General features: G+C 39.3%; 1 protein-coding gene across 4 annotated transcripts; it reads right to left on the bottom strand.

The window, feature by feature from the left end:
* Nucleotides 1-33,742: 33,742 nt before the first annotated feature.
* Nucleotides 33,743-69,509, bottom strand: SP3 (Sp3 transcription factor). Of its 4 annotated transcripts, XM_082056284.1 has the most exons (8): nt 68,457-69,509; nt 68,008-68,132; nt 67,716-67,829; nt 57,422-57,512; nt 56,150-57,316; nt 44,372-44,564; nt 37,640-37,836; nt 33,743-35,497 (listed from the first exon to the last, which is right to left on the bottom strand). In XM_082056284.1, exons 1-8 carry the CDS (start codon nt 68,461-68,463, stop codon nt 35,181-35,183), a joined length of 2,211 nt encoding a protein of 736 aa, XP_081912410.1. In that variant the 5' UTR covers nt 68,464-69,509; the 3' UTR covers nt 33,743-35,180. The 4 variants fall into 4 exon arrangements, with proteins under 4 accessions (XP_081912410.1, XP_081912408.1, XP_081912409.1 ...); XM_082056282.1 differs by having other exon boundaries at nt 56,150-57,512; nt 68,457-69,508; XM_082056283.1 differs by having other exon boundaries at nt 56,150-57,512; nt 67,716-67,820; nt 68,457-69,508.
* Between the last annotated feature and the right edge of the window lie 2,580 nt (nt 69,510-72,089).

The following is a 72,089-nucleotide window of genomic DNA, read 5'->3' as shown; positions in this document are numbered from 1 at the left end:
TGCTGTAACTGTCAAGACAGCCAATTGCTTTCTTTAGATTTTTCTTACAGAGAGCAAGTTACTTCGTATTGTGTGAAGAATTTTCCCTCTCTTCCACATGATCCTGCTGAATTCAAAGAAATTAGGAAAAAAAAATACAGTGAGGAGGATACTTACAAGACTGATTCAATGCTCATGGAACAGTTTGTAAAAATGAAAGAGCACCCTTTGAGAACTTTATGAGCACACATTTCCATGTTTGTCACTCATGTCAAAGTATACCTGTAATTGCTTATATAACGATGTGCAGATCTGAGCTTTTAGAGACAGGAAATAGAACCAAAATGTCACTGGCTACATCAGCTTTCTTGTATGTCTATACAATCTTTACTGTAATTATTTTCCATTGGGATTCTAAAGAACTAGATATGGCCTGTCAAATTTTTTTCTAACTTCATTTTATCCTTTAAATATTTTGCTCTCACTGAATTTCATCAGAAGGTAATTTGGTTGTGGAAAAAAAAAATGTCTGAGCATCTGCATATTCATTTTAAAGTGGAAGCTTAACATAATTTGAATTTCAATGAAATAAAATGAGAAAGTATTCAGATTTCAAGTATTTTTAAATTTCTCATGAACATTTCAGCAGCCACCAGAACTTGTGGTTTGGTTCACAAAAGCATCTGCCTTTTAAAATCTCACGGTTTCCTGCTGCTACTGCTACTCTCTCAAGTTCCTTTTTATAGTATTTCCTTTTTCAAATCCTACTGCAGGGAGAACTGATCTGCCATACTCTTAAGTATGATGGCTGCATTTCCACCCAGACAATAGGTATCATCATAAACTTGATAGTAAAGAGGGAATTTACAAAGTAACTTCTAAATTCAGCATATTGGCCAGAAGGATTGGCAAAATATCACAAATCCTCTGAATGCTATAGTAGATGTCCTCAGAATGAACTAAATCATTAAATTCCCATGAAATCTGCTTGTAATCAAGCTAGAAATACTATGAAGAACTGCCTGCCTCGTGACATTTCAAGTATTCTGACCTCGGTTTTGTTTAGAAGCCAGAAGTGCTAAACCTGACAGTTCATGAAAATGAGCAATGTTCTAAAAACCATGGCAGCATTTTGAGAAGATCGGAGAAAATCCACTGCAGGTTTATTTTGAGTTCTGTTCAGCTTTCTCCTAAGTCATTTGGCTAATTTCAGTATGTGTGGAAATATGCTTTATTACTTTTCAATTACCTTAGAAGTGGAGTTATTTGCCATACAAATTTTCATCTCTTATACCTTAGAAACTGCTGGCTTGAAAATGAGGATGCTGTTCTAAGCATATTTATGTTTCTTTCAAGGAGAAATTATTTTTAATTTTTATCACCAGGGTGTGAAAATGAACAGAAAAAAATATTACTTCTCTTGTTAGCATATAGTAGATACACAAGGATGTACTTGCAGAACAGTGATACTACTAAAAACACAGCACAGCAGAAAACAAAATAAGCCCTTGGAACTAAACTCCTATGAAAATAAAGCATGTGTCTAACAGAGGGAAAATTGGTAGGTATAATCCAGGAAACATTCCTGAGACTGCATATAAAACTGTAAAGAATTAAAAAAAAAAAAAAAAAAAGGTAATTGAAAATATCTAGCTAATTACTTAAAACTTATGCCAAACATCAATCCAAATCAAATATAGCTCTCCTGGGCAAAAAAAACCAAACCAAAACAAAACAAAGCAAAAACAAACCAAAAACCGCTGAGAAGTAATTATATTATTAATAAGAGAAATTACAGTAATGAAATTAATAAATAATAAAATCAGAGTATATTAATGATTAAAATTAAAAATAATAATTACATAAAAGTAATAAAAGAGAGGAGATTTTCCCTGCTTATTGTCTTTGATTCTCAAAGATCTCTTTGTAGCAGGCAATTTCCATTGACAGAACAACAAAATTGGGATAAAAGCTGAAACTGGTGGCAAGCCTTTCCAGTAGGTTACTAAATATTTGCAGCTTTGGAGAAATTCATTGAACAATAAATAAAGAACAGCAATCTTATTCTAAAACATCTTCTTCTAAAACCTGCACATTTCCCAGAAGTTATTTTGTTAAAATAACTTCTATTTCACTAATTGATTGCTTTTTTTTTTCTTTTGGCTCGAAAAGTAAACTACAAATTGCATTAGGAACTGTATCACAGAACCCTATTTTACAGGTACATTTATTGCCTCTTCATAGAGAAGATTAATGTTTTGTGGGAAATGTAATGGTATTAAGGGATTATTAAGAACTGAATGGTGGGAACAAATTTAATAAGGCTATTAAAAAATCGACTACTGGAAAACAAAAATAACAGAAGAATCTAGGTACCTTTAGTATGAATGGAAGAAAAATGAACACAGGAGAACATCTCTTTGTTTATATACATAAAATATGTATGAAAATAGATACACGGATTATTTCTACAACTGATTACAAGGATAAACCTTATCTTTGCTCAATTTGTAGGGGTAGCTCTGAAAGACGGTTAAGAATGGTGGCTGGAACAGCACTGTGAAAGACTCATATCTCATGCTGCTGGAAATCAGGCTAGACAACATGTTCAAAAAATACTTTTTAAGAAGGCATGAAGTACTTGGGGGAGGATGGCGAAACTCTCTAACTTCCATTAATTCTTAACCCATTCCAAAACACAGAATGCTGGAAATAGTGATCTATAAATGTGAAGAAACACTTTGAAGCCACATTGTGAGACAGTGCTGCAGCCTTGCAAGTGGCATTAGACAAGAACTGATGGTCTTTCAGATATCGTCCTCAGTAGCTCTTATACTACAATGGGGCAAAAGCCAGCGACACAAAGCTCCAAGGAAACCATTCTGGCAGGAAATAAAACAACTGTCCTAAAGCACAGGACAACCATTGTCCATAGTTTCCCCACATACCCAAATAATTTCAGAGATCTTGGTGGACAGGGATGACAAAAATTCTTTTTTCCCCCAATCTGATTGCATCCTTCATTTAACATCACTTGGAAAAAATGCTATAGGTGGTAATCCTAGGAATTCTTAACTGTTGTGCAAATGCCTGTTGAGACTGCGACAATCCAGTTTGTTCATGGGAACACAGTCCAAAGTAAGCCATCTTACTATGTAAATGTAGTTACAATTTTTCCCACAATACTATAGGACATGGCACCGAAGCTACCACTTCTTCAGATGTCAAGTCTGCAAAAGACAAATTACAGATGCCTTGTGGACAAATTCAAGAAATACAACCAAAAAGTTTATAGTGTGATTTTATATAATTTTCTCCAATAACATGTTTGCTGTATTTGAATATGAATTACCAGCAGCAGCCTCAGTTTCTGGCAGTTTGTAGTTAAATATCCCATAAAAGCTAACTCACTTGTTCTATTCTGAACTCACTACATTCATGCTGACAGCCCAAATTACAGTATTTTATTATATTGCATCTTCACTGTGTATTTTATTTATCTCTGTTGTGCCTTCTAGTTTTTGGCATCTATTCAAAACCTTTACCTGTGTTCTCCTGCTGTTTGTCCTTCTGGCAAACTGTTCTGGGCTTTTTTGTAGCTTCTTTTGCTTTGTACTCAGAGCAATATCTTTTACTTTCATATGCTACAAAGTTCATTAGTTTAGAGAGCTTATGCAGTTTCTCAATGACACCAAATTGTGCTTCTGAATTGCTACACAGCTGGAAAGATAGCTCATGTATTAAATCACCAATTTTGATAACCTGTGAAACACTGCTCATAAATATGCTCTTTATGGCATAAAGCCAGCCTAATTTAGCAGTTAATTTATTTAAGTGAAATGTCACAGTTACTTATAAGCAATTCACAATTCAACTGGTTTTCACAGTGTCCATTTACTGTTTGTTAGAACTTCATATCTTGGTTCTTTATGTCTCTTTACAGGTTCTGATAATATAGCATCCATTAAAATTGGAACTTTTCATGGAGCATCTAAGTTTGCTTCCTGCTCTAATAGGTACATTGACTTCATTGTTTCTGAATTGCCTTGAAAAAGGATGTTTTTCCTAGATCTGAAAAGCTTTAACAATTAATGCCTTCATTTGGCAATACATTACACTGTGTAGCTCTTCAGTTTTCTTCTAGAGTCTGAGATTGTGACCCAGTCTCACCATGGGCATAAAATAACCTGCTTCTATTCACTTCAACAGTCACAGAGATATGAACAGTTAGCGAGCTTCGTTTAGTGACGTTTGACTTTTCCATTCTTCATATGCATTGCAAAACCTTGTCATCTTTTTAATGTTTGCAGAGAGAATTTTATCAACAGCTTTTTCTTTTTATCTATTTGCTTTCCTCTCTGGTAGACTATTTTTAAATAGCAGCTTTTGGGAAGAGAGCTTTTATCTATTTGTGTTTGGGTGAGATTTTATGAGTCATAAGCACCTGTGTCCTGTAAAACTAAAAGGAACATAGGTGGTAATGGCCCTCTTTCTCCTGAAACTTCATACCACAGGTCTGAAATCTTGTATATCAGAAGTTAATTAGACAGAACTTGAATCTACAACGTTTATATCAGAAAAAGTCGTATGTTTCACTGTCATACTTTTATGAACTGGTGAGTTATTTTTCTGAACATATCTGCTGAATAAAAAATACGTGCTGTAAAGATCTAGCTTCTCTCTGTGCCGATTACTTCCATCAGAATCACCCTTCTTCAATAGAGAGTTCAAGCTGCCGATGTTCCTCAGGCAGCCATATCCTATCAATCATCTGCTTTGTCCCTTAGCTACAGTACAATGTCCATTTTCTCCCATGTTTTCCTTTTGCTGTCACAGCTCTGCTTCTCCCCTTCATTCTGTCATTTCTCCATCACATGTGGTATGTTTGTATGTTTATATAAACTGCTTCTCCTACCTCTTGATTTTATGTTGCTTCTACTTCTATGTTTGTTGTACTTGTTGGGATACATCTGCACAGTGCTGATGGTAAACCTCTCCTGTCTCAGCAGGAAGCGGCTCCCCACAGCAATCATATCTGACGACTTTCTTCCCATTTTCCTTCAGCTTCTCAAGAAATTGTATTTTCTGAAACCCTACAAAATCACCCTTAGAGTTTTACATAACTCAGTGTATTCAAACACCTCTTTTCCATCCATGTTGTTTTACATGATGTTTTTCATTTTGTTAGATATTTCTCTCATTTGCTCATATATTATTTACTCTGGTACTTCATATTTTTCTTCACTATTTTGATTGTTATTTTCTTGAAAACTTCCAGAGTTCATATGAGATCAAGGTACACAACTTCAATCAAATTTAGCAACTCCCATTGATTTCCATGGGAGTTTTGTGGCTAACTCCCTGGTAACTCTGAAAATACAGTATCTAGTGGGTATAATTTATTTTTTGTACCTTCTTTCAACAGGAGTTTATAATCACTTATTTAAAATAATATTTTAAAACATTTTTCTGTTTTTGTGATCTCACATTATTGTGACTTTCGATAGCCAAGAGACCAAAGAAGACATTTTCATGTAAGTTAGAGTATTTGAGCTCTGCACATCCAGATTCAGAACAAATTAAGAAAGATTAGTCATTTCCCCTTGAGTCACAGCCAAATTTTGCCCTTGCTTTTATTATTGCAGTCCATGGTGGTCTCCTCTCTTCTATTACAGATGAACACACGTCTTGAATAATGAATAAGTCTGCCATCAAAAATATGCAAATCTTGTTCTTCATTTCAGTATTTGGACATATCAATTTCAATTTCCTAAATCCCCTCTTCTAATTTGAGCTTTTAATGATGCTAAGACAATTACCTATCTCTACCAGACTGCCTATTGTTCATCCAATAGAAACTCCTATTTTTACTAGAATGTCAAACTATTTCTGTAATTTTTCATGTATAATTTCCTTATTCTTCCACAGTGTTTCTGTGCCTTAAGTAGTAGCCAGGGTGTCTACAGCTAGAAGACAAGGAAGCTTTGTCTGAAAAAGTAATGTATTCTTACAGACCATCTAATACAACTACAAAGAACAGGTGAGCTTTTAGGCTCATAACTCCTTCATCTATATCTTAATCTTGTGTTCTTTCCAACAAGACTCAAATCCATTGTCACACTTTGGTCACCAAAAAAATGTCCTATACTTCCACCTTCTTCATGCATCTCCAAAAGCAGTTTCTCCAAATCTGGGCATTTTTGTACCTGTTTTTCATTCCAGACATCAAGCCAATGCTCACATAGCTACAATTGCTAGTCCAATTGAAGACAGCAGGTTTTAGCTACTTCTGATATTTGCTTTTAAAGTCAATCCAGCAGTTTACGAAATATGAAACTGAACATTAGAAATACCTACCATAAATGAGAAAGGGAAGTATTTATTCAAAGCCAGACTGTGATTATCCTTTGTGTAATTTCAAAGCAAAAAAATAGCAGAAGGATTTTATATCATAATATACTGGCAACCAGCTGCAGCTGTGATCCTGAATGCTTCCTGTGGAGCAAAAGACCAAGGTGTTGGCAGAGCCCTGAGTCGCCTTCCAGACCAGTAAGGAAGCTGGCTGAGAAGAGAATTCAGACTCCAAAAAGGCCAAGGTACTTTGATGCACAAAAGTTTTTGCAGCCCCTGTTTCAAAGAGGTAATACATACAGTATCACTTACTGTGGGCAAAGAACAGGATTACAGTCACTGTCTACCATTGCTTCTTAGTCAAATAAGCTGTGATTGAAGTCAGGGTCACCATATGTCCCTGCATAGATTTGCAACCATTGCAACCACAACAACTGATATGATATAAATCTTGTATTCAAAATACTGCAAGGTTGTGTTGTAAACAGATTTTCCTTTATTAGCATTGATTTTTAGTTGAGGCTGAGGAGATATATCTCACTTGTCCATATTTTTCAGATTTTCCTTCCCCACTTTTCCTTCACTAAGGAGACATTAACTCCATGTGAAAGCAAGCTTTACATAAAGTTGAGAGCAGTTGTCCAGCAATGAAAGTCTTGAGCATTAAAAAAGAATATTTGCCAAAAATTATTAATTTCCCAACATTATATTATATTACAGGAAGGCTAGAAGCTAGACACGAACCAAATATAAATAAATTTTTAAAATCAAGCTATCCAAGCACACACACGCTCATACATAAAAGAAAATAACAAACCTGCAGGTGTGGGAAACAGCCTAGCCGTATTCTGCTACCCTTATTCACACTATGTCAAATTTTAGCTCTGAGTCCTGAAAATTGCTTAAGGCAGCTAAGTTTTCATTGGAGGCCTGCCTGGAGCATTTTGCAGGATCAGGGCCTGAAAACTTATCAAATGGTCCTACCAACATGAATTGCACTAGTTCTAAGTACAATTCTAATTCAAATTAATCAGAGCATGTACTCAAATATTTATCAAAATGTTTCTCAACCTAGTAACTTCAGACTATAGAATTTTGAGATATGAAATAGATTAAATATTTTAGCTTAGAAGCAGATTCCAGTCCTTTTGAAACCTGAAATGCAGGATTTAATATCGTTCCTGAGTGGTGACCGTTCATCTGCCAAGTGAATCTCACATAATGAGAGAGCTTCCTGCATTAAAAATGTATGGAAAGTTCTGTCTCAGAATTCAATTACAAGTATCAATACTTGCTATTCAGAGCAACAGCTCCAAAATAAAGCTCTTTAATTTCAGATTATAATTGAAAGTGCGACCAAATTATTGTATGTTCTGTCACTTTTGGCACCACTGACAAATACAAAACTAATCCTGTACCTGCTACTCACATTAACACTAATGCAAGTAATCCCATTTAAATTAAGTATGTGTAAATAAAGATTATTAATGTAAGTAAAAATTACAAGATAGGGTGGATAAATCCCCTGAAATTGAATTTATTTAGTTTCTTTCTGTAAGATATGTAGTTTCAATGCCCAGTTTAAGCTAAAAGTACAACTGAGAATACAAGACCCTAAATAACAGATACTGCATATAGGGTATAAGTAAGATAATAACATCAAAGGAGCATCTAAGTAAGAAAACGTTTTAAAAATCATATCACCATTCACCTTAAAAAGGGCTGAAAAACAACGCTAAGAATAAAAACCAGTCAGATTTAGACTACAGTTCTCCAAGGTGCTGGCTACTTTCAAACCTTTGCATGCTTAGGATCTTCTCATATACAGTTCCACAATCAGTACTGGACCATCCTAATGATACTTCTGCTGTATAACCAGGAATTTGAGGAGCACAGCTGAGCTGGTGAGGAGAGGAATTCTCTTGTGTAGACTCAGAGCTTGCTTCCCAGTCAGCTTCCCATGATTTCCAGTTGCCCTGAGCCATCAGTTATGCCTTGATCTGTCATGGCAGCAGCTGGAATTCTTGCCAGCCCTTACTAACAGCCATGTGAAAACACCACTCCCTCAAATGGCAAGGTAAAGACAGTTTGTAAGGTAGAGTTTTGTGGATTGACTCCCCAGTCTGTGTCATCACTCTCAGAAGGATAAGTATTTTTATACAATTTTTTTAAAAAATAAGCAAGCCATATCTGGGATCAAGTGTGTGTCTTCTGTACAAAAGTAATAATCACATTTCACCAAAAATTGAATAAGTCTATAGTGTAAATGAAGGACTCCCTGAGTACACATTAGCAAGAGAGACCATAGCAATCTATCATTTCAATGATCCCTGAACAACAGGATCTGTAAGTAATTTTGATAGAACAGATTGTGACAGCTTCATAGGAATTATTACAAGTTGCTTAGGCAAAAATCTTCAGAATAAAAAGAATCAAGATAGGCTGTAGGCTGTTGTGTCAGTTCACATATGATCACACATTGAAAGTAGCCTTGCTAAAATCAGTGAAAGAGTTCACCAGAACAAAAAGACACAGTGATGGAACAGGACTGACTAAAGTGTCACATATGAGCTAACCATACTGAGAAAACAAAAAGCAGATTTTGTTGTTAAATGAAAACATAAATAAAGCAAAAGGTTTTCTTTTCATCTTTCTGAAAAAGCGAAACTAAGCACTGTACTCCTCATCATATATAAAAATAGTATGCACACACATACATTAGCTTGACTAGCCTCCCAGACAACCTACCAATCCTGTGAGTTAACTGTGTAAGAACAGAAAAGTCTGGACCTTTTGTTTTTATGAGAAAATAAGCCCAAGTTATTAATGAATGGCATAGTCTGGTACAGGTGGAAGTAGGTGTACTGTCATTATTTGGGTTATAAATCTTTTACCTTCAGCTCCTTCATTTGTCCCTGTACATCATCTTACACAGAGATAGTCACAAGAAATTTGCCAAATAGAACGATGTTAAAAAACTACAACTAGCTTTCTCCTTGAGGAACAATTCTGCTTTTAAGAAAATGTTTCTCTATTTTACAGAACTCTCAGACAAGACACTTACAATGGAATACTTCAAAGACAGTGAGAGCAGATAGCAAAATATGGCTCTTTCCTCAACTTCTGTGCAGAAGAACTAAGTTGCAGTCTGTGAAAGTGAATGAGTGGAATTTATCTGCCAGCCCATACCTGTGAATAGAAATAATTTAGAACAGTTCAGAAATATGCTTGTCCACGGTAGTTTAGCCTTTCACATCAACACTTCTTTTACAACTGACATCAGTGTATCTTGTCAATAGAAAGATGTTTACATTTTGACAATTTTCATGGCTAAGAAAAACCCAAAACGACAACAATGACAACCACCACCACCAAAACAAAACAAACAAACATACTAAAAAACCCAAAAACAAACAAACCCACCCCATTCCCCCAACAACAACAACCAACAAACCAACAAGCACAGAAATTTGAAAAAGACAAACTGAAAGGAAGAAAAATTAGTATGTCGATGCCCTAGTAAAAGGCCAGTTTTGCACGTACAATATGCTGCCTAAATTGCAGCATCCTGATGTTAAATAAATACTTCGTCCTGTTCCCTCTCCTCTGCTCAGGGATCACTCCCTGCGTAATGAAGAAAAGCAATTCAGACTTACACAGACCATTTCATCAGTACCTTATTGTGCTTGACAAAATCGAGTAATTGAGCCTTCTTCTCTGTCCTACTGAGTTCAGTGGGAGCTTTGCCACAAGGTTCACGGGAGTTAGAGGTGTCTCAATTGCCAGCACAGTTGCGAAGTACAAATATGGTTTACAACAACTTCAATGCATGACAGGAGGCCTAGGCCACAAGTTTGTGTTCTGAATGCAGACCAGAAGCCAAAACCACCAAATGCTAACACACTGCGATAATGACTGATTTACCTAAATTGTGGCACCTCTTTTCCACATTTTTGGAAACTCTGATGTGCCTCAGTATTATTAGTCACCAACTTCAAACAACTTTTGTAAGTAAAGCAAACTAAAAAAGAAGAAAGGCATATAACTTAGTAAAATATGATAATGATAAAACAACGTGATACATTGCATATAACAGTTTCCTCTACAGAAACAGCTCTATGGAAATGTTGCAGCATTTGTATTTACTAACCTGTTGTATTCCCGTGAGCTGTGTTTATTTCCCTGTGTTTGCTTTCCAACACCCATGAAACTCTGCCCTCATGCACTGAACACCTTTCCTCTCTGACTACCAGTCACTGTTTTCTACAGCTGCGAAGGTCAGTAGTTGGTGTGAAAAGCTTTAAGGAACAGCAGAAGAGTTTGCAACATCAAAGTTTCTTCTATCCTCTTTCACTAATAAAAAATGTTAAATTTTGGTGACTTCAGCAAAAGTGACTTCAATCACTGTCACTGGCTTCATTCATGTGCCACTAACACTGGAAGACATCTTCTGGGTTTTTACCCAAGAAATAGATGTCTTTGCTATAAAATGCAGATTGAGACAAACTAAAAATAACTTCCCACTTGGTAAAGAGTTTGGTCTATCTACAAAATTCTAGCTTGGGTGCCATTTTCCTAATTCAGACAGTCGCAATCACATTTAGAAAACTGCAATCCAATAGCAATTAAAAAAAAAAAAAAGGCCAGAAGAAGTCAGTGCTATTGAATGTATTGAATGCAAACCCGATCATGTAGTGACTTCATCTTGCTGAAGGGAGGATTACTTGGTGCCAGGTCACAAGCTCAGTGCAGACACAAAAGTGAGACCACAGCAGTTTGGGTCAGATTCAAGAATTTAAGTCTTCTTTGAAACACCTTCACTGAAAATCCAACTGTGTGTGATTTCCAGATACAAGTTCTTCCGCTCTCTGCTTCAGGACAGTCAAATGCAAGTCAGCTTTGGTCCAAAAACCCCACATTGTCACAGTATATATTAGCTCAGTAAAAAAGAACCACTAATACAGCTGTGGATCTTTCAGATTGAAGTTGTCTTCTGTCCAGAACTCAGAAGAACTTGTGTCCATTAAAATCAGTTTACACAGGCAGAGGTAGCTTGACTTGTTTGTAGTTAAATGTTCTTCTTCCTGATAACTTGGAAATCAATTTCACTGTACTAAAGCTACTTTTTGCAAACAGACTGTTAAAAAAAAAGTATTATGGGACAACTTTGATTAATCAAATTTCAACTGCTGTGATCAAACCATTTCCAAAAGTAGAGTCCTTCTCCAGAGCCACTGTTAATTACAGCCAAAATGTCCTGGCTTTCCTTGTCTCAAATGAACAGACACATTGTTTTTCTGACAATTCATGCAGCATAGGCTGCACTATGTTCTTAGCCCACTGTTTGTTTTTTTTTAATATAAGATAGAAAATTCCATTTAATTTTGTATACGCGTTAAACATTAAATTGATTACACTACCCAAATATACAACATTTCAAAAACTTAATTTCAAAAACTGAGAAAAAAACAGTGCAGAAACAAAGTCCTGCTGTTTAACAGTTTGCCCCTTTTCTAGGGCTCTAAGGAATTATCATCTTTTAATTATAAAAAGCATCCTTAAAATTTCTGAGTGCATACACTTTGTTAGACATTTTTGATTCCTTCTTCCAGGTCTAATTTGAAAATTGCTGCAAAAACCCATTTCAGTTTCTAAAAATACATATAATTACTCCCATAAGTTTGAAATCTTACACTTCTATGTTTCAAAGTATAAGACTCCAGTTAATCATATAGCTGTATATCAGCCTGTGATAGTGATGATATCCCTGTTAAAAAAAAAAAAAAAGAGAGAGTAAAAAAATGTTTTGCTCTTCAGACCTTGATGTATAAGAATTAATATCTATTTCATTCTACAAGTGCATGAAATACAGAAAAACTGACCAGAGGTGCACATGCATTAGTATGACTGTCAGGGCACATACGTAGTGGTATCAAGAAGATCTGTGGTTGAGTAAGCTGAATAAACTAAACAAACTTCTAGGGCAGGAAGGGAGGCAGAAGCAGCAGAATTTGGGGCTTTGAGAAGGATCTCTTGTTTTAAAAAAAAGACATGAGTTAGTATCAACCTGAAGGTAATTTATTTCATTCTGCAGTTTTTTTTTTTTTCCAAATGAATGAAAAATGCCATGACCAAAAAAAAAAAAAAAAAAACAAAGGCAGAAACCTTTTTGGTTTTCATTTCTCAAAACAGAGTAATTTAACTTAAAAAAAAAAAAAAAAAAAACAGTACCACAACTGTGGCCAAATACTCCATATCAGATGATCTGGCTTTTTTAAAAATTTGCTTTCATTTTTTCCCAACAAAAATGTTTGCCAACGTTGAGCACAAATTAGGAATGATTTGAATCTTTCAAAGATCCTTTTTATGATGAGTATGCTACGAACAGTAAAAAACATCATCCTACCGTTAGAGCTATCTTTTCCTCAACATCATGCAAGATGTAGTAAATATTTACATCATCATGCTTCACTCTACTCCCCTGTATAATGATATGCTGCCATACCTACACTGTCTTCATCTTAAGTCTGATTCATTAATGATTGTAGAGGCACACTGAGAGGCTCACTTAAAAGCATAATATCAGAAACAGCTTTTGCAAAGAGCATCATAAATGAAGTGTCATATAATAAAATCCAACTTGTCTATAAGAAAAGGTACAATTACATTCATATGTATTTCTTGAACACTAGAAAAAATTATATCAAAAGTTTTTAATCAACAAAAATGTACTTATATCCATGTTTAAGCAGAGAAGAGATCATTCCTTAATGATTCTGTTTTTAACATCTTATATTTGTGATCTGGAAGCCAAGTATAAAAATAGGCTTAAGCTGATCCTCACCATACACCAGACAAGTGAGGGTTAAGATCTGCATCTCTGCTTTGTTCCTGCTCCCCTATGGCAAGGTGCAGCACAGAGGCCTGGCTCCAGGTGATTCCGTGCCATATGTGCTGCATTTCCTGCACACGCTAGGAGCTGACAACAGCATTTCCAGGTTTACAGCTAGTCTGATTTTCTTGCTTTTTGTCAGTTTAAGCCTGCCCCCTCCTGTTTTATATACATTTTATTTAATTTGTGCCTTTAAAAAAAATTTTTTTAAACACTGAGAACAATTTAAAACATATACAACAAAAATGCACAGGAAGGGAAAAATGGAAGGATTCCCTGAACATCTTACAGCCAAATTCAACCATTTGGAGAATCTGCTCACGGAAGCGTGAAATTTTCACAGATGTCTGGGTAGTGCAAGGGTAGCATGACTGACATGTTCTGCTGCCCTTGCTATTCAGAATATTTTTGTGGGTGGCTCTGAGTGTGGGAAGGGCTTGTCTTTCACAGCACTTCAGAACGCAAATCAGCATAGCCATTTTCAAAAGGGGAAGATATACACTAAAACCACTGACCCACATATGCTGAGCTTTAGCCTCTCCAAGTGGTCTTGCTGACTTAGAAGGGGCCATTTGTATGTGAAAGGTACAGCATTTGGCACAGGCTCAGTTGTGTGGTCAGATTTTAGGAGGTACGCCAGCATTGTTGAGGCATCTCGGACATTAAGTGTTTCTGAGCTCTGCCTTGAAGGGGCAACAGGAGGCACGGACAGGATGGGTCACGCTGCAGCAGTGCTCTGCAGAGCTCCAACAGCGGTGGTGCTGGCACGGCAGGGAAAAGAACAGGGAAACAAGACCATTAGGCTACGATTTTGAGGCTATTTTTGTAGCTGTGGTGCAGCATATCTTCTGCTACAAGAATACCCTACATGCAAAGGGTGGTTCCTCACACACAGACCCTTCATGGAGCAAGCGTATTCACCTGGTTTGCAGAGGCAGTAAGGCAGGAATCACTGGCAGTAATTCTCTTCCAGCTGCCACTTCTCCTTGTGATTTGGCATGGCGATGGTCTAAGCACTGCCAGAAACAACAGAACAACAAAGTAAGTCCAGTGCTACAGACTAATCACTTCTCAGATTTATTTGGAAAGTGAAAGTCTACAAAAGCAACTAACATTGCTAAACATTTTGCATTTGTTATAATTACTGTGAACCAGATTTCCCCCTCGACAAATATCTCTATCCAAATCTCCCCCAAACAGGACCAAAAAAAAATTAAATAAATTCCATGCATAAGCCTATTTTTAGCAACAAAGTTGCATGTCTACAAGAACAGGCCTTAGGGTCAACAGGGCTAATCCAAAAAACCATTACTTATATTACTTGCGACAAAAGAATTTATTTAACATCACAATCTTATTATATTTCCACATTCCGGTCAGTAAGATTGTTTTCTGATCTCATTCATGTAATTAAATAACAGTGAATCTTTTATTAAATTTAAGGCCTGATTCTCATCTCACAGTAATTGACGGTGAAGTTGCTAGCTGAATTTTGGAACTGATCACACACTATTTATATATGTAACATAGATAACATGCTAAGTTTGGCAGTTTGGAATTCTTTTTTTTTTCTACAGGAAAAAGATCTGGCAGCGTACATCTGTTTCACAGTAAAAACAAGATATTAATATTACCCAGTAATTCAGCTGCCTCCCAGCTTTTGGGCAAACTTTGGTGAAGTGAGCAGACTCCCTGTTTTCATACTTGTTAATTCTGCCAGCTTCCTCTTGAGGAATTTACATGAGAATGTGTTCATTTTCATGCAAGTTAAAGTCTGGGTTTTTTTTCCAAATAGCTTTCCAGAGTAATAAATACAATCTGGTTGTAAAACCATCCCTTGCACTATGAGTTAGGTGCTGAGAGTCTGTTTAGTAAAGAAAACACAGTAAACCAATATCATCATTGCACAAAATTGAATCCAAATACAATTCTGGTAGGTGACATGGAATGGCAATCACTGGAGAAAAAATAAATATTTCAGACAGTATATTAATAACTCACAGCAACATTGGAAAAAAGAATAAACTGTAAATTGCTCTTTGTACTGAACACATTCAACACCCAAAGAGGAGGAAGCACTTTCTTGTTATAGAAACTTACACTGGTGCAAGAAACGTACCTTCTGGAATTCCAGCTGAAAAACAGAAAATGAATGACATTTCTCTAAGGAGATCTCTTTAAATTGTCAAGGTAGAGACTCAGTAGGAAGCTATTTAACATATTAGTTTTATCGATCATATCTGCCTTTGGAGTGAACCAACTGCCTTGATTTCAGCCACTCCTGGCTCTCCCTTGGCCTCTTACCAACCATTCTTTTAGTGTACTAGCACAGGCCAAAAGATGAACACGGGCTTACATGCACTACTCTTGCAATTCCAGTTCAGAGCAGGCCAAGCAAATGCAACCTTTGTACCGCCAGGGCACGGGAAAAGGGCCTTCATGTAAATGAAAATGCAAGTCTTCAAGTTATCACAGAATCACAGAATGTTAGGGGTTGGAAAGGACCTTGAAAGATCATCCAGTCCAATCCCCCTGCCGGAGCAGGAACACCCAGACAAGGTTACACAGGAATGTGTCCAGGCGGGTTTTGAGTGTCTCCAGAGAAGGAGACTCCACAACCTCCCTGGGCAGCCTGTTCCAGTGTTCTGTTACCCTCACTCTGAAGAAGTTTCTTCTCAAATTTAAGTGGAACCTCCTGTGTTCCAGTTTGTACCCATTGCCCCTTGTCCTATCACTGGTTGTCACCGAGAATCATCCTCTTCTCCAAGCTTAAGAGACCCAGCTCCCTCAGTCGAATTAAATAGTGCTGACACCTTTGAGTTACCCTTCCGTGTGTATCCTCAAGCCATAGACTGAACTCTCAGCATCTCGTCCCATGCACAGGATTCAGTTAACCCCGAAGCTGCCTGCCTGAGAAGACAGTTGTGTCGAGCTCCTGACACAGCGATAGATGCTGGGAGCCAAAGGTTCACTCTTTCAGCTGAATGAATGAAAATCACTTACTGAAACCAGAACTACAGATCACCTAAAATGTTGCCCTCCCTTAAAGAAAACAAAAAGGTTTGTCTCCTCCCATCAGTGTGAAAGTGCATACAATAACACCAAAAAAAAAAAAAAAAAAAAAAAAAAAAAAAAAAAAAAAAGAGAGAGAGAAAGATTGTGTGTGAGATATTCTGGGATACACAGAGTTAATTGTTTGATAAGAAATTCTATGACTGTACAGAGATGATCTACATAGCTCAGAGTATAATGTAATATGCCTCTCTTAAAGGAAGTTGTCAGTGTCTGATGGGTTTTTATTACAATTGCTCACTATAAAACGCACTATTTAATTACTAGCATGAAAGTGATTCTAGCATAAAGGAAGAAGGGGAAATGAGACCTCTCCGCCTTTTCAACAGTTAATGCACTTGTGCACATAAAAATACAATGCTTTTTCATATGTATTTTTAATGATGCATTGCACTTTCTTAGATCTATGGGATGTAATTTCTCTGTTGATGTCCTTAGATATGATGAACTACATAAAGCAATTTATGACCACGATATATAATTTAAATAAATCTAAAATTCTTAAGATTTTGGTCAAGAAGAAGTTGGCGATTTTGTGCCTAAAACTCGACAGTCCATTAAATGGCACATGGCTAAATGCTCCGTTTCAAAAATATGCTATCTTTCCTAAGACATTTCATGTAGAACTTCTATGATAAGACAAGTATTTTCAAAATGTTGAATTAACATTTCTGCAATGCTGTGTATAATCTGGAACTTAACACTTTTTTTAACCAGCCAACCACATTTCAAACCATCCATTCTTGAAGATTTTACAGATACTGTAATAAAGTAATTGTCAAAACAAACTAACACAGAAAGTAATGACAGAAAACGCAACTATTTTTAACACTGAGCGACAGGTTTTCAACAAAGAAGAGCACAAGTCAGAGTCTCAGACAGGTTTTTTTTGGTGTGCATCTTAGAATCTACAAAATGTAGATTACATGGCCATTCAATATTTAAATGCACTACTAAGGGAACAACTGAACATAATGTGTATTTTCCTTACCCTGACTGAAAACTCTTGTACCAGGACAATCACATCCATTGGGAAAGCAGTATTGTCTGGAGAAAGGCCAGATCAGACAGATGGCAGAGAAAAGAGGATCAGTGAAATGTTCAGTGTTGGAAAGTTTCAGTAACAATGTAACATTTTAAAGGACAAAGAAATTGGTTGGTCTCTTCAGCTTCTGATATTACCAAAGCCAGAGACATGTAGAGCATAAACAAAACGCATTTTTCTAAATTAAACCAAATAAATACATAAATTAAACCAAATAAATCTAATCACCTGTAGTTTTGAGAAAAAGATCTGAAATATTTAGTGAAACAAGGTTTCAAAATGTATATATTATCTTCATATATAATAAAAAATATTTTCCCGTGTTTTCCAAATAAGTATACACTGTGTATATATATATGTATACACATATATATACACATACACACACATATATATATACATGTGTGTATATATATATATATATATGTCATGTCTCTTAGCTTGCTTAATTTTTAAAATAAGTTTTGAAACTAGGGTAATTTGATTCTTATTATTTTTTATTATCTGTATGACCATCTGTAACTTTCAGCTTTTTAACTATTATAAAAACATGACAGATTCAGTTCAGATGTGTGATCACTAGGCTGCACACTTCAAGTCACTGCTTTTTATTTTATATAGCGTTGCTCACAAACCCCTGATATAAACAAACAGACATGATCTGTTTTCATGTTCCATGTACTGAGTTTATGGACGCCTAGTGAAACCCTAAAATAAGGACTTAACCAGATCTAATTAAACTACCAAACAATGATTCAAGAAGAGCTGTTTCTGTTGCCAACAACACACAAAATGATGTGGCTCCATCATCCAGCCACTTGGACTCCACACCTGGGTGACTCTGGGAGGCTGATAAATTTGGGAATGAAGCTCTGACTCACACAATGGCATCCCCAGGGCTCAGGGAGCTGGGTGGCAGTTCTTAATGCAAAAAGCATCTGCTGAGACATTGAGGGGAATCCTGGCAAACTACGGTGGAACCATTGCAGACCCTCTGAACTGTTCAGGGGAAATATTTTAGACAGCTACGCTATCAGTACTCCTGCAAACATTTTCGTATTAAACCCAAGTCATGCATGTGTATATTCTCTGTATTGGCTCCTATCCAGATCAAATACATAGGCAATATGGATCCCACTGTGCCAGTCATCATGCTATACAATTATTTTCATTTGGGCTGCCACAAATAAAAAATTAAAGATAAAAAGTGGTACCTCTGGGATGAAATCGAGCTTTTGTTGTTCAGATTATTCCCTTGCCCAGTGACATAAAAGTGATCAGTATGCCATTATGTGGATAAAACAATTAAAAAGTTTCTCAGAACTAACTCTGTCATCCTGGACAGCAAAATTACTGCTGCAAGGAGCCACCAGCACATTTGTTTTCATTATAACCAAATGCACCATCCTCATCAAAATGATAATTTGACAGGGTTTTTTTGTTCAACTCATGACAATTTATCAATGTCAGTGTTTATTATCTTACTGTCATGAAAGCTCCTATGCAGACTGCCAGTTTATTATCTATACATGAGTTTAAAGCACTATTTTGCTTGATCAGAAATGCCAAGCAACTTATCATTTTGTCTTTGTCAAAATTATTTTGTAATAGGTTGCTGTTGTTTTTTTTTTTTTTTCTTAGAAAGCATTCTGTACTGAATCTTTTCTTAAAATAACAAATGCATCTATTGAATTGATATAGCAAATTCATCTACTGGATTGGTATAGTTTCATTGGAATACAGCGCCATAGTTTCAATTGAATGTATTTTTGAACAAAACTTTGGGTAGTTGAAATGAAAATAAGTATCAATTCTCAACTGTATTTTCTATTAAACACTTCTATGAATTCTCAGATATCTGTTATTTTGTCCACTTACAACAATATAAAGCTGGAAAAAAGTGGGTTTATTATTAGCAAAACACCAAGATTCATAAATGCTGAGTCTCAGCACAAATCTGAATATTTCACGTGCTACTCTGGGAAAGTAATGAAGACAACAGCAAAATATAATAAGGATATAGCCATGTAAAGAAATACAGAAGACTACAATAGTGACCAGTGTTTCAGTTAATGAGGGAATTGGATTTCTGTCTGCAGCTTGTGCTTTCAAATTTTAAGATCTTCTATTTTTAAAAACCCCTCTCATAATCTGTTTTGAATGTTTTCCTAATGCCACCAACCCTCAATACATTCACCTTCATTCAATGCTGATATGTACTTTCTCAAATTTTCATCTTTTCTGCATTGAATTTTTCTGAGGTACACCAGTCCCTGACTCACTCACTCAGCCTTAGCAGTCAGCAATACTCTTCTTGATGTCCTGTTCTTTCTTGAGTTGAAGTGTAAATTTCCTTTGACTTCTAATATCTGCTTGCCTTTGCAGGGGCTCTACACAGAAAGACAGCTTTCCAGCTCCCACTCAGGTAGTTTGTTTTCTTGTGCTTCCCTGTCTGCGTCTGAAGTCTCTAATCTTACACCTACTCTGCAAATTCTTTGGGCCTCTGTCCTTGGTAAGTCTTTCCCTCAATATGTACTCCCGAAACGTTACCTCTTTTGACTTCAACACAAATCCCTGTAAGTGCACAAACTCAGTTCCTCATTATCTGTGTCTTTCTGTACATACATCTTCATCCACTCCCTGACAACTTCCTCTGGTTCACTAGCTGATGATCAGCAGGGTTGATATAGAACTGTTACTTTCCCTACCCTTCTCTCTCTCCAAGTTAACCTTGTACAAGGTCTCCTGCTATAGCCACAGTGGATAATACTGTCATCCTGCCCATTGCTCAAACACATAATCCAGATGTCAGCTTCAAGTTAGACTTCTCTATAGGTCCTCTCCTAATAGCTATATACAACTATTACAAAGACTTGCTGTTTAGTGCATAAGGTAAAGTTTTCCCACCTGTCCATATAGATAAAAGTCTTCTCCAAGATCTCATCATCTCACATCTTGGTTACTCCAGTATTGTTTCTTCCAATCCTGCCAAATGCCACCTTGTTAGATTGTCAAATCAGAACACATACACTTTATTCTACACTGCCCTTCACACTTGAGAGGAGCTTTTCAGAAATACCTATACAAGATCCTGTTATCTTCAAATCCTTCCTTCAAACTCTCTTTTAGAACCATGCTAATTAAATGCTGAGAAAACTGCTGTGCTGTGCTCCCAGAGCCTCACTGTGACTGGGTCCTTCTGCTTCTGTCTCCACGTCCACCTGCTGTCATCTCTTATTTTACACCTGCACTGCAAGGTGTTTGGGCCAGGGACAGCCTCTTGTGTTTGTACAGTGCCACACAGAGCAAAGCCTACTTTATGACTAGGACTTGTGGAGAATGTAGAGCAGTACTGCAAACCACAGCAAAGCTTCACTGTGGCAAGAGCAGCTGTGTCTGTCAGCATAGCTTACTACAGAAGGCAGAGAAAACCCAGCAGACCTTTCTTCCCACACTTGTCTGTTTGCAGCTTCTCCTAACAAACCAGAGTCTGCTTGACTTGGAGGCAGTCACTCCAAGGGGCACACCAGTGTCTCACACTTTGAAGCCTGCCTAGCAGTCACCCAGCCCTCTTTCTCTCATCAGAGAAAGAATAAGGTAAAGTTTTAAGAGACAGCAAACAAAAACAGTATCAGAACAAGCAGGGGCCAGATCCAGTACCTATTACATTTAAACAAAATGCTAAATTTACTTTAATGGGCTTTGACAAAGGTCCACTGTTATAAAGAAAAACAGGCTTTTGCTGAAATTGGTCGAGTCATCACAGTAAGAGGCAGAGCTCTCTTCCAGTCCCACCACTGAGTTATTCAGCCATTCCCAGCCACCTGCTGGCAGTCCACACTCCCTCTCGCAGCAGCCTTCCTGTAAAACTAACATATTCCAGCTGTTCTGTGGGCCCAGGCCTTAACCCTTGCCTCCCCTTACTTACTATCTTCCTCTGCATCTTCCCTTTTCCCAAGCAACTTCATGTCATGCTCTTGATGAGGCCTAAGAGAAAGGTAAACCGTTTAGATTGCAGAGTAAAACAAACAAGACCCAAATTGGGATGTTCTTCATTTGAATTCAGGCGTGGGAATTCTGGAGGGGTGAATAAGATAAAAATAATGATCTGTTCTGGATCTGAGTGTTTTGCAACCACTCGGTATTTTAATTCTAATGGGAACCTAAAAATAAATTATAAACCGGTCTTTAGCATTGCCCTTTCAAACTTATATCTTATTAAAAAAAATTAGTCCTTGCCACCCAAGTCTTATATACATACTCTATATATAGTTTTCATATATATATGGATATACTCTTCCTTATTCTAGTTCTATAGGAAAATTCCTGCCTCAGTATATATCTAATATTATAGCAAATGCATCCTTAATATTGTTGCTATGTGTTACTGGTCATCATGAGAACAAAGTCAAGGAAAAAAACTCTATAGTTTCTTTATAAAAATAATAATAATTTTTTTTAAAGTCTTATTTTGATTTCACTAAACTAAACAAAAAAAGGTGTTATGAGAATTTTGTATGTGTCTTCTTGTCATCCACTTCTGTTTCCAGACACTGCGGTTTGTACTGCTAATCAGATACAGCACATATAAGGAGCACTTATTCTTCAGCTCCATCCGTGATTCCCCCCTATTAGGGGAAGGGCAAATAAGTCCTTGCTGGCACTAATTCTTCAAGAAGATTGCTTTACTTTGCTGCTTTTCAATATACATTTTCACATCCTCAGGTACCATGTGTGGCCAGCCATTGTAACTGTTTCAGTTGGAAAGAACATGAAGTAGAATCTGTCAATAAGTCAAACAAAGGGAAACAATTGAGGTTCCAAAATACGAATCTGGGAGATGGTGGGGGGAGAATACTTACATTTCTGAAAGAAACTTCTCAGCAATAAGAGGTCTACAATGACTGTACAGACACCAAGATAACATGGTGGCATAAATCTAAACCCCTCATTGCATTCCAGCTGTTCACATATGAACAGCCAATTTATATTCTGTGTGTTCTGCCTGTTTTGTGACAGGACATACACAGTTCATATTACAAAGTCATTAGTTGATATACCTTGTTGCAGAACTAATGTAGTCTGTCAAATTCCTACACATGGAAGCATTTGGGGCTGAAAGTGAAACATCCGTAAGTGGTAACATTGACTTGCACCTTATTGGAGGTATTTACATACAGCAAGCCAGCTGTTAAAAGAAGAAAGCTGATTCAGTGTTCTTTAAAAGACTTAAGACAGTTTGAGAAACAGCCTCACTTGTTAGGAACAACAAGGTTTCAGTGATAATTAAACATACCAACAGGAGGCTAAAGCACACCTAGCCTGCATGTGAACTTTCATGTACTTGAGAATCCTTATAAAGAAAGAAAAAAAGACTGGAATATCACTTTTTACTATAAAGAAACAGAGCAACAAATAAAATTCAGTCCACTTACCCTAAAGCATGGGAGAATATGTTCAGAGGTGTTTCAAAATTATGCAATTGAATTCTGAAAGAAAAAATGAGGAAACAGGGAAATCCTATGAAACCACAAAAAAGAATCCTGTGGATCATCTTCTCTACTGCGCCTGTATCCAGACGCTTTTCCCTGCCCCTAAAGAGGCTAATCATTGAGATATGGGATCTAATCTGGATATTTAGTTCTAGATCAAATAGAAGTTATTCCTTGGTTCCCTTTACCTTTTGTAATTCGGGGTTTTTAGATCCTGCCTCTTAAGCTTTCTAAACTCAGTGTCCATTTGAAATTTTTCAATATATGAGTACCTTGTGAAAGGAGACAGCAGTGTTTGCCAACCTAGTCTGCAACTGACTTTCAAGTAGCTAAGATGGCAGTCACATGGTATATGCATCATTTGAAGATGCTAACATTATGTGTCTGAAAAGTAGGAATTCAAGAAGAAGTATTGATTTTAAACCTGAACTACAAATATCTCCAATCTATTTTCCTATTTAACTCTTCAGGGAGATGTATAGGGAAACTGCAAACATGGATTTCCTACTCAGACTTCTTTTTATGGAAATCGGTGTGCCAGCAAAATAGCCTTCAATTGCCACTCTCTTAAAATGGCTGCAGGAAGTCCAAGGTATGGGGACACGGGGCAAGAGGCATGACTTTGTCTATCTTCTCTCTACCATTTTAGTAACTGGTGCCCTTACTATAAGCTAGGTTTATGGTGATGATTATATCCTTCTAATATACTGTACGACAACGAAACTTAATAGAGATGCTTTAGCAAGCTCTTGCAAAGCAATGTATCAACTTGCAAAAGCAAAATCTGACAAGTTTTTAAAAGCATAGTTATTGCTATTACAAGTTGCTAAGGAAGGTGTTCAGAAGTATTTAAAAGACCTGACCTCTGGAATAGCTGGCATTTTTCTGAAGATATTTTCTTATTTTTTTCTTATTCAGATGGCTTGGTGATGGTGATTTGGCCAGCTGGAACCTGGGGGCATATTCGCTTCATTACATACGTTATTCTGTCAGCTGGAGCTTATTTTTTGTTAATATACAGACGGACACAGAAAACCTTCAAAGGCCTTACAAACATATTTTGTTTTAAATGTAAATACCGGCCTGGTATCATTAGTAGCCAAACTAGCTTGTTTCTCTTAGCATTCTACACCTTATATGCCAATAATCTCAGAGCTTTATTTTGCCTGATATAAATTTTCATTAAGCCTGAGAAGGGCTCTTTCTGTCTTTCCTGACTGATTCAGGTTTAATTGGCCTCTAAGGATAGTGAGCTGCTTGAGGGTTCTTTCAGAATCTGTGTTCCTCTGCTTCTTTGCCAAATATTTTTTTATTTCATCTAGCAATTTGTTTCTATCAGCTTCTTTTCCTCATTTTCCCTGCCAGAGACAAAGCTGCTACATTTTTTTTTTCTCATTATATTTTATAAACATTCCCCCCCAACAGTATGCTCAGAAGAAACACTACTTCTCAGGCAGCTCCACCTTTTCTTTCGAAGTATATTCTGATATGACCTAAAAAAAAAAAAAGGTTTAGTTGTAAGATTTTTGCTGTTTGTCTTCACTAAAAATGTATATTATGTACTTTCTATAACAGGGAGGGAGTACATAGGAAAGACTACAGAAAGATAAGAATGGGAGAGAAATAATAGGGAGGGGAGAGAGAAATAAAATGTGGAGACAGAGATGGCTGACAGAAGCACTCTGCTTCTGGCCCAAATGTGGCGGATGCTTCCTGTTAAAGCAGATGTCTCAAATTAACACCTTGAATGAAATTCTGCATCCACTGAACATCAAGAGGGACAAGATTCCATTGCAATCTGTGAGATAAAGCCAAATAACTGGAAAGATGTTTTAAGACTGCCATTAGAATGCTTTCTGTAGTCTTTCTTGAAATGAAACGAATGAGAGAGAAGAGCACAGAAGTAAAACAGTTAAACAGTTTCATGAAATATTTATGCTTACCTGGCTGAAGAGAAGCAGGAAAGCATGTTCTCTTAGCTCAGATGTTGTTTGTAACTAGCCTTGGACCCTTTTGCTACCTTTGCCTTCCTCATAACTTGCAAAATTTTCATGTTCCAAAAAATAGGAATCTAAGATAACAAGCAATAATATTTATTTGCCTTAATAAGTTTATGTATACAAAGTATGTATATGGAAGGATACAAGATCTCTTTTATAAAACAGTGAAGCCCTGCATATACACATCAAATACTGTACCTGTATCTCAGCCTGGTTTTGAAGTCTTGGGCTTGCAGGATCACATCTCACTTGTCTGTAATTCACAAATCTTCTGCACACACTAAATTGACAGATCACAAACTGTGCTGCCAAGTATAGAAACTAAACAAGAAAAGAGTATAAAACTTTTGGTCTCTGTGGTCTTTTCCATCTATTGCTGCTTCAAGGGTTCCTTAGATTAAGCTCAGATTAAAATATACTCAAAGAGAAACGTAATTTTTAATTGCAGGGATCACCTATATGTACTGAACAGTGCACTTGGAAAGCAAACCACATTTTGCATGCACACACCAGTCTTTAAACATTCAGGTTACAAAATTATTACATTTGACATCTCAAATGTGGGGCGAGGGGGTTAACTTACATAACTTTACTAATTTTTACAGCTGTTTACATGCTCTGGTCCTGAAAACCGCAATCTTATTACAGTATCTGGTGCTGATTTTCAAAACTAGCCTGTTTCTAAAGTATGAAAAAAAACCATGAACATTGGGATAAAATTTATAGCCCTTACTCAAAATAAGGTGTGTTTCACTTGACTCATTTTTTGTAGTGTATCGCCGAACTGAGGTTTACTGTGGCAATCCCTCACTTTTGTCACAAAAGTAGACATGAGCCTTACAAAAACAAAAGCATAGAACTTGTTTGTAAGCAATGCATTAATTAAGGATTTGTATATTTAATTTCATTTTTGTAGAGGTGAGAATGAGGGGTTTTTTTCCTAATTGTATAAGTTCCATTGTATGAAGTTATATAGATGGGATAATACAAGCTTGCATGGGTTTTGAAACCTATGCGATAACTGGACAAGAGACATTCACAAATAGTTCTTTCACCTTAGTTAACATTCACAGATGTACAGGTCCCTCACAGTGACATCAGGCCACAGTTAACTCTTTGCCCCCTTTTTACTTGTTCAACAATCAAGAGCAGGGCCCTCAGTTTGTTTTTTTCACACAGTCTCTCTCCTAAGCAGGACAGAACAAAGTTTTGACCATTTCTACACCAAAGCTTTCTGCCTCCCACAAATAACAGACAGGAAACATCTGTTGCTCTTCGTCAAAGAGGCAGGAGGAGCAAAGGGGCTTCTAAGAAATTTGGAGAGCTGTGGAAGAGGCCAGTGTTAAGGGAGGCTGAAAGCGAAGGCGGTGAGAGGATGAACACTGGGAGGTGACAGTCAGAGCACACCCCTGGTTGCTTTGCAGTCCCATTCACCAGTGTCTGGTATTGTACACATACCGAGAGGGAAAGCTGTGAAATATGCCAGATCCTCTGATCCTTCCACCTTTGAAATATTTCTCATAGCTTTTCCTTCCTCTGAGGACTGCTAAAACTTCCAGGAAAGCCAGAAAATACCTCCCGCTCCTAATCTTGGATGAGCGAACACATAATTGGACAGAGAAGAAAGCTAATTAGCACAACTGAAAATGGTACCGTTTTAATTCTTCAGGTAAATACTGATACTGATTTTAATAAATGTAAGAGAAGTCCCAAAATGACATTGGGTAGTGATATAATTTTAAAAGGTGTGTCATTTACAAAAAAATATTTGAATAGCTACTTCGAAAGTATCTCAGGCTGTTAAATAATTATGTATTTAGGACACATTACATTTAGTAAAAATATCTGCAAAATATGTGGAAAAATTACAACTAAATCCCATTATCTCAGTCAGCAGTTTTGGCACAGATAACCCCAGATGGAATTATGGATTAAAGAGCGGAACACAAGGCACTGGGCTGTGTATGACACCCCTCATAGCCAGAATGACCCTACTCACTTCCCAGTGGCACAACAACGCACTGACCATCACTTAAAAAACAAAGCCCAACACTGACCAAATATCACTTAAAAATGAAGCCAAATGCCACATGGTCTCACCTTGGCCCACACCCCTGCCAGACCCACGTCACCCTCACCCTTTCCCTCCCCAGCCCCCATGGTGCTCATGCCGCCTCACACCAGTGAAGGAGGGGCGAGTGGGGCTGCCGTGCTGCTGGGCCGCGCATCCCCTGCTGACAGTGGGACCCGAGCCAGCCCTTTGGACAGGTCTCCAAAACAAATATAATTACTGTGATCGTGCTCTGTGTGTGTGCCCGTGCAGGCAGAGGTAGTGGAGTCACGGCTGGGGAGCCGGGGCTGTGGACATGTGTAGATTCGCTGCCCAGCACGAGCGGGATCTGGGCCTGCTCTGCTGTCAGCCCTCTAGTATGGCAGGACAGCTGCAAAGAACAGCTCTAACCACAGCAGGCAAATAAATGCATGTGCCTGGGAACTGAGAAATAACCTTTTTATCAGAAAATAAATACAGCCAACATGCAAAAGAGCCATGGAGGCAAGAGGCAAACAAGCTTCATTTTGCCACAAGACCAAGCCCCTCTCTTGTACTTCGTTTCCAATCCAGTTCCTAAATCCTGCTATCCCTATATTTAAAATGAAAGGACAGGATTCAGCCAAGACAGTGCATTAGCAAGCACTCCACAGTCCAATCTTCAATGCATGTCTATTTTTCTCCATCGTAAATCACCCTCAGTAGTGCATACTGCCAAATACAAGCTTTATTAATCCTCAAGCAATAATGCACATCTACAGCAAACCTCAGTCTTGCATGTGCTCTCTTGCTGGGCTTATAGTATCTGGTGACCTGGCAGGAGAATTATGACAGGAAAAATAGGCACACAAAGCAGTAAAGAACCAAAATGCAGTAAGGACTGCTATGAAAGCATCATGAATGCAGGAAAGCTTTATGCCTTCTAGCCCTCATTCCTCACTTTATCCCATCCCATCTGGTCCACCTACAGCCCCCCTGAGTGGCTGCCTTCACACTTGTCTGGAACCTGGACCCCAGTGGGTTTCAACTGGGGGACCAGGGATTAGGACCCATAAATTGTATCAACTCCTACTGCTGTGTGTCTCCACAGCCTTCTGCAGCCCTGCTTCAAGTCACTTTGTCCAACCCACCTGTTCCTACCTCTTTCCCACCATCCTCACTTCTTTCTCATGTTCACGAGTCTTCCTACCAGCCCATACACTCTGCCATTGCTGCTGTGTTAAGCAGGCAAAGAGCGTGACCTGAAATAGCAGGAGCTCAGAGAGGTGGAAGGTCCCAGAGCAGGTCACGGCCAAGCTAACAAGACAAGACATGGATTCTTCTCTTTCAGAAGCCATCAGTTTCACCACTAGATTTTCCAGCATTAACATCTGTGGTACTAGAACAAGACTCTGGTACCAGGGAAAAGAATGCTTTGCAGAATGCAAAAAAAAAAAAAAAAAAAAAAAAAAGGTCTCCAAAACCTACAGTGAGCCAAAGCAACAGGGATATTTTGTATTCAGCTACAGTCCCTACATACTGGCAATGACTTATGCAGTGGCCCAGACAGAAGGGATAGAAACCAGGAATCAATTCAACCAGTAAAAGTAGATCAGCCCCATCAGCAACATCATGATGATACCTCCACCACGGAGTGAACACATACACAAAATCCCTGTGGTTTTCCCTGCAAACCTCTACTATGGTGTCATTTCTTAACACAGCAGCAATGGGTGCTTGCAGACTGTTATTCTACTAAGTGTCTGTCTGTCAAAACAAAATGCAACCTGATGGAGGAAAAAAAATCCAGTTAGGAAGCATCTTTGATGAATTAGCTGCTTGTGGGGTTTGTGCATAAATTGTGAATAGAATTCTGTGGGTAGCTTCATAGGAGACTAAGTTCTATAGAAACAGGAGGAAGAATTTAAGAATGTGGGTGAGCGCGTGGCCCAGCATATGTGAAAGTCAGGGACTCCTTTGGATAACATAAGATTTCAGTGATATTTTGTCCATGCTTGGAACCCAGCTCAACCACCTCTGATAGTTCTTTTCTTGCCAGGGGCCAGGAGGTCCTTACTTGAAAGACCTTTCTGAAGAGAGGTGTGTTGGATTATATGATATCACTTATCAGCTGATCACAGTATCACAGTATCACAGTATGTTTGGGATTGGAAGGGACCTCAAAAGATCATATAGTCCAATCCCCCTGCTGGAGCAGGAACGCTTAGGTGAGGTCGCACAGGAACATGTCCAGGCGGGTTTTGAATGTCTCCAGAGAAGGAGACTCCACAACCCCCCTGGGCAGCCTGTTCCAGTGCTCTGTCACCCTTACTGAGAAGAAGTAAGGAACCTCTTGTGTTCCAGCTTGATCCCATTACCCCTTGTCCTATCATTGTTTGCCACCGAGAAGAGCCTGGCTCCATCCTCATGGCACTCACCCTTTATATATTTATAAACATTAATAAGGTCCCCCCTTAGTCTCCTCTTCTCCAAACTAAAGAGACCCAGCTCCCTCAGCCTTTCTTCATAAGGGAGGTGCTCCACTCCCTTAATCATCTTGGTTGCCCTACGCTGGATCCTCTCCAGCAGTTCCCTGTCCTTCTGGAACTGAGGGGCCCAGAACTGGACACAATATTCCAGATGTGGTCTCACCAGGGCGGAGTAGAGGGGAAGGAGGACCTCTCTCGATCTACTAACCACCCCCCTTCTAATACACCCCAGGATGCCATTGGCCTTCCTGGCCACAAGGACACAGTGCTGGCTCATGGTCATCCTGTTGTCCACCAGGACCCCCAGGTCCCTTTCCCCTACACTGCTCTCTAATATGTAATCTCCCAACCTATACTGGAACCTAGGGTTGTTCCTGCCCTCCTGTTCCTGATCAATGGTGCTTGAAAATTACTTGCTATGGTGATCTAGCAGCATATCATCTATGCAACAGGTATTGTTCTTCAAGCAGTTCTGTGAAAAATGCAAATATGTTTTAAGATATAGAAATAATTAAATCTCATTCTATCTGTAGGTATGCCACTAGCATGCCCAAGATTGGACCTTTCAGAGGGAAGAGGAAAGCTGTGCACAATAAATAGTTCACATTCTTGCTTTGGAACATTTTCCTGTTGGTGTCCCTCTCATGTTGAGTTCAAAATATGTGCAATTGGGCTTTTTGACTAAAGAGAAAGCAAAGCAGGGAAGGGAAGGTTATTTCCTTGCAGACAAGTTTCAGAGCATTCTTCTGCAAACCCAGCAGTGACAGGTCTTGAGAATATCTACCAAGTTGTCCAGACAAGGACTCAGTCAGTGTCAAGATGCAAAAGTGAGCTCCAGGGCTACAGACTCTCTGGTTTGAGTCAGAACTGGCTTTCCTTACTTTCAAGATTAAAGAAGCAAACATGTAGAACCCCTTGTATCCAATGTTTCTTTGATATGATCTTTCAGAAACTAGAGCCCAGAACAACCTGATGCAAACCACCAGTACGCCACTGCTGTGGATAACGGATGCAATTCCTGTCTAGTAGAAACACCAAGGGTAGCACAGGTCTTTCTATGCAGACTGGTCAGGGAAGAGCCACATATTATTACTTCACATGTTTTCATTAATTTTAACACATGCAAAGTTTAAATGTTCTTTGTATGGGAAATTTTAGGTGCCAATGACCACTAAACTATGGAATTTACTACACATAGCTTGTAGTTAGGTATGACAGAGACAGTGGAGAGTGACAGGACAGGTTTTCACTGGCAGGAACATTTCTGGCTTATGGGTGAAAATGAAGATTCTTCAAATAACATATTACCTCCACACACACATATACAGAAAAAAATGTATGTAAACCTTATATACAACACAGCACATCCTGTATTGTTTACCTAAGAATTAAACTATGTACACATTTTATAAAGAGTTATTTTCCGAGCACAAAGGCTGAGACACTGTGCAAAAAAGTCATGCAGCACAATTCCAACCAAAGGGGCAACGTGAATCTTGGGACTGCTGCAAAACACCAAAATCACAAAAGCTTTTTACTCTTTACTTTTTGCCTATGGCCTGTTGGAACTGTGGGGAATTGGGAAGGAGAGATGTATCTGGACAAGAGGGATGGAAGGCTCCCTCAGACCCCTGTTTCACTGCCAGGAAGAGGTGCAGTCACAGGTCCTTGTGAAAATTTACTGAACCCATTTGGAGCAATATTTGAGACTGCATAATGCACCTACGCATCTGACTTAAGATTCCAGCAGACATCCTACAGACACCGATTATGGGAAAGATGTTCCAGAATACACTGAAGTAGTAACAAACGACAATTCTGGAGCATCGAATGGAGGTAGCCTTTTTATAGAAAACATCATCTGCCAGATAAGATCTGAGTCAGCTACATCAGCTGCTTCTACGCTGTTCTACAGTGCATGCTCTGCAGTTCTGGTGGTGGTAAAAAGCCAGAGGAAAAAAGCCACCCGCTCATTAGTTCTTTTCTTAAAGGAACTAAGAACCATTTGTCAGGTGACTATTATAATAGCTCCATTCCATCACTCCTCGACACCCAGAACAACTTGTTAGAGAACATATCGAAGCTTTCCTGAAGCCATTGGGAAGGCTTACCTTACAGATTACAACATCTCAAAATGCCTCAAACCAAAGCCTGATATTTCATGTTCAGACAAGATGAAAGAAGAGCTCTGTGGAGTCCCTTCCGAGAGTGAAATCTGAATCTTTGAACCAGAAATCCTGCTCGTCACAAGTGTTTCGCTGATTATATCATTCTCCTTAGTCATATTGTCCCTTGGCCTGGGAAGCAGCAATGATTAAAACCTCTTGTTCTCTGCAAGAACCTGTAGTAGTTTGTAATATGCAAGGATCAAACCATCAGTTCAGTCAGGATTGAGCCCAAGAATACTTGGATTATAACAAGTCTATGTACAGGCCTTGTACTTATTGAAAATAAGTACCCTGATGGTTGAAATTAGGCTGCTGTCAAGCTCATGCTCTCTTGCAGAACCCATTTTAAGATCTTCTTAATTAGTGATTACATCAGACTACAAGAGATACAAACCATCCAAGGACCTAAAGGCTACTGTACCAAGAAAATACACAAATTAGGAAGCCTGACGTGAAAATAAATGTGTAAAATGCTACCGATTGTACAAAAAAAAAAAAAAAAAAAAAAAGGCAAAAAAGCACATCAACCAACCATCAACAGGGACCCATGAAGAACTGATCTGCAGTTAAACTGAGAAAGCATTCCACAGAGTGCCTAATTTTGTCTTGGTATGAGTTGTTACAGTGACCACGAAAGAAATCCATGAGGTAGCAACAATTCTTGACACATCAAAGATCTTATACTCTCAGGCTCGTGAACCTTTGCCCTGGAGGTGAGCAGAGATCTTTCAAAAATCACTGCCATGTAACATGTGAACACATATGGCAGCATTCTCAAACAACACTAACACACTGGCTGTGAGCCACTGGGCAGACAGCCCTTAGACTGCAGGCTTTCCATCAGACTTTATCTCACACATTTCCAGTTACTTTCTTCCAAAACTTACCTTCTGAAGCTTCTTAACAATAAAATATCCTTTTGAAGAATGCCACCTAAACATTAATTAAACTAACCACTTGATGTACTAAGCATTAAAGTTCTGAGAAATAAACCAATCTCAACTTCGGCAATAAGACATCAAAACCCTTGGCACCAGAACATCTTCATCCACAGATGAACATCAGGGAAATTGTCATGCCATAAAACTTCTGTATTGAAAAGCAGTTTCATTAAGAAGGCAACCCTCTCCCCTCCCTCTTAAAATAATGCACTAATATAGCTACGAATGGCTGGAGAAATGAGAAACTCAACTATTACACATTAAAGTAATTTACACTAACATGCTCTGTGAACTAAAACAGCTTTCGGAAAACACGGCCACTCACCTAAGGGAAGGGGATGCAGAGTATGCTAAAATATTGACAGCATCCATGGAACGGTGCAAGTCCAAGCAGAACTGCCTGCCTCCTCTCCCAAGCTGCTGCTCTTGTGTCTTCCCAACCAATTTCACTCTTATTTTATTAAATAGAAGATTAAGCTGGTGACAAATTAACTCCCTTTTCTCTATACCTGTCAATTTCTCTTGCTCTGAATCTCAGATTTGCATTAATTTTTTTTGCATTAAACTTCACATGCAGAAAATGTTCTGTTCATGACTTTTTTCAGCTCTCTCTTTTCTAGGCTGAGCTCGACCTGATTTATCCTAAATTATCCTGGTCTGTCTTCTGGATGCTTGATACTCTCAAGACTTTATATTTCACAGACAAAAGCTTTTCACTTTCATTATGGCATCATGTACAACCATCACTCTCTTTATTCTCACAGTTCTCATTGGTCAGTCTTAGTCCGTTTAAAACTATCACCTCACTATTCCAGCCATATGTTCTAAACTCACAGCTTTTTCCCTCTTGTACTTATTATTTCTTCCTATGCCTTAGGCAAAATGCCATTATCTTTTCTAGCCACACTTCCCCATCAAGACTGTGTGTATTGTGTATTATAAATACCAGGGGACTTAAATGCAACTTTATTTTCATAACCTTTCATAACATTTATTTTCATAGGATGTGTTTCCTATGTGCCCTGCTCAGCATAAAGTCAAAAAAGTTACCACTACACCAACACAGTATATAGTACCTGCACAGCTGTACACATCACATGCAGACTGGGGTTTGAGAGCAGGCGCTGTGTTACCATCTCCTTGCCCGCAAGGAAAGGAAACACCATTTCTACTTCCCATCATCTAGTGCAAAATAATAAACAAACAAAAACAAATATCTCAGGCTACCGAGATATATTATGGGATTACACCTTATTAGTTAACAAGAAGTACAGTAAACTCAAGTCAAAAGAAAAAAAAAATAGTGTTTTATTAACTACCACACTGTTATAATACACTTTAAACGTACAATAAGGTAGCCTTTAAATTTGAGGTGGTTTTAAGAATAACAAATGAACAGATTTCCAAATGTTTGTAAATAGGTGAACTGCAGTAATTATTGTACATTTTTTGAAAATGGTATAGCACTTACAGACTGGCTATATAACTTCATTTTGTACATTTTTTCTATAATTGAAAATATAAACAGTAATTAAAAAATAAAAAGAAAATTCAGCATAATAAAAAACATATATGTTTATCAGTTAAATGTACTGGATACATAAAATTTTTAAGGGAAGAAGCAAAAAAGGAAAGATGGCTGATATTTAAATGCAGATTGACTAACCAAAAACTAAACAACAAACAAATAAAAACCTCATAAACCCCCTAGTTCACTATGACTATATCCATATGTTTGGGAGTACTGTCAATATGGAAGTGATTTTTCTGTTGTATTTGCATATGTTATATTTTACTGGTAATTTACATGATGGCTTTTAAGGCCCTGGCAGACAGATGTTTTTTTGGAAAAAGATTTGATAGAAGTCACTGCTGAGATGCAATACACCTTATTTTTGGTCCTCCAATGTTCAAAAGAAGGGATATATACTTCACTATAACATTTGCCTTACCACCCAAATGCCTCAACCTATACATATTTTTTTTTAACATTTTCAGCTTTTTAAACATTGGTTATATTGCCCACCTTGGTTATTGAAAGAATATTAACAAGACATTATTTTGGCAAATTAAATCTTAAACATGGCTTTTCAATAGGATTTAAAAGGTGACTATCCCTAGAGTTCCATGTTAAAATGTAGTTTTCAAAATCTTACAAGAGTAATGCTTAAAATATTGTACATAGTTAACCTAATTAAAATAATTAGCTTCAAAATGACAAGTTGATGAGCTAAGTAAAGCCTACACTATGTAACATTTGCTTGGAAACTTGATTTGTCAGTTATGCATAATAAAAATTCCAGTCATCAAGAAAATTACAAAATTTCTTTTATCATAACATGATTTCTTTTCACCCATCAACTTCTTTTATCTTACAATAGATAAATACCAACATGTTCTCATTTTTTACACTAAACCACACAGGATTGATGCATTTGGTTAGACTACCATTTCCATCGTTAAATTTTTTTTTTAATATAACTTGGTAAAATTTCATCTCTTCTAGATTCCAAAAGTACCTACAAAACCCATGCAATTTTACCATTTTAATATACTATGGAATATCATACAAAGTAAGGCATTTCAGTGTCATGTATAACCAAGTTACTGTCAATCCAAAAATTTTTGCACATCAATAAAAAGATATCTAAGAACTTAGGAACAATATTCTTCTCACTACTGTATAAAAATAACCACAATTAATAGGTATCTTGTGTAATATTTACTCCATTGTCTCGTTTCCTGAAACTGTGACAAGCTGTAAAGGTATTTCAGTGTTGGTAAGAATATCCTGATTGCTGGTGCCAGATGTATTAACAGTTCCTATTCCTGAAACAGAACCTTGTTGAATATTTGCAAGGATAAGTGTTGTTCCTCCTGCAGTAATCAGAGTATCATCAGGTGTTGCTTCCACTGATGCCAGCACTGTACTGCTAGAGTGAATACCTTTTTTATTCTGATGTGTTTTAATGTGTTTGGCAAGGTGGTCACTTCTCATAAAGCGTTTTGAACATTCCGGACAGACAAATTTCTTCTCACCTGTCACAGAAGACAAGAAAACAAAACATGTTTTCAAAAACATTAAAAATATCACATGTACACTACAATCTGGGATAACTTCTTGGATTTAAGAGTCAGATTCTAACAACATCTATACTGAAGAAAAAAGCGATCCAATGGAATTCACTTGTGTGTTAAACTTGTAAACATCCATACAAATCCTTTAAAAGAATTGATTTATATTCCTGTGTCTCACTGAGTTTGGGGAGATCTTTCAGGCAACTTAAAGAATATTGCCATCTCATATCCTGAGACTGCTAAGTGTCACTGCAATTATTACCAAGAAATAACTTTAAAGAGGAGAACAAAACCTGGAAATGATTGACAGAAAAGACTATACGAGCTCCTGCAAAATCACACTCAAGACTGACAGACAAGACCATAGGGTGGGTAATTCAGGTTTGAAGGGACCTCCGGAGGTCTCTAGTCTGATCTCTCTCCAAGCAGGGTCAGCTACGAGGTCAGGCTGGTTGCTCAGGAGTTTATCCGGTTTGGTCTTGAAAACCTTTAAGGCTGGAGAATGCAGAAACTCTCTGAGCATCCACTTCAAAGTGCTTGGCTGTCCTCACAATGAAGAAGTCTTTATTCATATCTGGTCTGAACCTCTCGTTTCAACTTATTTGTTGTCTCACCAATGCACCACCATGGAAGTCTGTCTTTGTCTTCTTACCGGTGGCCTTTCAGGTACTAAAAGTTCCCCCCGCCCTTACCAGGTTCCTACAGCCCCACCCCACTTCAATGCTCCAGTTTCCTGATCATCTTGGTCACCCTTCACTGAAGAACTCAGGCCTGTTGGTCAATGTCTTATATTCAGGTCTGAAAACTAGCTGCAATATTCTAGATGCAGTTTAACCAGTCCTGAGAAGAAGAGGATAATCTCTTCCCTAGGACTAGTGTCTCTGCTTCTGCTAATACAGCCCCGGCCATCTTTGCTGATGGTTCTGGCTCGTCTTCTGGTTGTTCATCAAGACTCCCAGGTACTTTTCAGTAGAGCTGCTTCCCAACTAGTCAGTGCTTAGCCTGTGTTGCTGCAAGGGTGAATTCCATCCTAGGTGTAGTACTTTGCATTTTATCCTTGCTGAATTTCAGCCTGTTCCTTCAGCCTCAGTCCCTCTGAACAGCAGCCTTGCCCTCAAATGCATTGACCAGTCACCCCAGCTTGGTGTCATCTACAAACATACACAGTGTGCACTCTGTCACCTCTGCCAGGCCAGTGATAAAGATGTTATAACAGGTCAAAGGATAGATCTCTGCAGGGTTTTTTTTGGTTGGTTGGTTTCTTGTTTTTGTTTTTTTAGAATCTATCTGACAGTCCATCCAGACAGAACCTAACGTCCCAGCTTGGGTTCAAGCATCCAACATGTCTAACAAACGCAAATCATTAGGTACAAAACACAAAGTATTTTTCATAGACATTGCAAAGACAGTTTTCTAAGCAACGTAAATGCTGATTAACACAGAAATTATTTATTTGTTGTCATGGGGTTTTTCAAACAGTCTAATTTTAAAAAGTAAGCATCCTGTAGAATGGAATTGTGGGTTCAGTTGTAGGAAAACAGGTATACAGACAATAGATTTGAAACAAACTGCTCCTTGAAAAGGTGGAAGACTTAGACTTTTTTTTTTTCTTTGTATTAAACAAAAGGAGAAGTGTGAACCTGGAGTCCCTCATGGGTGGTCTACTCATGAAACCAGAAGATGTAAAACGATACATCATCACATGCTCTTCCGTGACTTTGTGAGTGATGTCTAATCTAGCCCTCTATTTTTATTTTTTTTTTAAATGGGAGAAAATTATTGAAGATTAAGCTGGAACAACAGTTCTAATCTGGTTCAAACCAATGGAATGCATTGCTGAACCTGAATCAAAGTATTCTGATTAAACTACATTAAATATTAGCTTAAATGTCAGTTCTGAATCAAAAACGGTAGCTTTTTTTCCTCCTCAGACCTACAAAGAAACCAATATTCATAGCTCTAAGTATTAGCCAATTTTAGAAAAGCCACACTACATTAAAATCAACCAAATATAAATATTTGTTCTCCTCTTAAAAGTTATTTATCCAAGACCTCTCCATGACATGTCTTTAGTTACATGCCCCAGAATCAAAGACTGAAAACCTGTGTGCGTTCTTCGGTGCCGCTGAAGCTCATCGCTGCGTGTGAACCTTTTGCCACAGAACATCCAAGTACAAACAAATGGACGCTCTCCAGAATGCCAGCGGAGATGAGCTCGCAAATGTGAGGTTTTCCCATATACTTTGCCACACCCAGGTATGTGACAAATGTGTTGCTTCTTTTTTCCCAAATTGGAGCCTCTGTTAAAATAAAAAATAAAAATTAAAAAAAGTTATTAATTCGAATACTTTCCTCCTAAATATTCATACTGATCATACATAGAAGTGGGGTTACATATCCCAATAGATCTGTAAACAAACATGAAAAGCTTCCCACTGTTGTTTCAAATAGAGTCCAATATACTCCATAAGAAGCTGGAACTAAATTCTGTAATGCTATCCTGATTCTGCAGCAAACTACAAATTCAACAGAAGGGTAATCCATAGCAAGCATGCATGTATATGAAATTGGAAATACAGTCACTACAGCAGTTTGTACTACTTTGATGCTGAAGTGCCCACGTTTTAAACTGCTCCTAGGTTCAGTTTTTACCATATCGAAGACAATTTTGGCAAAGAAAAGCACAAATGACTGCAATTGCCAAAACAGAAACTGGAGATTTTGGCAACTGGAAAGGGAACAGATGGGACTTTTGGCATCTTGGGGAAACCTTAGAAGCAGTCTGGGGTTGAAAGACAAGCACATTAACCTGAATATTTCTACTAAAAGGAATAGTAGTGAAACAGCTGATCTTGCAAACATTTAAATTAATTCATTGGTATTTCAGAAAAAAAAAAAATCCATAAAAATGAACACATAATTCACAGATAGTATAATCCATACTTGTGATCTTGATGCCTGTTTTAAGATGTTGCCTCACTGAAATGATAGGTGATTTGTTCAGGGGAAGCACCTAGCACAAAATCCTAACTTTTTGTTGTTGGTGGTGGTGGGTTTTGGTGGTTTTTTTTTTTTTTGTTACATAAAATCAGGAGAGAGAGATAAGAGCCACTGAAGACCCAGAGAAAGAGATCAGCCTGGCCAGCACAGGGCATCATGATTGATTTTAGCCAATTTAAGTGTTTGCTGCTGCTGAAAGGGGCACTCTAGGGAATAGATCTGGCTGACAACGCAGCTCTATGAATGGTAAGTGCCGGTACAAGGGAGGAGATTGGAAAATGCAGCCAAGCATCGGGCCACCTTATTCATCAGCAGTGTTAACTTAGAACAGCTAAGTGGATTCTGAAATCACAGTCTTGGGCACTCCATCCTCCATGACTGACTAGACAATTTTCAGTTGCCTCCCCAGGGCAATTTTTTTCCTTAAATTGGGTGCTCAACTTCTGCTTAACAGTCCAGTGGCTGAAGAATTTGCCCAGTAACTATTAGACCTATATTCTTATCCCTACATTCAGAATAATTCTGTTTTACATCTAACGATGGTTCAGGGTAAAATGCATACACACTTTAATGAGCTAGCACTTGGAGCAAACATTTCTAAATAGGTACTGAAATTAACTCACTCTAAAAACTCACAGCATCTAAAGGGAATTCCAGCCTAAGCACATACACACCTAAAACATTCCAGACAGTCCACGAAAGTGAGCAACTGAAGTACAATTAAGTGCTAGAAAATGCTTCTAAGAAGTCTTGCTAGAGAGCGATCTTCATAGTGCTTCGTGAGTCATTTTGTCTCAGAAGAAAAAAATATCACTTTGGTAACAGAAGAGACTCTGCTTATCTAATTTGCTTGGTTTTATGGCCACATCTCAAATCCTTAGCCCCACAGAAAGTTCACCTGTGTGTTTGATCCAGCTTGTGTACAAATTTAATGCAAAAAATTCTCTGGCATATGACCTGAGATCTTAAGCTCTTTGATCATTCTTAGTCTCGGCAAGAATGCTTCTGACTTAGTTTTCCTTTTCCAAACGTACTAAAAGAAGTCCATTTCTTTAGACCAGGACAAGCATTGACTTTTTTACATCTCCTACCTCAGCTGAAACATCCATTTTTGGTAACCTTTGGTACATCTAAACTGTCAGGTTCACGCTCTTCCATGGCCTTCTCTCCAAGCCAAGATTAAAAAGCAAAATTAACTGTTATGTCAGGCATTTATCTTTGTGCTACGCCACCTCCACAAAAGCTCAGTATTCACAAGTTTTGAACATTCAGCCAATCTCAAAGGCATTTAGTAAAATGTCTTTAGATTGCCCCCTTTCGTTTCCGGTTGCTCAGCCCCTGCAGACGGCTGGGTCAGCACACAGAACTCACTCAGAACTCACAGTTCCAGTGGCATCAGCCCCAAACACCCAGCTGCCCGGAGCACAAAGAATTTTTCTGTATTCCTCTTTTGTGTTACTGCAATCGGTTCCACAGTTCTCATGCTCTACGTTCACCATCATCTAACGATTCAGTTCTAGAGAGCTCTTCATGTCCTTTTGTTTGGTGGCTCAAGGCATCCAGCAATTGCTGTGCAAGCCAAAGGAACACCCATGGCCCTCCTCTGTTACACACTCTTGATGACTGAAAGAATTCTCCACAGGATCCCACTCTCCTGTGTCTTTAATTGCCTGTCCATCTCCACGTAACTCTAAGTTACAGTGCTCAGCCTCTGCTTTTTATAACAAAATGTATTTTTGCATTTGAGAATATACTTCTGTATATAGAATATTTTTTGCATTTGGTATTTCTTCCTCACACTTTCTCCAAATATAGCCTTTCCCTCTACAGTAATCAGTAAAAATATTTTGTAACTTTGCATGATACAGTACATAAATGTGACACAAATGACATGAAATCACATCAAAATTCCCCTAAAATAATTTTAAGATTCCCAAGTCAATCATTTGAAGTTGTTTAATTGCACCTTTGGTCTAGGCTGAAGGAGAGAAAGGTTCAACTCATGGTCAGCTTACTGTGTGTAGGTGGTGTAGTATACATAATTCTACCCCACCTAATTAGTGACAGAATTCTCTAGCAGACTCTGAAGTTCAAAGTCAGGAGAAATGGATGCACAGAATGAAATCTGCAAGACTACTATGAATGAGTACCTAAGTGTATTTATTCTACACAGCTTCATACAGGCATCTGCATGTTTGCTTCATGTGTGCTCTAAACTGACTGGATATGAGCCAAAGTCTAACCGGACGCCTTGCAGCTGTGACAGTCTGGCACACAGCCCTGACACATCACGCTAAGAGGCCTTTCTTGCTGCACTGGTCAATAACCATCAGCACTGAGTAAAGGGATATGACTCAAGACTACTCCTTGACTGGAGTCTGCAAATCAATTCATATTTAAGTATTTTCATAGTACTTTTTACCTTTACAAGGATTTGAAACCACATTTCTCAGTAACCATGCAGAATGCAACCATTCCAGCAGGAGATGCCTTCATGCACTGGGAAACTGGACTTTCAGTCCAGCAGTACTTCCAGGAGGAACATTCAGTATTTCAAGGGTAAAACAAACACTTATTTTAAGAAAGTGTATTTTAGAGGTATGTACCTGAAGTGGTACTCAGAAGCACTGTTCCTCTATAGATCCAGACAGAAGTAGCTACATCTCAATGTAACTCCTGATGTAATTGAGAGGAGGGTGAACTTTCCACCTAACTTGAGGCTAAGACAGCCTGTTTAGGATCAGAGTCATCCTTTGAGGTATGTGCTTATCTCTCTCCATGTGCTTATCCATTTACTATATAAGCTTGAGGCTATAAGGTTTTAGTTTACACATCTAACACATCATCCTCTTCCTTTCCTACCTTCCCCCCTGGCAAGTAAGGTAAAGATTATAGTGGCTTCCTATTTCACAGGACTAGTACAAATATAAATCCTTTGAAGACTGCAATGTAGTCTAATTCTGTCTGAGTAAAAAGACCAACAAAAGCCAACGACAAAAAACAGAAAGAACCCCTCAACTGCCCTTTGCATCCAGAAAACAGAAAAGACAAGAAATGCCAAAACTAAGGCTACACAAAAGGTGAAATTATTATGAAGTCTATATACGTGAAGCCATGTACTACCTTTTCCTACACCACTCAGTGCACATTGTGTGAAATGCCATTCAGCTTTATCATACTGATTTAATGTGCTTTTGTTGTCTAACTAGTTACATATTATTTAAGTACTATCTTAAATACAGCATTATTCATTTCCCCAGAGTTTTTTTTTCCCCTCATCGTGGGAACTCAACACTCACACTGTCTAAGCAATTCACAAACATTAATGAATTTATCATCTTGCAACACTCCTGTGTAGTGAACTTGAACTAGTACAGTCATTTCATACATCCAAACATTAGGTAGCAAAAGATCAAGGCCAAAACTGTCAAACACCCACTAGCTTTAGGCATCAAGCTCAATACAGCCTAAGCATATTTGAGAGTACTTCAGATGTTCACAGTTCAGCTCAACTGACTTCTTTACAGGAATGAACTCAGTACTCCTGCAGTGGAAAAGGTGGGGTGGGTAGACAAACACCTCCAAAACTTCAGAATCCTGTTGCTGTGGTCACATATCTCATTCCCTAACAGATGCCAATCATTACACAGCCCTGATTCACCCCCTGTGCATCATCCATCCCATCCATTGAATGGCGCTGGGATCACAAAAAAGGTAGTATTTAGTAATATAATTAGAAACCAAATGATAATGCCTATGCACAAGGGATTCAGGTTGCACAGGCTATGTTAACTTTGGCATTTGCCAACTTCCAAGTTTTCAATTTTGCAGCCTTAATTCTAAGAATTACAAATTCTATCTGAAGAAATTTATAAAAGCAAACGTCCTATCATCTGAAACATTGCAAGTCACCAGCAGATGTGAAAGGCAAATCAAAACTCAGAATTACAGCACTAGAGATAAACAAGTAACTGTAGCAGCTATAGAACATGACCAATGTGTATCAGAGGGAGAAATAAAATATTCCTCCAAGGCAGCTTACTCCTTTTGCTAAACTGTGAAAGAATGATACATTCTGGTGGGAAAGTTGCTGTAGCAACTGTAGGCACTTTCACTCTTTTTCTGTTTCCCTGCCATTGTCTCTTTCATTATCCTGTTTCTATTCCAGCCTTAATTCCTCTCACATCCTGACTTCCTGTCCTACTTTTCCTACTTACTTTGTATATTTGATGTGTCCTTTACAGTGGATTTCAGATTCTCACCTATCTAAACGCTCTCCAAGCTCTTACCTCAACTCCTCAGATTCCCCTGAGTTTCAGTTAGGTTACACCCTTCTCCAGACTTAATCAAAACCATCTCTCAAAAAGATTATCTCTTGGGCTTCAACTTTAAAATTTGGTGTTATAGCAACTCCACTTAGAAGGAAGAGGATTGTAAAGTACAGAAGTCTCTAAATTAAAGCCACTGCAGTTTGGAACAGAGCACAAGGAAGATGGAACTTGTGAAATCTCCATATTTCCTAAGAGTATGGCCAGTGCAAACCATATTTTCAGGATTTTCTCCCAGACCGAAGCAAATCTCAACCCACGGTGTACTTTGGGCAGATCTTCACGGCAGAGCCAAGGTTCACCAAGAACACAGAAATGTCTGTGCCAGGTTTCATGGAATTACATGAATTTAGCAAGAGGAAGCTGATGGACAAAGATGCCATATAACCTTATCTGCAAAGATTATCACCAGCTTCAGTTATGACGTAAATGTATGGGAGTGCTTCTGTTTTGAAGACTTAATATTTACTTGGCATATTACCTTCTTCGCAAGCACAGAGAGATATCTAGAATATACAGCAAAACCCCGCAAGACTTGACAATAGACATATTCAATCAGAACTATCCGAATTAGAGCCATAGAACACAGACAAGTTCTTTACAGAGACCTCACTAATTTACACTATTGTTCTCACATAAATAAGACTTCCATTTTAGAGAATAAACTATTATCAAAATGGGTATATTTTAGTGTACTGGAAAGACACTCCCGCACAATTATATGAAGCACAAGCACACCTAAATGTTTTCACTTGCAAAAGGCAGTCTATTACCCCCACTTCCTCTCTTAAATCCATAATTGAGATGTTTAAAAGGAAGTGTTTTGGAATGGAATATTTATAATAGAAAAAAGTCAGATACTTCCATGAGTCGTAGAATAATAAAACATGGCTTTTTATGCAGCCCTGAAGTTTTATACAAATTGGAACTTAGTATGTCTTTGTTAGCCAAATCTCCACTAACTTTGACTGAAAACAATCAGACAACTCAAAATTCGGTATTTAGAGTTGTTATTATACAAGCCTTGTTTTTCTTAGGAAACCAGTGAATAAGAAAACCAGGATAACTGTATTTTTATAACATTCTAAAGCAATCAAACTGAGGAAAAAAATGCTCAATCAGTGAGGAAATGCGGGAACACAGGATTTAAGCAAACCCCTGACATATGATAGGAAGCCAATCATGGATGTGCATATTCCAAAATATTTCATTTTCATATTATTTAGGGCAATATACTATCCCCCTCACTTGTACAAGGTGGCATCTAATTCCAGATTTTTCCAAATAATCACAATGGAGTAACTCAGAGAGGATGGAATGATTGATCTGCCTGTCCATCTGCAACCCCAGAAATAAAGGTGGCAGTCCTTTATTGCACAAGCTCTTTTGCACAGACCTCTAGTTTTCTCTGACTGCAGACAAGTGATGTTAACTAAGGCTTCTTTTTTCCTCACTCATTATTAGTTTTCATCCTCACAGGCATTATACGACAGTGAATGCTACGTACCTTCCACCACCTTCCTTGCAGTTGGGACATGTGCAAGCTACTCGTCGCAGCCTTTTTCCCTCTTGATGTGGTTGGTCCCCTTCCTCATCCACCACCTGTACTCTCAAATGTGTTAGATCATTGGTATTCAGTGTAGAATCACCACTGAGCTGCCACTCTTCCGGATCAGGCTCCTCTTCTTTAATCCTAATATCTGAGGAAAAGAACAAACACAGATCCATAAGTAGCCCATTAAATAGAGAGAAGGAAACCATAATGATCAAATCTTTTTACTGCTGAGAGCACTATGTCAGTCAAAAGTCAACATCCTTTAGTGCATACCGACATTGCTTCTCTGCCCCTGTAACCCGCAACATATTTAAAAAGTTTATCTTACTATACATTTCAAAGTTGAAGACAAGCTATATCAAAGTATTAAAGTTTAAGTTTGAACTGTTCTTAGTGGGGAATGCTGTCACCAGGAGGATTTTGCTTGCTTGAAACTTGGGAAAAAATGAGGAACAAGAGGTTGGACAGGGGTTGAAATAAAACGTAAACGCATGTTTCAGATGATTCTGAGTAGCCATATATGTTTCCACAGGATTTCTCAATTAGTGTGAGATGTAGCAGAAACGGTCTTTCTCAATGATCTTCAGAAGTGTTCAGTATGCACAGTGATATATTAAGTAATATAAGAAATCAATTAAATATAAGGTTTTGACCTAAGAAAGACCAAAATACCTACAGAAAACAACAACAAAAAAATATTGCCTTTGTCCCATTTTCCCCTTCTCCTCTCAAATTTATGCCTTTTCCACTATACATAGAGAATATAACATTCAGGGAGGAAGGTTATTCAGCATTAGAGAGCAACACACAAACCACTGTAACGTTTTGATGAGCTAGAGTCAAAATAGATCTTTGCAGTTTCATAGATGCAAAAAAGCCTCTTAAGTTATCCAAACAGGACAGACACTTGCAAGTATGGGTACCCTCTCCCTGGAGGGCATTCACCCAATCTAATCCAAGAACTAATTAGAGCACCATAGCACACTGTGAAACAACAATTATTTTAACAAACGTACATCTTAATAGGAACATTTTTCCCTTCAGACACTATTCTGATTCCAAATGAGCTGAAAGTCTGTTAGTCTGGAATTCAAAAGCCTCTTCTTTGGTTTGACAGAGTATTTACTTTGGATTTTTTTTCAGTGAAAACAGAATGAATCATAGAATCACCTCCAGCATTTATGTATTTAGACATAAAGGATTTAACTACACACAAAAATATGCTTGGTGCTAATGAAGTTTCAGTCCAGTCTTCCCCAACACTAGTTTGCCTTCCTTTTAGTTGCACATGTATAATCATTTACGGGACTGTGCTGTAAATGGCATCACTCATGTAACTAAAGTTAAAATAATTCTCTAGGAAATCACTGCATTGAGAAAAGAATTCTAGGTCAGAAACAGGGAAGTCAAAAAATGTATTCTGGTTTGGCTCCAGAAGTCAATGCTAGAAATTCAGTTTGCATGAATACGGCAGGCCCTGAGCTGTGGGAACCCAGCACACTCACTTTTGCTGACCCTTCACACATGCACTAACATCCAGCAGAACTACTGGCTTGTCCAAAGTCACCTGCACACTGAGCTTCACTGCTACCAGAAGAAGTTCACCATTTCAGACAGCAACATAACAAGTATCTTTCATGTGAAGACCTGGAAAACCTCTGTGGTGACTTCTAGTCTTCTACATCAGCCACCAAGCTATCTTTCCTACCAAATTAAATCAGTTTCTGAGACTCACCTATTAAATAATTGTATTATATGTAATAATTTGTATATACATGTTATGCACAAAATTTTACATCAGCAAAGATTAAAACACTGTAGAACATACAAAGAATTTACAGAATTGACCTTTCAAACTGGGTACTATTAAGTCTACTAATACACTCACAGTAACTTTAGAGAAAGGTGAAAGCCTGATTTACTCTTATGCAACTGGGTACATAATTGGAATTCAAATACAGAAAAGGGGCAAGGCTGCCAGCACGCACCAGTTCAAGCCTCCCAACAGTTCTTTAGGCCTGGATATGTTGTATACCATGCTCAAAAATCAAATGTTCCATAAAATGTACATGGTATGAATTCTGTTTTTATTTAAAATCAGAATTAACGTTAATAAACCATTCTACTAAGATAATTTCATTATGATCTTCCTTCCATTAGGCACTAGCATATAGTGAGGTTGTAAAGCCAGTAGCTGAATCCAGTTAGCACCGCACACACATACTTCAAAAGAGATAGCAACATGTCCTAGCAAAGATGAATGGATCAAATGGGCGTGTGGATCTCTGCTTCCAAGACCCAATTTCACTACTGAAGTCAAACATTCCATATAACATAGGATTTCTCCTGTTATACTGACACCCCAAAGTCACACTCCAATAACAGAAGTACACCTAACAATAGAAACATGTCCAGAAACTCTATTACTGCACACCAGTATCCAGGACTTTCTGCCTTCAGCTCATGCAACGTTTGTTCCACGTTGCAAATCTCCATTCTAAATTCCTACCACTTTTTTCATCAGTATCTCTCTATTCTCAGTTCCTCCCAATCACAACCATTATTGCAGCAGCACTAAGGTTTGTGATAGTTTCAAATGGTGGACATATAAATTAGAAAGTTATTTGGACAAAAAAAGATGGACAGACAAAACACTCCTAAGAGCTGAGGATAGGAGAAAATAACAATTTGCATGGACATACAATAGTTTATAGCATTACTTTTAAAAATGCAAAACTGACATTAAGTCAAAGTAGCACTGTGTCTGTAATTTTGTGCTGTGTTTCTTGGTTCTCTTGGTAGGGTAGACAGTGCAGCTATTGCTTCAGGTATTCTGAAGGACCATCTGCTACTCCAGGCACACAGAAAAGTACAATGTAAACTGGAATTTTGCAGATAGGATTTTTTAATACTTAATTATATAGATTATACTTTAAATAAAATAAAATTTAAAAAAAATCAAAATATGAAGTGTTTATCTAACCTCTCCAGGATGCAGTATAGCAGAGAGCAGATTGTATCAAATCCTATAGTGAATCCAACTGCCTTAACAAGGTCCTTTGAGCCAGTGAGGCTGTTGCTCTCCAAGTACGTTTTACATTATTTCAAGAGATGAGGGAAAATTTCATCACTATTTTGGGGGGGGAGGACGGGGTGCCACTGTAGGCAACAGTAAGAAAATGAAGAAATAAAAGGGGGAAACCCTGGAGAAGAGCAAAAAATAAGAGTCTTCTCCAATGCAATGGAACTGGAGATAATGCAAATTCATATAGATAGCAATGACTCCACATTTCTCCCTTGGTGTTTCTCTGGATGTGCTCCACTCTAATTCAGTCTCAACTGACACAATCCTAGGTTTAATACATACTCTGCAAAAAACTTGGCCTAAAAAATTTACATAATCCCTAAAGTCATGACAAGCTGATGCAAACACCTGTAAATTTAAGGCAACTTTTATTTTCTACCAATTAAACACAGGGTAACTGAAGGTTCTGTTTTCTTTACTAGTATTTTATTTCCATGCTTTCAAACTTCTATATGCCCTTACTTCTTAAGTAAATTCAAGACCCAGTACTAGGTGGGAATGAAGGGGGGAAATTCAAATATAATGTTTCAAACTACCTACAGATTTTCAAAACCATATATTCTGTTCAAGTTCTTCTTGGTATCTAGTGAGCTACATCTGTTTTGGGTTTTGCTTTCCTCTAAAGGATGAAAACTGGGATCTTGGTGTACAATTTTTGTTTCTAAGGTAGTATTTCATAGTCACAGAAAGCCCAGAGCTGGCTAGAATACAGAGCAACTTTAAGTGTATTTGGCAAATAAAAACAATAATTAAGAGATTTTATTCAAGCACTTTGGAGAAGAATAACTAAACTGACAGGATGAAACCCTGCAGATGTAAATGCAGCTTAAACTATTCTCGAGTACATTTCAGCTATAGTATGGAGGGAATTACTGCTGCCCACTGATACAGCCGGGTCACTCACCTCACCATGCATCAGATGAAAGCATCGGCTAAGCTTCGTGATCTATCCTGGCTGTTTCAACTAGGACTTTGAGAAAAGGCTGTTTTCTTTACATACGAGAAAAGTTATTAGTTTACCTAGCAGCCATACAAACAGGGATAAACAGAGAAGGGAGAAGTATGCAGTGCAAAAACGCTTCATTTGAGGACTATGCTCCCACTTTTATTTTTTTTTAATATCTGCCTCTGCAGAATGTCACATAAATGCACTCTCAGCATTACCTGTTACTGTCTCCAAACTGTGGGGTTCTAGTTTAGCTGCTTTTCCTAGACACTGAAAGCCACCTTGCCTTTTTACTCAGCTGAGCTTTACAAGTTCCTGATCTGAAAGGCAGAAATATGGTCTTTCAACTGAAAACAGATCTGTAGTAGTGCTGCACATACCTTCACAGCATCACAAATCAACTGTCTGCAGTTTCAATGTCTTGTAATCAGTCATGCCTATTCATTTATTTTTCCAAACAGATGCTGCCCTTCCCACCCATCCCAAGAAAAGAGATGTGAATGCCCACCTCCTTTCCATCTTCCTCGTTGAGTTGGTTTTCACTTTTCTCTACAGCACAACCCATATTCCCCTCAGTATCCTGACTCATTTTGCCTTAATCTCTGGATGTGAGGAAGTTTCAATAGCTCTAAATCAGATTCTCAGTTTCTGAGGAAAACAACTTTTGTGTACAAGTCTAAGAGCAGAACCTTACAGTGCTGAGTAAGCAGTACCAGCAAAATGATTAAAAATAGAGCTATAGATATTTTTTTCTTGCAAGAAATGCCACATACTGTATTTCCAAGTGATCCTATGCATTATTCTAAGCCGATTATTAAAAAATTTGAACCAGGAAAGTACTTAGGCCAGTGCTACCACAACACATATTATGCATTAAATAGTTACTTACCCTACAGTAACTGCAGTTCTTTAAGATACGTTGTCTACAGACTCTCAAGATTTTGGATTCTTACAGACAGCCATGGCTGCTGCAGCATGCCCTACTTTTTCCTTTTTTCCCACGGTTGAAAATGTAAGAGAGGATAATCAGAAAGGGGGAAGAAGAAGTGATCATTCTTGATATAGAAGAAGCCAGGAACTGCAGAAATAAGTAAGGAAAGCATGAGGACACAGAGAATTCTGTGACCAGGGGGGTGAAGTATTCCTGCATAAAAGAGAATTAGACCGTTGCCAGGGTCAAACAACTGAATTGTCAGCAGTAATTCAGGAAGGCAGAACTGGTTGATAAGTATTTCTCTTCTGTATTTTAAGTAAAACCAAATAACGGTCCTATCACTAGATGAGAATGAAAAGCTTCTCACTAAGTCTGGAAGATGTGAAAACAGCGACTGCAATCAACAATAAATCAACAGATTAGGGTAATTTTCATTCAATAATTTTAAGAGAAGGTTGAAGAGCTCTCTGCAGTTTCAATGCCGCAAGCCTTGCGCCATGTAAACGCTGCAGTGAAAAAGCCATCACTGTGGTAATACTGAAAAAGGTGAACAAAGACTCAAAGAAGAGGGAAAGAATTAACGCCACTCAAAATGGGATTATGGGAACAATCAGATTCAAAAGTAATATTTTTTTTTTTACATCAATGATGACACCATTGTTGATGTAATATATTTGAGAGTTCTGCACAGCAAGTGACTTATCAGGATACAGTAAAACATTTTGATTAAGAAAACTGGAAAACATGGATTAAAAACTGGTAAGAAGTTTCAATGCAGACTGAGAAGTATCATTTCTGTATGATAAATAATGACACGTCACTGACAATGTGTATTTTTTCCCCCCTTTTGTCTTTACAAATTACTACCTTTCAAAAAAAAAAAAAGTGCCTTCTACAAGCAGTGAAAGACAACTCATCTACAATGCAGCCTTATCTTCAAGAGAGCAATCACAACGGGGGGCCTGGGAAACATTCCTGGCATTATGGAAAGACCGATGTTGTCCTTGGTAGAAACTTCAGATGCTTTTTATGAGGCAGATGCACTGACAAGTCAGCTTGAGAGATCAGAACCAAAGTATGTGATCCTGCCACGAGGTTCAAAAGGCAAGAAAACTGCACAGAACCTGAAACAATAGTCCTAAAGTGCTGAGACTGCAAAAAGACAGAAGATGAGTTTCCAGTCTTCTTTTTAAGTTGAAGCAATACTGGCAACACAATCCCTCACCTCACTTCAGGGACACTTGCCATACACCCCCACAGGTGTAAGAGTTTTCCTTCTGTTTCAGGAGTATCTTGCAAAAAGGGTATTTGAAAAAGGAAAGAGTACCTGAAACTGGGTAATATATTCTTTTGTGAACATCCTGAGGATATCTGAGCCTAAGATAACTCAGGTCTTAATCTTGAGAAGCTAAGTTGTATCACCAGACACTCAGACACATGACAGGGTATTCACTTGGGTAACACACACACAAAGCTTCATCTCAACAACCTGGGATGCAAGAAAATTAATTAGATGCTAAGCTGTTAAGGAACAGAGCAGAAAAGCACATGTACAGATACAGAGGAAGGATGCAGTAATTCAGTCTTTTCAAGAATTTCAAGAAAAAAATGCAAATCTACTTCACAGTAGTAGATACTGCATTAAAAAAAAACTCAGACTAAAGCTATGCAAACTTTCTGACACTTGAAGAGATATAATTTACTATATGCTGTTATATGCAAGGTTGTAAAATACATACAAGCATGACTGTATGATTCTTCTACAAAGTATTCATTTCCTTTTAAAATTATGAGAAAATAAGGAATGTAATTTCAGCATGTTGAAATCAAAATACTTACACAAGATTGGTATATAAATAGCTCTAATTCTTGCACTAACTTAAATTTGTCAGAGTTCCCAATTTAACTTTTCATATTAAAAAAATAAAACAGTGGGGGGGAATTGCTTTTAACTATCTTGATTTTATAACATGCAAACTAAATGCCTCAAATGTAAAGCAGCTAGCCCAAAACAGATGTTGTCAGATGAAAATACTTACTTAACATCATTGCTTCAGTTTACTTCATGCATTTCATATGACTTTTTTTAATAATCAGATACAGTTTCAAATAACACCTTGCCCTTGTCTCAAAAGCTTGGTATAAAGAATGCTTTAGAAGGCAAAACTGCATAATTGAAAGGAAAATCAATAAGGTTAAAAACTGGAACTTAAAGAGAAAAAACTAAGTTGTGTAACACTGAAAACCAGACCAAAGTTTTTATAAAGTTCTAGATCCTAGAAGAAAGCTACACTCTAAGTAGCATTTTGCACTACTTCACCAGAAGCATTAAAACATTGAAAAGACCGTCCCTGCAAGTAAAACTGTAAATACTCTGGTTTTAATTTTGTTTGTTTGGTGGTTTAGTCTGTTTTACTTAACAGATGTTAGACTAAAGCTTCAAAAGATACCAGCAAACGAAAGAAAATATGTCACTTGAGCAACTATTTGCCTCGAAAATTGACTGCCAATTTTTTGGCCAAATTTAGAATAGCTAAATTATTTCAGCATGATAAAGACTTCAGGTTCTGGCAGGAATGGAATGAAGTCCCCACCACAAATAGCCAACCACTCCCACTACCAAGCGGTGTAAGTTGATGAACAGGCATGACTGTGAGCTTCAATGGCAGAGAGGTCCCTGTGGAGCTGTGGGTGCTCCTGCAGCGCAGGGGCTGGGAAGAAAGACATCGAAATGAAGACCTCAGTTTTGCAGTGGCACTTGGAATAGTCGAAGAGATGCTTTTCAAGAGCTGACTCAAACTGTAGACCAAGCTGTAAAACTGTTAATAGGCCTTTTTTATTTTTAAATAAATGAATCTTCCAGCTGAGTGCGTCTGGGTTGATTAGAAGCAGAGTCCCTTCTCAAGCCAATGCTACTTTCTTTCAGGTCACTTGCTAGTTTCTTCAGATGCTATTGGAATAATCAAAACAAGTGTAAAAAAAAAAAGCATCCAGCATCTTATTAATCAAGCAATCTAAATAAGACCTGGTAAAACTGCCTTTTTACCAGAAATAACCAATCCAAAACTGTGATTTAGTACATTAATAAACTAGCTGTGATACTATTACAATCAGATTTTGATCAACACTCTTATGTCTCCTTTGTCTGGACAATGGCTTTAGGGGAAAAAAAAAAAAGTCTAGTAATCAAAAAATTATTTCAAATTGACAGAACTTACAGGATCAGAAACATGAATACCAAGTTGGTAACTTCAGTACTCCTTTTTTTTCCAAAAATAACGTTACTTTATATCTAATGTTTGAAGAAGAAATCCATAAACATGCTAATAAAAATAAATATCTCTCTTGATCGGGTAAGTTGCTAAAGAGTAATGTGAACTGTGTGCATAATGGCTCTTTTTGTTACACACAATGCAGTATTTTATTACAAACTGCCAACAAAAGGAGCAGGCTACTAGAAAGCTTTCTCAGGTTTAACTTCCTCTCAAGCGCAGAAGACCGAAGCCAGAGCACAGGTGAGAAAGAGATCTCTTTGCTAGTGTTTAACATGGAGATGCTATTTGATACAGCTTTTTGTTCTGAAAAGCAATGCTGGAGAAAGTTTCAGCTATGACAAAACCCTTTCCTTCTGCACCTCAAGACAACATTAAGCACAATGAGGAGGAATATCAATACTAAATAACAATCTAAGATGAAAGAAGCTCAGCCAAGACTTTTCAGAACAAATTCTGGGCAATGGAGGTCTCTTGTGTATGTGTGTCTTGTAAAGTTGACATTTTGGTAGAAACATAATTACTTGGCATTTTTAAAAATAAAATGTACATTTACCGGACAAATCTATTAGCTTTGTATTAGGACTCTGATGACTTTCCATTATGTAAAAAAAATGTAGGACGTAGGTAAAGACATTTTTTGTTCTCCAGCACTTATGAGAATGGCATAGATGTCCTCTGCTGCTTACCTGGGAAGCAAGGCTTGGAAGAACACCTCACACAACAGGCTGTAGCTACCAAAAAACTAAAACCCAACCCACAGTTTCCACAGCTATGCCACTAACAGAGCAATCTACATTATCCAGACTTCAGATAATTACCAACCATCTCTGACCCAAGACTAGGGATGTTCTTTTTATTTTTGCCTTATGTAGAAAAGTTTTGCTACATGAAAACAGAAAATACAGCCCAGTTGTAGTTGTTCTAGAAGGAAGTGCATTATCTGAGCTGGGGGGAGAAAATACAGGGAAAGCCTTCTTATCTTGCTTCAAAGATTGTTGGTAGCAACCTCTCACCCTCTAGCTTTAACATCTCTCATTCTGCTGTCCCTTCCACATAGATTCCTCTTCCAGTTTAAAACTAAACCAGTTTTCCTCATTTGCAGATTAGAAGAGCAATATATTTTCGATTGCAAAAAGAATTTTTATAATGTCACTATCTGCTTCTAATTGCATATTTATTCTTCAACCTGAATAGGGGGTGTTATACCATATTGTAAGGTGTTACAAATAAAAAGGGGAGGAACACCACTGAAAACTATGATCTCAGACAAATTCGATATAGATAAAACACCAGATACATATGGAAAAGACACTGAAGGTCACTCAAGATAATTCAGTCTGATACTGTCAGTTAGAAGCAGTTTCATGTTGATTTTTACTTTGGAAAAGTGAGTTTCTTGTAACATAAAGAAGGGATCAATTAAATTCTCCACAAATTTTGGGGAAGGCAGTTTTAATACCTTCCAGTCCCTTTACTATTGCTAGACAAGTAGGAAAAATGTCACTATAAATCTCCCTCCTATCTTTAATACGATCAGGTATTTATAGCTATTCACTTCAGGCAATAGTTTCTGCCATTCATCTACTGCTTCTGTCTATTTCATCACATTTCATGTATCACATTTACTCTCTTCCCATCCCATGTGAAATTCCTCACAGGAAAATACAGTTAAGGAATGCTTGATGGAACTCCCTTGCATTTTATTATGAACCACCATTAAAAAACTCTAAAGGACCATCAACAGACAAAGACACACAACAGGCTCAATTTCTTTTTCATGTGTCTTTCCTTTCGGTTCTTGTCTCCTTCTCCTTTCTATCTTTCTCCTCAAGTTTCTGCTATGTTACTCCACAAGCAATAATGTTAGCTACATGATCCTACACCAAACATAAATCTCAGAAATAAATAAGTTCTCATCCTCCTTGTATTTAATCTTAGCCACAGGGCCCTTTTTCCAAGAGTTAGATTCTGACATCTGAATTTAGCTGTATTATCACACACAGTACATGTTTAATATTACTGATGTCTATACCCACTGTCCTCATACGTAACAAGGTGTGATGGAGACAAACCAAGACTTTCTGTGGCCAGTGGATATAGAAAATTTAAGAGTCAAGATTACCCAGCTGAGCAAATGCTGTGAGCAGCACACTCGTCTGTTTGGTGTTGTTGCCTATAAGCCAATGAGAAGCAGGCTTATCTAGGTCTGGGTAACTTCGCCTTATGAAGTCCGTAATATAGAAGTCATTCCCAAAACAAAAAGAACTAGAAAAACATCCCAGCTCATTCTTTTAAATTCAAATTTTACATTCCAAAGGGAAAGCAAGCTTCCTGACATAGAATATACCAATAACTAATATATCAATAACTATGTAAGTATTACAATCAGTAGGCTTTTGAACCAAGCCAAATTCAGCAGCTCCTCTAAGCATTTTTCACTTAACATTGTGCTCTTCCCACATGCTTAAATGGGCATACAACACAAAACATGCATGTTTTACTTAAACATTTATGCTTCAGTATCTTAATGAACCAGAGCCTTGGATCACATAATTGGAACAAAACACTGATTCCCAAGCAACTTTTTACAACAGTTCCCTCCCAAATTACCCCTGCTGCTCATGCTGCCACTCGGAACTAGCCAGGGTATAACCCCACAATGATGAGATTAAACACCTTCTGGTACAGCAAAACATCTTGAACCTCAATCATATATTTTTATTCTTTCTTTTAGGTAGCTACGCCCTAGGATTTGGAATGCACTGTATCAAATTTAACAAAAATAAACAAGCAGAGATAAAACACATGGCAAAGTTTATCGTTAGCAACTGTACATTCTGAAACATAACGCAAGTAAGTAATGCTAGAAATTCACATACATTCTTAAGCACAGCCTCCATTTTTATATTTACGTGCTTACTTCACTTTGCTTACATCAAGTTTTGCACACTGTAGCTACACTGATATTACATCAGTAGGAAACAAATTTAACAAAACAGCGGATCAATAACAGCACCTCAGGGGGTCTGAAAATTTTCGGGGGAAAAAAATTGTATCAACATAAATATTTGGATTTTCCATGAAAACTTCATTTATTCAGGACTGAGAAGAAGGAGGTATGCTAATGACACTGCTGTCTTAGAAGAGTAGTAGTTGATAGTCAGATTCCCCCTCCATAATTTAGTGTGCACATCTTCTGGATGGTACTCAAAAGCACTGATAAACATTGTATTAGAACTGCTGTTAACTCATATCACCAGTTGGGAGCTATAGGAGCTTATACTAAAAGAAGTGAGGTGGGATTATGTTCTACCATTACATGAGTTTCTAATGGAACAGTAGTTTCAAATAAAATCTACCATTGCTATGTTTAACAAACTGTATTTTGTAGGCTTCTGCAGCAAGACAATACTGTTACAGTTATCACCATTCAAACCAACCACATGCAATAATAAAAACCAATTTTCTGCAAAAAGAGTAAAATAAATACCTGCAGGACTGCCAGCATTTTCTCCTTGATGCAGCTGAATACCAGCAGAATCTATAGAGTTTACTGTAACTGTCTGTAGATTTGGCAATTGAGCAGTGCTTAGACTAACTGGAGTTGACGTCAACGCCCCACCTGCTGCAACTTGACCAAGAGTGAGAGTCTGCACAGGGGTTAGAGTTATTTGTTGACCAGGTGCATTCTGAATTTGCAAGTTCTGCAAGTTCTGAACTCCTTGCACTTGAAATGTCTGCCAGGTTATCTGCCCAGAAGGGGTCACTGTTTGTGCCTGAATTAAGAAAGTTCCAGGATTCAGCTGCAGCTGAAGATTTTGAAGAGCCTGTTGAGATATACTTTGACTTGCTTGCACACCATGGATTGTCTGCTGCGCAATACCTTGTACAATCTGAGCTTGACTGGTTGGCTGCTGAGACTCTTGAAGTTGTATGTGCTGTACAATTGGCTGTGCTGTAGACACCTGAATATTCTGAGCCTGCGTGTCATCAGAGACTGATGTCTGGATGTAATTTCCCTGAAGATCAGAACTGTGAACCTGCCCACTAGTTGTGGTCAAGTTGTTTGCATTTTGTTCCAATATACTTGAACTGTCTATGGTAACGGGCAATTGTGATGAAGATGACGTTGGCACAAATAAGTCATTATCAGTGGCGGTTTCTGTAATTTCAGGAGAAACTTGCTCACCAGTCCTTTCAGGAGTATCTGAACTATCCATGGCCTGTCCAGTATTTATCAAGTGCCCATCTGCATTAATGCCCGCTGTCATGGTTTGAGAACCACTGCCAAGTCCCAGAGAATCTAGATCAACACTATTGATGGGTACAAAAGTAATATTTCCTGGCAGTCCAAGGGGGACGTTAGCAACCACCTGTGCTTGGCCGGGAAAAGACGAACCACCAATGGCAACTCCCTGAACCTGGACTTGACCAGACTGTGATAAGATATTCTGAATATTAGCTGAAGGTGTTCCAGAGGCAATGATGGTTTGATTAGAGCCAGGAATGATCTGAATTTGACCCGTTTCTTGATTTATACTGCTATTATCAGAAGAGGCTGCAAAGCCAAGTTGAACTTGCTGACCATCCGCTGTCTGGATCTGGGGTATTACTTGGTATTGTACGTTAGACACTGTACCATTCGACGAATCTGATCCTGGTGCAACAGAAAAGATTTGTTGATTTTGCAAACTCTGAATAGGAAGGACATACTGCCCACTTGAAGTTACTGTGGCAGCACCTGGAATCTGTACTATATTACCAGCTTCATCCTTTATAGTGGCAGGAGCTGCAGACAAGACCTCCCATCTATTTGGAGTTCCTGTTAATTGCACAGAAGCCAAATCTCCTGTCTGAATAAAAAGAAAAAAGAAAAGACAAAATTAAAACACGAGACATACAGACTATATGCTAGAACAGTCATGCAATTCAACACTAGAGATTGATCCACTACTGGAAAACATGCAGCCCATATGAACAGCAGCAACTGGATTAGAACTACAAAACACAGATTTTGTAAGTGAGCTAATGCCTAAGTCAGGGTAACCAATCTTTGGCTCGTGAGCACGTCAAATGCGGCTGCTGTGCCACGGCTGCCTCAGGTGACCAGCAGCAAGGTTACTGTGGTGTGGGGGTTGCTGGGTTATCCAAATCCCTAGCTGTGGGAAGAAGGGAGCTGGCAGGGGCTGCTGGAGATGTCATTTCCAGGTTACCCTGGGACTCAGCTACGCTCTGTATGTTGCCTGGCACCTACTGCACAGAAGTGGAGGAATTGCCATGAAGCCAGTGTTGCCTGCATCTCCTAGAGCTTCACTGCCTTTTGACTCCGTTTAATCTATGGCATAGATGTTGTGACTCTCAGACAAACCAAGAGTGTTAAGAGGTGACTTACTCACACGGTTGGAAATATTGGACAGCCTCAGTTTAAGTTATGCATCGTACAAAGTCCTGGTATTTATAAACTTGTATGAGTTACTGTTTCACTGGGGAAGAAGGCCTATAAACTAAGGACTTTTATGCCGAAATCAGTTACATTAGTCACATGTTTCCGTGGGGAGAGGGGAATCTATCTTCATTAAATTGGAACAATAGAAAAGGTCAATGCTTATGAACAGACCCCCAGATGATTAAAGAACCTAAGGACTGATGTAGTATGCTTTTGTTTCGTATTCAGTAAAGGTAGGTTGCACTTACCTTGCTTTACCAAAGCAAGCTTTTTCTGAATAGAGTGTTAAGAATTAGATTTAACATCCTGCAATGCTTAGCAGAGCCTCGTGTAGTCAACCAACTCGGTATTGTAAACAACCATCAATCTAAAAAAGATGTAGTTAGGTTCCTCCTGATCTGTTTTACAGCACTACAGTATACCAATAGAATAATTTAATATCCAGCAACAAGTAACTTGACTTACAACTCATTCAGCTCTGCAAAACAATTTTTTTCTCTTTGGCAGAGCCCACAGGACACAGAAAGAAAAGCTCTAGTTTGCCCTTCTGCACGGATCCTGTGATTGCTCCTGGTAGGAAGTCACCAGAGCATGTTGCAGCCTCCTTCTGGTGCTGCTACTCTGACTTCCTCTAGAATAAAACCTGGATATGCAAAATCCAGCGCACAGCTTGTTCTTCTCTAACATGGCACTGAGACTTAGCCAGCCTGAATGAATCCTGCAGCACTCGCGGGAATTTAGTCCACAGTGTAGGCTGGGACTTGGCTAGTTTCACTTTCTTATTCTATTCCGAGCAGCAGCACTAGAATGTGCAAAAAAATACTCTATTTAAAGTCTGAGTACTTTTAAAAAAATAGTTCTACTGCGCTTGGCAAGCTTATTTCCAATAAGGAAACACACATCTTCAGTCTAAATTTCTCTCAAGAGCTGTACAAATAATAATTGTGAATAATGCTAGCCTTCTTTCGCCCTCCAAGATATAGATAATCTTTCAGGTAGTTTATTAGTAAATAAATACAGCATCACCAGAACAAAACTAATTTTATGGCCTTAATGCTTCAAGGATCAGAAGGAGAAAAAGGAGTAATGGCAATTCCATTTTATTCTTTTCTTTTCCTCTTATACTGATTGGCCTTTCATTTAAAGAACGTATTTAAATCCTTTAGTCTTTCAAGCTTATAATTTGAGATTAGAAAATGTAATATTCCATATTACACCATCTTATCTAAAAAAAAAAAGGCAAATAAATCCATTTTCCTCTGCTATCACATTAGCTTTATACTTTTGTGTTTAATATTGTTTACACATAGGTACCCGTTGCTGAAATGCTGCTAAGAAAGTTCATAACTATTCAATTCACTACTTATTAACTGAAGGTTTTATAAAGTATCAAAAGGCTCATAAAAGTCATAGGTAAACAGTCAGAAAATACCAAAAGCAAAAATACGATTTTTATGTTTAATGTGTCATAAAATAAATGTGTAATATAATGTGCTGATACTATCTGTTAGAATGAGAAAGAAAAAGTAATGGGAACTATTACATGCCTGACAATTTCTCACTGATTTAAGACTACGTACAAGCAAATGTTGAATGTTTGGGCTATAACTGGGCTGACCTAATACACAATAGTGTGCCTATGTCTACTCATAGGTAAAACATGAGTATCCTCCACAGGAATAGTTCAAACGCAACCTGTCTCCATTATATGGAAATGACCTACCTCATTCTCCTCCGCAAACATATGTTGATTTCCATATCACCATTCAATGGCCTTTGCCCTTTTCATGTTGGGCACATATGTCTCCTCACTTTTTTATGGTCTATTAAGATCTTCCCTCAAATCCTGCTCTGTAAGGGTTTTAGCTCAGTAGAGCCACTCTTCTAGTAGATGCACTTGTCAGTCCACGGAGAAGTTCAGGGTAGCCATGCATGTGGATATAAAGCCCCTGTACAGAGTTCATGAAATGCCTGTTATTGACATGTTGCTCTTACAGCTGCCGATATCAGGCACGACCAGATGAATCATGAGGAGGGAGGGGCGAAAAGAGGGTGAGGCTTTCAAGAAGCTATCTGGCAGCTATCAGAATTACTAGTATTAAAGCATGAAAAAACCCTATATGGTAAAGAGTTTTGAAGATGATCTGTAACTTCAACTCATCCTCAACCTGTCATAACAAGCTTGACTGTTTTACCCTTTCTCAAAGTCGGCTGAGCTAGCAGGACATTTCTTGGGCTTCTTTTCCTACTAAAAAGAGTACCAGCCTTTCACTGTATCCTTAAGCAACCAAGCACTGTTGTAGCAACTCAAAGTTCTATCACCGATGCACGAGCAGCAACATCTACAGCCCACTCGTTTACTGATCCTTATAGCTCAGTCTTAACAAAACAGGGTAGAGATAAAGCACAGTTCTTTTCTTTATCAACTGATGCTCAGGCAGCAGTTATTTGGAAACTGTTTTTTTAAGAGAAGGCTGGACGGCTGCGATGCAGAGGCCCCTGTGTCCAGAGAAAAGGACACAGATCTCACAGATCTGAAGAAGTCCAGCTTTAGCACCACTCATCCCAGAAGGAGAGGACAGGGAGCACCAGGAGTGCGCTGGGAGCAAGAGCAGAAACAGGAGAAAGAGACAGGAACAGAGCAAAAGAGTTGATGGTACAAGGCACGGGAAGAATTAAAATCAAATTATATGTCCACCTGATGAAAGGTCAAGTACCAGCAAAGAGTGGAAGCAACAACCACTCTTCAGCCTGTCTTTTGATTCTTTAACAAGCCTTGTATAATTTCCAGTGGGTAAAATAAAGAGATCTTTCTGATTCGAAATTCTCATCCCTGAAGAATGAGGGATCATGATAAATAAAAATATAACAACAGTCTTGCGCAATTTCTTTAGAGAAAATTTAAACAACATTAAGTCAAAGGTGGAAGAAGACAAGAGAAACCTATACAGAAGATAAAATACCCTTAAAAAGTAATCTAAACCATGTTGAGGGTTGGAACCTGGGTTGAAAAAAACCCAACAGCCCTCACCAAAGTAAAACTGGAAAGGGCAGAAACATCTTGTAAGAACTGGTGTATGTTGTAGGCATATACCTACATTTACCTGCATTTCAACACATCAAATGTGATCAACTGGACACAGACCATTAGTATCCAGTATTTTATTGCTAAAGAACTACCAAACATTTATCTGTGCCTGTCTATTGTGGACTGCTTTTTGCTGCACTTTTCAGAAAGTCACTTTTGCCCCATTTAGCCCTGGAGCAAAAGCATCAGCAAAATGAGCAGAGGTGGACAGATAATGAGTCACGAGTTCCTAAACATTTAAAAATCACATACCTAATGAACAAGATTGGCCACTGCCTCATCCAAATTGTTGTTTTATGAAAGAGTTAGGGCTCTAATGCACAAATTTAATACCATGTGTTTACCAAGCTACAGTAAACTATCTGCACATTCTTAGGTCATTACAAATGTAAGATAAAATGCACTTGCTTCAACTCTTTCATTAAGGTATGAGCTAACACATTCTATCTTGTATTTGCCATAGGGTTAAAAACATGTTCAACATCAGTCACTGTGGTTCAGCTGGCACAAAGCTGCTTGTAAAGATAAATTAATTCTGTTGCGCATTTCAGACCTCTGCCAAAGAACCCACTCAATTCAGAGAAATACATCTGCCCAAATCTAAAGTTTAGAGAATGAAAGAATGTTTCAGAGAAAAAATATTACCTGGGGCTGCTTAAAATGTTACTTTAAAAGACAATTCCAATCTGGTGAAACATATTTAACATTTAATTGTGTCCCATTTAAGGAATGTCTACATCTTTTTGCTTGAGATGGACAACTGGACCCCAAAGTTTAATAGCTTGTTTTTAATCAGCAGAAGTTCAGAACCTGTCTAAATTAAGACAATACAATATCCCTGACATGAGTAGAAATGAGAAAGCTACAATATCAATGAATAAGACATGGCAACAAGGAGGCATTTTAACCAGATTGTATGTAACTTCATTTATTAATTATTAATCTAATTATGTGAATTAATCCCTATATAATGGCATGCAAAACTAGAATTTTGAATAGAAGTTTGTGTGAAATGGCTCATTTTCCTTGTGCCTTCAACTCAGGTGCTAAAGGCTCACTAAATCATCAAGAAGGGCAAGAAAGAGGACCTGGGGCCTCAAACTGATCTTTGGGAAGGCAATGGAGCAAATAACCTTGAAAATAACCTTGAGAGGAAAAAAAACTAGAATAACCTTCAAATAACCTTGGGGGGGTTAGCAGGGAAGAAGGTGACCAGAAGTAGTCAGCTTAGACTTAAGAAGGGGAAATGATGCTTAATTAACTAACCTGACAACCTTCTATGATGAGGTGACTGCTTGGTAAACAGGGTTAGACAGAGAACAATATTTATCACTAATTTAGTAAGGCTTTTGACTCTGTCCCCCATAACACAATATTTTTTTTTCCCCTGTAAGGGTCCTCAAATACTGGAATAAGCTGCCCAGAGATATCTCCATCCTTGGAGATATTACAAACCCACTGGACATAGTCCTGAGCAATCTGCTTTGAGCACTAGGGTTGGGCCAGAAAATCTCCAGAGATCCTTACCAGCCTCAACTGATCTATGAAATCTTACGCTTCTTACTAATGTTTAAATATCAGAGAGAAAACTTTCCATTTTATGCTGTCTTTAAATATGGAAACATTTGAAAACATTTTTACTTTCTCTAAAACTGTAAAGAAAATTAAACTAAATTTTTGAAAACATCCTTAAAGCACCTGTAAACAGAACTTCTACACTTGGTTCTGATCCAGCACTATGAAGACATAACTGGAATGCAAAAATCAAAGAACATTTTAAAAGATGAGCTTATGGACAGTAGCAGGGGAAACACACTGTTAGGTACTACATTCTACCTGAAACTTCTGTTTTGCAAAAGTATAAAATGGAGAGCAGCAAGACAATCCCAAGCAGACTTTTCTATGGTGGCTGAACACATTCTGGGCCAGTTCATGTCCAGAAACTTAGCAACAGGAAGCTGTATTACCACCCATAAAGGGGAAAATAGATGTCAGAATAACTTCGAGCTTCCTCAAAACCATCATATAGCCAGAGAGCTGAGAAGTTTGGATAACTCTGATACATGGTATTCATCCATATTTTTGCCTAGCAGAGAATAAGAAATTTAAAATGCTTTCATATTTCTCTATTCTATCAGCACTATTACTATTTTCACCTAGCTGAAGTTAAGCTAGTTGCACCCCAAATGGTTAAGGTAATGTTCTGAGGCATAAACAAACTGGAAATCCAGATTTTCATTAAGTTCTGTGAAGCACTGATACTCAATTCTAAAGCTCAAGATAGGCCGAAGCAGTCTTGTAACACTCCAACTTTCATTTGTAAAACATACAAATGCTTTGTCTACAGCAGAGAAACAATACTCATCCTCCCCATGTTGCTTATCATTAACCTCTCCAAATGCTTTCCACATATTGTTGGTAAGCAACAACACAAATAAATCATTCCCCCCCCCCCCTTTATTTTTGTAAGACTAAAGAGCCAGTGCAGCCTGCAGTGCACTAGATAGAACCACACATCACAACAGGGGCAGTCGTCTCTGACAGCTCCCGTTCTTTGGCAGCTCTCAGAGCCAAGCGCATTCTCAGCCAGTGTGCCGCTTGTCTCAATTCACCCGTCTTCCAGTCCTGCCACCCCACGCTCCCATCATTCAAGCACCAAATCCTCACCTGTCCCAGCTATGCCCAGCACAACCACAAGTACGGCCCTTGGGAGCATGATAGTACAAGAGACCATCTTTAGCTTTGCATTGTGAGAGAACACAAGAGAACACAAACAACTGGCTATCATCAAAACTTTGTAGCTTCTTAAACAATCACCTGATCATGTGACAACCATACAACTGACCATTGAGATCTAGTTGGACCTACATTTCAGAATCTGTTTCCTCTTTTGTTTTCTTCCCTATAAATGGCTCTGCCACCTTCTGCTTTGCTTCTCCTTTTCACATAGTGCTAAAAATCTTTGCAAATGTTTAAACTGGAATGAAACTAAACGAAAATAATCCTAAATATGGAAGCAAGGCCCAAACTAAAACTTCTCAGACTTTAAATTCCCAAGAGAGGGAAAGATATCCAGAGACGTCAAAACATATGAGCTGTCATTCTGGGTCAGGCAGTAGCACATACCAGCCCAGCAAGGCTTTTTCATATACACCAGCAGGCAGCAATATTCAAGGGGAAGTTTCCATGGCAAGAACTTCAACTGACCATGGATGCAGCAGTATGGCAACCAAGGAAAACATTCTCAGGTAAGCAAGCCACAAACTCGAGGCCATCTACATTAAAACCAAATACCAGCAGGCAAAACGCAAAGCACTGGTGTCAGATGATTGTAGGCAGAATAAATCATGGTGTGAAAGCCTAAGCTGAAAGACTGCAACCTCCATCAACACACAAAGATGAGATCAGCAGTAATGTCTGCTAGTATTTTGTCATCCAAAAGTAAATATAGCTCTAACCAGAATCCTGGGCCAACTTGAAAACCTTGTGGGCTGGAGACAGTTCATTGACAGAAAGCAAGGGAGAAGAGGGCTGAGTTTAGTTCTGTTAACTGTCTTCTTCACTTGCTTTCTGTAACAAGCAGTTGCCACGTTCATTAGTCTTTTTAATCCCACCAACCCTTTCAGTGGCATAAAAGTCGTGTTCACTCAAACAGCAGGCTTGGATTCAGACACCAACATAGAATCATAGAATAATTTCAGCTGGAAAGGACCTCTGAAGGTCATTTGGTCCCACCCCTGAGCTCAAACCAGGACCAACTAGATCACTGCAAGCACAATCACATTTGCTCTAGCTCTTCCCCAAATCCCACACATGCAATATTCCCTACATTCCTATGGGAGTTTTGTTTTTGCTGTTGCTTTTAAATCATACTCCGTGTCCCCTGGAGAGCAGCTGCAACATACCATTTCAGCCAGAAAGCAGTGTGCAGTAACTGGCTAGCCCAGTGTACTGTCTCCAGCCCTGCCAGTTCCTAGCAAACGAATGTCAGTAAAGCATTAACAAAATAACCCCCAAAACACAGCACTGCTATCCTTACACACACAAGCTCTCCAAATGCTTTTAAAAGGAAATGCCTAGTTTAAATTCTACTATCCATTTATAGAGCTTGAGAGTTCTACCAGACGTCCAGCAGTCAGAACTGCAGTCTGGGTACAGGAGATATTGGGAAAGGATTGCCTCCCCATCGCTACCTTGGGCACCATCACTCATACACAGATATCAAACTGATTCATCTATACTCCTGGGAAAGGGATGAGCATCACAAACCCAGGAAGACAATATGTCTGTGTCCATGCATACAGATTTCACTTTCCGCATGAGTTATGAGGTACCTGCAATTTAAGCTTTTTTAGCTCCTCCCTTCTTCTACCCCCCAATAAGATGCAATCCGGGGACCAGAAAAAAAAAAAAATCTATTTTGCACTGAATCCTTTTCAGCATTCTGTTTTTCACAAGGAATATATTTCAGGGACTTTAGAATTACAGAATAACTCTGTTTGGAAAAGACCCTTCAACCATAACCTAACTCTAGCACTTAGTCCCTGTCCTCCCTTTATTGAGGTCATCAATTAACTCCAGTGTCTAGTTCAGCTACGGTAGGTATCTCCTCCAATTTATATTTAGTTTCCACCCAAAAGATTCTCAGTCATTCAGGAGCTATATTGTAGGAGTGTAAAAATTACCAGAAGGCTATAACCTAACTCACAGCAGATATTTAGGAGGGGCCTATCTGCATGTATTAAAAGTAGTGAGTTCATATTCATATTTAGTTTTAACTAAGATTTTGGCTTCTCTTGAATTGCTCCCACCTTGGCCTGAAAAGCACCCTATACATAAACATAACACCAGATAAATTTAACCAGAATAAAGAAGTATTATTTCAAAACCACTTTACCCATTTTGAACTATCAGGAACCATTTCTCCTGTACTAGCACTCTAGTACCCTGACAGACACAACAATGCTCATGCTAAGCAAACAACCCATCCAAAAGACACACAATTCCAGCTTTAAAATAAGAACAACCTTAAGGTGGATATAGGAAAGCAAGCTACCACTTAAGCATAATTCATTTTTCAATGTGTATGTTTATGTAAGAGCAAGATGCAACATTCCACTTTTCAGCAATGTATGCATATGGTGCTATGAAACAACTTTTAGAAGTATCAGACACTTAATGCCTACAACGATTTTTAAAAGTGTACTGCTTAACAAAATAAACAGGTTTAGCAGAAAGGACACTTGAAAGGGGGTAAGAATCTTAATATATTTTCAAGCTCTGTCTTTAGTCTACAACCTGCTGCATGATCTCCAGCAACTATTTTGCTGTAGCTTCCCTTTTAGTAAACTGAAACATATAGCTGAAAAGTATTTTGAAGGGTAGCACTGGAGTATTTAGTAAAATTAACATTATCATTTTGACATTTGTCAAAAGCTTGCCAAAGCCACTTCTTCCATTGATACATTTTGCATTTTTTTTCCTATTTGCATAATCATAAAAACATACAAGGCTGTTGTACAGCACATTTCAAAAAACAAGACTGACTTTAAAAGCAAAAAAGGAGCTTAACTTCCTTGTTTTTAAACCCTTCTTTGTACTAAAAAAAAAAAAAAAAATCAGAGATAATATATGTGATTTCCCAAAGACTAAGGCCAAAAAATACTTCATCACGCTATTTTAAAAGGTATCTCAGAACTCCCGTTTAACATACCGATATTTTTAGGTATCAGTTATTTAGAAACGGTCCATCTCTTAACTTCATAAACATACGTCAACAAGAGAGCTTAGCTAGACCAATTAAGGAGCATGCGAGTTTCCATTAGGCTTTTGTTATGGAGATGGTTAAACTAGCTCCAATAAGAATACATTTCTAGCCTGAAGATCCACCTCATCACATAAGGTCCCAAGGTCATTAAGGCTCCTTTCAGAGCCGACAGCGCACGAGAGATAAGGACAGAAATTCAGTTTGCAAAACGAGGGACTGCCCGATTACCGCACCTAGAAAAAACCAGCGTCGATACAGGAAGCCGCGTTCCACCACCGCGTTCGCTCCTAAACAGCCATTTTACTTCTAACTACATCCTCTCCTCCAGCCAGCCTTCATTTTGTGCTCTGCCGGGCTGCGCGGCTCCAGGCCCACAGCTCCGGAGCGGGGCCGGGGCTGCGCTCAGGTGCAGGTGAGCTGCCTGCCGGCCTCGCCGGGTGCCGGGCGAGCTGCTCCGGTGCCAGGGCCGGGGGAAGGAGGTTTCCCGCCTCCCCCCGTTTTTGAAAGTAAATGAAGGCGCCGCTCCCAATGGCGGGGGAGGGGGGAGCTTGGCTCCCTCCTCCTCCCGGGAGCCCGGCTCCTCCTGGAGAGGCAGGGGAGCCCGGGGACCCCTCTCCTGGCAGGTCGGCCCTGCTATCGTCCCTCCCCCCGGGCGGGCAGTGCCGTGTGTCCCGTCCCTCCCCCCGGGCGGGCTGGCTGGCTGTGCTGTCTCTCCCCCCGGCAGGCCGTGCGAGAGCGGCGGGGCGGGCACTCACCGCTCCGGCAGAGTGAGAGGCAGCGGCGGCGGCGGCCTCATCCTCCTCCGGCGACGGCGGGCCGATCTTGCTGCAGGTGGCCGCCAGCAGAGCGAGCGGTGACGGCTGCGCGTCCTACCCACAATGGGCGGGTTCAGGGAGAGAAAGTGGGTGGCGGTTAGTGCGGGACAGCGACCGGGCTCCTCGCAGACGCGCACACAGGAAGCGGCGGCGGCGGCACCGGCTCCCGCACCCGCTCACAACGTGTCACCCGGGGGAGGGGGGGAAGGGGCCCGGTCGGGCCTGCGCTTACCTGGGGGGCGGCCGCCGCGGCGGAGGCCGAGGCGGCGCCGTTGCCGTGCTGGAGATACTCGCTGTGGCTGCTGCTGTCCACGTCTAAGGCAGCCATTTCCTCTTGTTTCACGGGCTTCTCGGGAGCTGCGGGCACAGCGGGGAGGGGGAGGGGAGAGTCACTGACGGGAGCGATCACCCCCCTCCTTCCCTCTCCCTCCCTCCCTCTCCCCCCCCCTAACCCCAGCGCTCCCCCCGCCCTCCCGCACGGAGCCCTCCTCCTCCTCCTCCTCCTCCCCGTGCTGCTGCCCCTGCCCCTCTTCTCCCTCCTCCCCCTGCTCCTCCTGCTGCTGCTCTCAGTGCCGCTCTCGCCTCGCTCGCACACGGACGCTCCGGGGCCGGAGCGGGGACGCGCAGGGCCGGAGCAGGAGCAGGGAGCCCCGCGGGGCGGCTCGGTCGGTGCGTACGTACCGGTCATGGTGTGAGTGCGAGCGGCCGGCTGGCTGGCTGGGCGGGAGGCAGGCAGGCAGGCTGGCTGGCTCGCACACAGGCCCTGCTGGCGGGGGCTAGGCGGCTGCCGCCGGGGACATGCTTATTGTGCTCACGGGCTGAAGCGGCGGCGGCGGCCCGAGCCTACTCCGGGGTTTTTTTTCCTATTTTGATTGACGGTGCGGGAAAGCCGAAAGGTGGGGCTTGCAGCGGGAGAGGGGGCCCGGCCGACACCGCCGCCCGCCCGCCCGCCTGCCAGCCCGGAACTCCCGCCTACGCGCGGGCGCGCGTGCTCATTGGCTGCGCCTCGCCGTCGCCGCCGTTCGCACTGGCCGCCCGGCCTGCCAGTCACCCGCCGGGGGCGGGGGGGGCGCCCCATGCCGAGGCCGCTTCCTGTTTGCCAGGGCTTGTGCGAGGAACAATGAGCGGGACCCGCCGGGAGCCCGCGGCCTGCTCCGGCCCGGGCCCGCGCGGCCCCCGCACCGCGGGGAGGCGGCCCCGCCGCCACGCTGACCCGCCGGGGGGACGCGGCCCGCGGGGCCTGGCCCCCCGCCCGCGCCGCAGGGCTCGGCGCAGAGGCACAGCTGCTCGGCGTCCCCCTCCCCCCGCGTCCCCCCGCCGCGCGGTGCGCCTGTGCCCGGGGGGGCGACGGGCTGGGACCGCGCTCCTTTGAAATCGCCCCGGCAGGGGTGTCAGGCTGGCGGCAGCCGCGGCTCCGGGGTGACGGCCGAGCTGCGCCCTGCCGGCAGCCGCCGCCGCGCTTTGTCCCCGCCGGCGCTAAGATGTCGGCGCGGCGGCCCCATGGGAGCCGGCCCGCCCGGGCAGGCCCTGCCTGGCTGGGCCCCGCGCCGCCGCCGGAGCCCGCGGGACAGGCCGCCCCCTCCGGCCGGACGGGGAGTCCGGGTCAGCGGCGGCCTCTGGGCGGCGGCGGCGGCGGCCCGGGAGCTGCAGCTGGATGGGCGGCCCCGCGGGCCCTTGCTGAGCTTTCTGGCCGTGGCGGTGTCAAGTCAAAAAGCTCCTTTGCCTCGTCTGTAAAATAAAACCCACCGAGAACAAGGCTGTGTGGCATGTACTGCTGATAGGAGTGGCACAGTAACTGTGTGTTCTGCTCAGAGCCGTGGAGCCAGGCCTTAGCACACATCCAGCATTTGTGCCAGCAGATTGTCATTTAGTCACGTTAAGGGAATTAATAAGATGTCTTTGAGCGTCAGTTTGCTGCTCTGCCCCTCACATTATGCAACACAAAGGAAACTGGGAGCTCTCGGATTGCTAAACTAAGGCAGGAAATATGTTTAAAGCATTATATAAGTATATGATGATACAAAAATGATGATTAGTGGGGCCTGTTTCTCTGTTACACCGTGTGGTTTGTGGTAGGTTCCTGTGAAGGCCAACAACTTCAGCTTGGCCTTTCCTCACGTCAAATGCACGTGCAGGGTGACAGGACAGCGTGTAGGCTGGGACAGTGATTTAGACCCTTCACTTGAAGACTCCTCTGATGAATGAGTTTTTCGTAGTTACCTTTCATGTGGTGTTTCAGGGAGTCTACGAATGAAGCTGAAAAGCATTGGACTGGAGAACACAAACCCACTTTCCTGATAGAATAGTTAATGTAATTATCACTGAGAATTACCTAGGAGATACAGTGAGCATAGTCTCATATGTCCATAGTTGTGCTGAGTATTTGAAACCACGGGCTACCCAAATAAACCCATGGAGAAGTTAGTAACTAGGAAAAACAGAAGTATGGTCAGGAATATCAACTGCTGCTCTGAGCAGAGAATAAACTTCTTTTCATTCAGTCCAGCACTATGACCTTGCAGTAACTGCCCAAACTCAGCCTATAAACTACTGCAGAACAGGAAAAACTGCACTGACAAAATGTGAATTTAGTATCAGGAAGTTATGATGGAGGAAGACTGCAGTATCGTTCCTGTCAGTGGAAGATTGCTGTTATTGTGTGATCTGTAGTCTTATTTTAAGCTCATTTACTTTTGCCAGTATGTTGAGAGTGCCTTCAGGTGATTTCTAATACTAAGTTGTATGTTAATCCAAAAGCTGTTTGTCACAATTAATTTTTTTCCAGGGTAGTAAAAAAAAAAACCAGCCACCACTTCTGTTATTAAAATGCCTGTATTTATGTACATAGTCTCTTTTGAGCCTACTGTAGAATCAGTTGTTGGCAAGTTAAATAACGTAGACATAAAGGAGAGGGAGCTTTTTTTTTTTTTTGCAATTAATATTTTTTTTTATTTTAATAACAGAACACTCTGAGAAGCAAAAGTTGTAACTAGGAACAGAAGTCACATTTATTCTGACGTAATAATATCATGGGTAAAATAATTTTTAAACAGTAAAAGCTGGAACACATAACCTTCAAAGAGGAGTCAGTACATACACATAAGCAAATTTTAGGAGAAAAACAAAAATGCAAGATTACCTGGTCCACAAGCCTACTATAGTGCCTAAAAAAAAAAAATGTCTTCTACAGCTGATAAAATATCTGCAATTTGTTTTGCCATATGAGAAGCTGTTGGTGAAATGTAGCCTGTCACCCTGGAACCAGAACTGTTACAGATGACTTTGGATTTCTGTTAACCTAGGAAGTGGTTCTTTTAAAGATTGATCCATAGGAGAAATAACTCCCATTCATATGCTGCGAAAGTGGGAATAACAGTAAAAAAAATGGCCCTTGCTAATTAGTGGAGTATCACCAAACATTATCAATAGCTTTTTGCTTTAGGAAGATTATATTATCTAGGACTAAATATGAATGTTGGTCTTTCTTCTGCAATTGGGTGTATGTTGGGAGCTTTATGACTTCAGTGAGATGTTGACTAGAGAGTCATTTACCTGTGTGGATCTGATTGCAGGCTTGGGACATAACTGCAATGCCTTAGGGCAGAAGGATTTGAAATATCAATAATGGGGTTGGTTTTTTATATTAAGGAGTTTTTCAGTGCAATGAAACTCATATGTAAATAGGTGTCACTAGTGGAGGACCAACTTTTTCTAGTCCAGTACCTAAAATTAAGGAGGGACAATGATGATAATATTAAATTCAGATAAAAAAGAAGCAATACATAATAGAATATTAATAGACTATTTAAAAATAAGATTAATTACAAGAAAACTGCAAAAAAGGTATGCTATTATGCAAAAGGGATCTAAAGAAGAGACTTGGAAATGTTAAAAAGAAAATGATTGGTAATAAGAAGAAACTGTGTGTATTTACTACTTCCCAGCGAGGATAAAAATCACATGAGAAGCAAAATTTTAAAAATCAAGGAAATAAGACATTATTTGTAGGCTTTTGTTTATCAATACACTAGCATCAAGACATTCACTAGAATAATCCTGTTTGCAGCTGGGAGATTGACATATCCATATTGGGTGAAGTTTCTGGTAGGTGGTGGTCTGCTGAGTGAGCACTGTGCGCCATCCCTGCCGAGACTGAGCTCCATGCCCAATTAGAGGAGCCATTGTTTCCTCTTTCTTGAGTTTACCCACCAGATATACTGTATCAATATGTGATCTGAATAAACTAACCATGACCAGTTTATTACTGAAGAGCCTCTCCTTTTTACACTCTTTGTCACCTGCTTCTAGGCTGCT

Source organism: Streptopelia decaocto (assembly GCF_964273445.1).
Source record: "Streptopelia decaocto genome assembly, chromosome: 6".
Taxonomy (NCBI): domain Eukaryota; kingdom Metazoa; phylum Chordata; class Aves; order Columbiformes; family Columbidae; genus Streptopelia; species Streptopelia decaocto.
This window is presented reverse-complemented; position numbering and strand designations above follow the sequence as displayed.

Excerpts from the sequence above, each read along its gene's own strand:
- SP3 (XM_082056282.1), bottom strand. Across the intron at positions 57,513-67,715 it reads CCTCTCACTCTGCCGGAGCG|ACAGGAGATTTGGCTTCTGT; the intron begins GTGAGTGCCCGC and ends CTTTTTATTCAG. Across the intron at positions 35,498-37,639 it reads GCACCGAAGAACGCACACAG|GTGAGAAGAAATTTGTCTGT; the intron begins GTTTTCAGTCTT and ends CTTCTGTGACAG.